The sequence below is a fragment of the Humulus lupulus genome, chromosome 5, assembly GCF_963169125.1.
Source record: "Humulus lupulus chromosome 5, drHumLupu1.1, whole genome shotgun sequence".
NCBI lineage: Eukaryota > Viridiplantae > Streptophyta > Magnoliopsida > Rosales > Cannabaceae > Humulus > Humulus lupulus.
The window spans coordinates 8,261,159-8,333,247 of NC_084797.1; the positions used below are offsets into that span (position 1 = coordinate 8,261,159).

The 72,089-nt window shown below is 35.6% G+C and overlaps 3 protein-coding genes across 5 annotated transcripts; 1 reads left to right on the forward strand and 2 right to left on the reverse strand.

Moving 5' to 3' along the window:
• Positions 1–12,581: 12,581 nt before the first annotated feature.
• Positions 12,582–22,711, reverse strand: LOC133834333 (5'-3' exoribonuclease 4-like). The gene is made up of 23 exons (XM_062263916.1): positions 22,490–22,711; positions 22,269–22,371; positions 22,093–22,169; positions 21,339–21,503; positions 21,132–21,251; positions 20,982–21,044; positions 20,747–20,854; positions 20,365–20,523; positions 19,649–19,726; positions 19,327–19,404; positions 17,918–18,004; positions 17,753–17,821; positions 17,569–17,664; positions 17,087–17,157; positions 16,493–16,621; positions 16,329–16,405; positions 16,202–16,242; positions 15,619–15,693; positions 15,258–15,415; positions 14,925–15,029; positions 14,755–14,830; positions 13,864–13,946; positions 12,582–13,579 (listed from the first exon to the last, which is right to left on the reverse strand). Exons 1-23 carry the CDS (start codon positions 22,631–22,633, stop codon positions 12,988–12,990), a joined length of 2,754 nt encoding a protein of 917 aa, XP_062119900.1. The 5' UTR covers positions 22,634–22,711; the 3' UTR covers positions 12,582–12,987.
• A 2,935-nt stretch (positions 22,712–25,646) lies between these two features.
• On the forward strand, positions 25,647–27,599 carry LOC133834335 (uncharacterized). The gene is made up of 4 exons (XM_062263920.1): positions 25,647–26,180; positions 26,283–26,336; positions 26,966–27,091; positions 27,241–27,599. The coding sequence occupies exons 1-4, from the start codon at positions 25,788–25,790 to the stop codon at positions 27,445–27,447; spliced, it is 780 nt and encodes a 259-aa protein (XP_062119904.1). The 5' UTR covers positions 25,647–25,787; the 3' UTR covers positions 27,448–27,599.
• Positions 27,600–27,642: 43 nt separating this feature from the next.
• LOC133834334 (cullin-associated NEDD8-dissociated protein 1) lies at positions 27,643–37,298 on the reverse strand. 3 transcript variants are annotated; one of them, XM_062263917.1, is made up of 29 exons: positions 37,144–37,298; positions 36,472–36,576; positions 36,214–36,383; positions 35,888–36,098; positions 35,513–35,678; positions 34,761–34,890; positions 34,531–34,645; positions 34,217–34,374; positions 34,006–34,129; positions 33,846–33,896; positions 33,673–33,755; positions 33,012–33,096; positions 32,834–32,935; positions 32,622–32,720; positions 31,965–32,075; positions 31,801–31,884; positions 31,593–31,733; positions 31,320–31,412; positions 31,059–31,180; positions 30,776–30,938; positions 30,456–30,695; positions 30,056–30,304; positions 29,784–29,960; positions 29,542–29,688; positions 29,328–29,444; positions 29,049–29,217; positions 28,867–28,944; positions 28,635–28,773; positions 27,643–28,222 (listed from the first exon to the last, which is right to left on the reverse strand). In XM_062263917.1, the coding sequence occupies exons 2-29, from the start codon at positions 36,505–36,507 to the stop codon at positions 28,126–28,128; spliced, it is 3,657 nt and encodes a 1,218-aa protein (XP_062119901.1). In that variant the 5' UTR covers positions 36,508–36,576; positions 37,144–37,298; the 3' UTR covers positions 27,643–28,125. The 3 variants fall into 3 exon arrangements, with proteins under 3 accessions (XP_062119901.1, XP_062119903.1, XP_062119902.1); XM_062263919.1 differs by having other exon boundaries at positions 36,472–36,532; positions 37,144–37,278; XM_062263918.1 differs by having other exon boundaries at positions 36,472–36,594; positions 37,144–37,245.
• Positions 37,299–72,089: the final 34,791 nt, after the last annotated feature.

Below are 72,089 nucleotides of genomic sequence, written 5' to 3' on the forward strand. Positions count from 1 at the left end.
CCGTGCGAGCTCAGAACATATTCGAGGCTACACACCCTCGAGCTTTCGAGGTCGGTAATTACAACAGAGCAGTCTGACAGAAGGATCATATGACGACCATGCATACTTCGAGCCCACACCTGACGAGCCCAGCTTTCGGGATCATGACTCCTTATCTCGAAATATGGGTGTAACACTTTTACAAAAGTTGTCAAAAACCCCCCACAATCAAAAACATCTTATTCTTTTACAAAAGTTGTCAAAAACCTCTTAGTGGCGCATTTCGCGAAATGCGCTAGCAAAAGTTGAACGGAAAAATTCACGCCTTGCCCATTTTGAAACCCATGTGGGAAATACTTTTTCCAGCATGTTTCACCTATAACACGCTGGCAAAAGTCCATGTTTTAATTACGGTAGTTGGGTTGACTTTTGCCGACGTGTTTTGTTGCGCCAGCAAAAGTCTCATTAAATGAAACGATGTCGTTTTGAATTAGGGAAGCAAGGGCAACTTTTGTCGGCGCAATTTTTGACTTTTTCCGGCACAACTAAACGCGCCGGCAAAAGTCTTAGCGATAAACACAGCCGCCCACACTTCTTCCTCATTTCAAATTTTTTACTGTATTTTCTCCTTCTCTCTCTCTCTACTCTCTCCCTTTCTCTGGTTTCATGGCCCTCTCTGCCTCTCTCCCACCCTTCTCCGCCCCTCTCTATGCCTCTCCCTCTCTGTCTCTTTGTCCCTCTCCGCCCCTCTACGCACGACCTCCACCACCACCATCTATGGTATTATCTTTTTATTTTTTTTATTTTAATGGCTTAAATATATTTTTGTTTGCTAAGTTATTTTTTTTTAGGGATTGCCAAGAGCCATAGTGAAGGAACCCCCGAGCACCTCTGCCCCTCTACCGAGTCCCCACTGTAATTTTTTCTATATTTGTTATATTTTTTTTGTCAATTATATATTTTGTAATTTTTTTGTTAATGTGTATTTTTTCTATGTGTGTGTGTGTATATATATCTATGTTTAAAAAAAACATATTATCTGTGTAGGATGTTTTTGAGTTATTAAAAAAATAGATATTGTTTATATTTTTCTTAGGTATATATGTTTATGAAATTGTATTTTTTTTAGATAAATATGTGTATAATTAATTTTGGTAGGAAATTATTATTTGTTATGTTTTTATTTTTTGCATATTCTGGGAATATTCTGGATTTTTGTGTGTATAATTTGTAGATTTAAAAAAAAAATTGTAGTTAAAAATATAGCTGTTATACTACCCAAAAAATTTTAGACTTTTAAAAATTAACATTAATTAGTCAAATATTTAATTATTATCCTTAATTATTTTCATCACTTTATTTAAAACAATGTATAATTTTTTAGAAAAAAAAAACTCTTTTTTTAACAAGATTTTATATATTTTTATGTTAATTTTTGTTTTTAATATTTAAAAATATATTTTTTTATGTATTTTTTAGAATATGTAATAGAAAAAATATAAGCACAAGTTGAAAAAAAATTTAACATAAATTAATTTTTAAGAAAATGGTTGTGTACTAATCAAATTTTGGGGTGCAAATATAATGACACTTAATTAAATAAATAAATAAGGGAAACTTTAATTATTATTAAAAAAGTAAAAATAATAATTAATTTAATTAGTAAATAAATAATTTAAAAATAAAATTGTTACTACTTACTAATTAATAGGTTAATGTAACAAAAGTTTAAGTATAATTATAATTTAATTAAATAAATTAGTAAAACTTTAATTATAATTAATAAATAATTAAATGATTTTTTTTAAAATATTGTAATAATTAATAATCAACTAAATTATTAAATAAAAGTTTAATTGTAATATAATAATACTAATTTACTTATAAGGAAAGAAATAAAATTGCATATGCCATAATAATTTATTCTTGCATAACACATCATAATTTTATATTTGAAAAATAAGAAATCATAATTAACTACATTTTCTTTGGTAATTATAAATATTTATTTTTGCAAATATTATTCTCACATAATGATAATTAGGGAGACAAAGAGTCATGAATTATGACTATCGATCATTTCCCTCAATTTAAGATCATTATTAATGTTTTCTTAATTATTTTGGTTGAAGATATGGAGCGACAAAAGCTGGATGAGTGTTATGAATTGTTGGTCACCAGTTATTATGAAGATGACGATGACGATGGTGCAACTGACAAAGTCGGGGATGATGAGCACAGCACTACCCATTTGTAGACATTTTTCTTTATTTCTAGTTTATATTATTAGAACACAATGTATGTTTTAATTTACTACGCTATTTTAATATTTTTATGTTTAGTGGAGACAATTAATATTAATAGTTATAATTTAATTTTTAATTATTACAAATGAATTTTTATTAAATAAATTAATATAATTACTAAATGAATTAAAAATGAATAAAGAATTAATTCAATGTAATTTAAATTATTAAATAAAAATATTTAAATATTTTATAAAAAAATTTAAATATTTCATACTTTAAATAAAAATTGTTAAATAAAAATATTTTTATTTTAATTTTATAAAAATAAATATATATTACTTTTCTCAGCGCAAAATTGCGTCGACAAAAGACTTATTGGTAAAAATAAATAGACTTTTGTCGACGCAAAATTGCACCGCCAAAAGTCTTATCCTTTGTTGGCGCAATTTTATGCTACTAAAAAGTGTCACTTTTGCCTGTGTGATTTTGCGCCAGTAAAGGCTAAGATTTTTGTCGGCGCAAATTGTGCAAGCAAAAGTGTTTTTCACAATTTCGTACAAATTTTTTTCCTCGAGGTGACTATTATTTTGTCGGCGCATTTTTGCACCAGTAAAAGTTAGTTTTGCCAGCGCATTTTGTTTTGCGCCGGCAAAAGTCTTATTACCGACAGAATTTTGCAGTCAACATTTGCCGCAAAGCCCAAACAACTTCTGCCGGTGCAAAAGTGATGTTTTTTGTAGTGAATATTGTTTATTTATTTGACAATTATACAAATTTAATAAAAATAATTAATAAATTTTATAAATAAAACTAAGTAAACATGCATATGCACGTTGCTTATATCTAATATATATATAACTATTAAGAAGTCTTCCACATATATAAAAATAAATTTCAAATTATAATATACTCATGTACATGAAATATGTATTTGGAAATACACTTTAGAACATGAGTATATTATAATTTGAAATTTGTAAGCGAATAAATAGTAATTATATATTATAGGGTAATATAAGTCAATCAATTGTCATTACTATAGGGTAAAATGAAACATTAATGGAAGTGTAAAAAGTACACCAAAGTTAATTATGTTAGAACAAATTAAGAATATAACACTTTGCAAATAATAATGATAATAATAATAATGATGAAAGGGGGGTGGCTTTAATTTGTCCTTAATTCATATGATTATTCATGATGTAGATACTGCCCTTAATAACCTCATCCATTTGGTTTATCATATATATATTCAATTAATAATTAAAAATAATAATTAAATAAAAGAATTATTTTGGTAGTGTTAAGTGGTAACCATCATGATGAGTTGCCTGAAAATGAACCAACAAAACACGGTTTTTCCTGCTTTCTTTTTAATTTAAAAAGACATATCCTTTTCTTTAATTAATTTGCTCCTTTTTAGTATATTAATATTATTGGTTTAATTAATAATGAAGTTGGGATATAGCCTAGCTACTTAGCTAGCTATAAATATATATTACTTCGACTCAGATATCACTTTCATTAATTTTAGCTTTGGAGTCAACTAGGTCCCGGCCCTCCCTTTAATACAATATAAGATATTAAAAAAAAAAACTATGCTTTTTCCTATACATGAGTTTTATTTCATTGTCAAAATGAAATTTGATTGTGTCTTTAATTTGTTTTTGTTGTTTTTTAAACCCTTACACGTTACGGCTAATGATGAATACAAAATATAGACAAAACATGACTTAGTAAAGCTCTTTTTTATAATATCGATATTTCTAACCCGACACAACTCACCAATAAGAAAAGTTTTCGATTCGACACAACTACACAACTTCTTCAAATTCGACTTCGATCTTTAATGTTGATAGCACATCCTTGATACAATTTTGTAAAAAGTATCCAACTTTTCATGATGGAGAGGACAAGAAAAACCACTAAAAATAGGGATAGAAGTATTATCATGACTAGAGAAGTGGGGGCCTTGGCCCTAAAAATTTTGAATTTCGTTTTACATGTAAATATAATTTCTATGAAAATTTATGTGAGTGTATGTATTTTGGCCCCCCTTAAAAAGATGTTTTTAATTATTATATCTTTTTAATTTGGCCCCTAGCTTGAAATACATTCCTAGCTCCACCCTCACTAAGAGGATAACAAATATACACCACAATGGGGACAATACACATATACACACATAACTTTGCTATACACATAATACATATATATATATATATATTATATTATACGAGTAATCGGTGAAAATTACTTTTTTTAAAAAAATTATTTTGCACTAGGCCAAACTGCAAAATAACTTCAATTTTCGTTCGAAATTATTGTGTTTTGGAACATTAATAGGTGGGAGCTGAAAACACTGAACGAAAAGCTGCACCATTAGGATAGTGCGTGTGCATGTATAACTAATCTTATATTTTCCACCAAAATGTATTTATATTATTTTAAGTTGTAGAATAGTCAACACAAAGAATAAATATATGTTCTCTTCCACGTGAAACAAAATAACATCTTAATAACATGATAAAAAAAAAACATATATTGCATTGAAATCATTATAGAGGATATATACTATTGTAGATTAATGTGATTCATCTCAACAATAATAATAAAAAAAATATAACATATATCAATATATTCTCCACAATATTCACAATAAATAAATATTTCTTATTGAAAACATCAAGAGATATTCAAGATCGAATTGCTATTTCCATGTTACAATAAAAACAAGAAATTATAATAGCAAGAGTTCCAATGAAAACTACCTCTCATTCAACAAAACCCTAAATCACATCCAAAAGATTCACTTATTATTATCACACATGTATAATAGTAGGGTTTTTTTCACTTATTTTACACTTTGTAACACTTAGGTACCAAAAGTTGATTTTGTATTGGTTAAGTCTCTAATATTTCTAAATCGTATCATTTAGATCCTATATGATATTTTTATTTCTTTTTTTCTTTTAAAATAAATTAAAAAATACAAAAAAATTGTGAATCCATCTTAAAAAATTTGGACTACTTAATTAATGAAAATATCAAATATGACATTTAAAAAAAAATCATTATATTTCAACAATATGTAATAATTTTATAAATTAAATTAATTTTTCATTAAAAAAAATTACCTATATTTTTTTAATATTAAAAACTGAACTATCTCGATATTATCGATATTTATCATGTATACGTTTATTTTTATTTTGTAAATTTTTTTTATAATGCAAATTACAACTAATCATATATATGCGCACATAAATAACTTTATATATACACCATTCACTTATAAGTTGCATTGTTTAAAAAAAAAAAGTGTATAAAATAAGTAAGCAAAGACATAAATTAATATTATCGAGATACTGTAATTATTAATATTAATTAAAAAATGTCAATGTAGGTAAGAATATTTTTTTAATGAAACATTAATTTAATCTATAAAAATATTAAATATTTTTAAAAATTCCATGAAAATTTTGTTTTTCAATGTCATGTTTATTATTGTCACAAATTAAGTGTCCAAATCTTTTAAGATTGATTCACCATTTATTTTGTATTTTTTATGTATTATAAAATATAAAATAAATAAAAATAGCATTTAGGGACCTAAGTGATAGGATTTGAAAGGATTGAGGACCTAACTGATACAAAATTAACTTTTGGGACCTAAGTGTTACAAAGTATAAAGAATGGGGACTGGCGATAGTGCAGCTGAAAAAAAAACTCATAATAGTATTGGGCTAACCATATAGAGATCAATAGAGAGTACAATTCCATGCCTCAAGCTCATTAGAAAATATTAACCGCTTTTTGTTATGGTTTTTAATCAAAAGGTACCAATATCATGCATATAAATTTTGGGATTTTTCATAAATATGGCTTTTATGCCATTATTATGCAAAAATATGGAAATTATACTTTTCCTAATTTGTATGGGAAAATTTATTAAAGAAAAAAATAAAGTATAGGAAACACAATTGCTAACTAATTAAATATGGAAGCTAAATTTAAAACCAAAGCACACCAGCCAAACATGAGTACTATTGTAAATTAGCATTCCACTCTTCTCTCTCTCAAACCTAGTCACACGAACCCTTTCTCTCTCCAAACTCAGTCGCACAAACCCTGTCTCTCTCCGAACCCAGCCGCACAAACCCTTTCTCTCTTCGAACCCAGCCGCACCATCCCCTCCAGCTCCAGCCGGCACAAATCCCCTCCAGCTCCGGCAAATTCGCGACCCCAAAGCAGAACCCAGCTCTTGCGAATCAGCAACCCTACGTTCAACAACCCCATCCGTTCGAGACCCTAGCTCCGTTCGAGAGCCCCATCCGAGCGCGGGCCCAGGCGCGACACCACCATCTCCACGGAGAACCACCCCTAGCTTCGGTCGTGGTGTCAATGCTCCACGGAAAGATTATTTTTGCCATTTTTCAGATCTGAACCCAGGCGGCGGAGAGGCGAGTGCGGCCTAGACACAGACCCAGGCGAGGATTGGTGCTCAGATCCTGGGCTCTTGGTTTGCCTAGGCTGAGTGCTATTTGTGGTGTTGGGAGCTGCGCAAAACGAAGAGGATGGATGGGGTTGCAACGGGGTTCTACGCAGGGGATAGAGGGTTCTACTGGTGGTCGGATGGGAGGGAGGAGGGTGGTTCGTGGTCGAAGGTGATGGAGGGAGGTGGCCGGAGTGGAGGGTCGGCAATGAGAGGCAAACGGCGGCTAGGGTTCTTGGTGAGGGAAGAGAAGAAGATGGGAGAGAGAGAAAGGGGCGGATCTGTTTTTTTTCTATCTTTAGGTCTGTGGTAATTGGTTGCCTACATTTCTTTGTGTGTGTATTTCTAGGGGTAACTGGTTACCTTCACATTCTTTGTGTGTATATTTATGGGTTCTTTATGGTAACCGGTTACATTCACGTTCTGATATGTGTGTCTATTTCTGTATTCTTTATGGTAATTGGTTACCTATGTTACTATAATTATAGTTAGTTCTTCCTTTTTTAATGAAGTGTTCTTCCTATTTTTCCTTCAAATTTTATGTTTATTTTCATATTTAATATGAGTAACCTGTTACCTCTCTTATGGTAATTGGTTACCTCTTTTATGGCAAAATGTTACTCCTCTTAGGGTAACTAGATACCCCTCCTGATACATGTTATTTAACCTAGATCTAGGTTTTTTTTGTGAAAGATCAATCAAGTAATTTGTTACCTTACCCAGGCTTTGAAAAAAAAACGTACAATCTAAAAAAAATGTTTGTAATAAATAAATAAAAAAAAAAATAAACACAATTCATATTACAAAAATATTTGTAATATTTTGTCTAAGCAGACATTTGTCACTCTGTAATCGGTCCATTTCATAATTTTATTTTAAAAAATATATTTTTAATTATAAAAATGAATTAAAAAGACATTTTAAATTAATTCAAATTTAAAAAATACCCAAATTACAGAGTGATATATATCTGGTGAGTCAGCACTTAATAGTTCCAATAGATAAGATACTGAAAAAAGTAATATTTTAGCAACTTTTGGTATTTTTGCCGCAAAGAAAAAAAAATTATATATTTATCTTTAACATATATTGAATATTGGGTGTTATCCAAAAAATTGGCATTGATGACATGGCAAGTGATCCCTAGACGTGGCTTACACCTAGAGAAACTCTGCTAGTCTATCGACCAAAAGACGTTTTAGAAGCAGTAAGCAGCCCAGTCATACCTGCGACCAGTCTGGTCGCAGGTTCCGCATGCAATGTAATATTACTATAAAGATCTTTGTAGATCCCGAATTTAATTCACAAAATCTCCTGAATATCTGGTTATTCAGGAGGGAAAATCGGCAACTAAATCATGTAATCCCCCTTGAGCCTATAAATAGAGAAATATAGCTCAAGAGAGGGACTTTTTGCTTGGGAATTATTTGAGACTAGAGTAATTCTCTTTGGAATATTGTATTGTTCTTCAGAGGTTAGTGAAACTCATTGAACCCTTGTTCTTTGATCACTCCTTTGATTCTTATATCAATAACAGTCTAAGTGGACGTAGGTCATTACCAGATCCTGGGGCCAAACCACTATAAAATATCGTGTTCTTATTACTTTTCGTCATTTGATTCTTGTCAACATATTCATTCACATCAAGCATATTCTGACTCCGTGTCAGTTGGCCAAATTTTGGGTCAACATTGGGTATTTTTGTCGTAAAAATAAAAAATTAGGTATTTAATTGTAAAAGTGTGAAATTTTGAGTATTATGATGCAAGTAACCTTAAAATATATATATGTATAATAATAATAATGAGTCATTGTAAGTGTTGTCAGAATAGCAACACCAACCAATTGGTTTTCTTTTTTTCTTTTTTTAAAAAGAATATAGTAGAGTAGTGAATAGTGATATATGATTCTTAACATAGATATATAATTGGTAGAAGGAAGCTAGGGCATGTGAGGTTGTAGTAGAATTTTTAATAGGTCATAGCTAGCTAGGTAACATAATATGAAAGCTAAAATTCCTAAAAGTCATCCTCATATTGTGGAAGCCAAATTCATAAACCCCACATGCTGGCCTTTTTATAGTCATCATTTTGTATTTATTGATCATGATAAATGAGTAATTGGTAAAAGTAGATATGGAAAATTCACAAAAATACATAAAGTTTTTAAAAAAAATACTAAAATACGGAATTGGTAAAAAATTACAAAAATATGGAAAGGCATAATGGTAAATTCAAAGTTTACAAATTTGTAACAATACAGTTTTTTTGTAACCAAAGTTTGCAAATTTGTAATTAAAATTTACAAGTTTGTAACTATATATTACAATCTTGTAAACAACATTTATAGACTAAATAGAAAATTGTAACAAACGATTACAAAACCATAACAAACTGTTATCCGTATTTTTATAATTTGTAAAATTTTGTATTTTTCAAATTTTTTTAAATTTTGAAGTGCTAGCTATAATTTTTCTTTTATTTGTTTATAGCTTTGCAAGATAGTATCTAGAAAAAAAAAATACTGAGTGTATTTGTAATTATGAAATTTATAATAAAAGAGAGAGAGAGACTATATTATGCAAAATAATTTTTTTTTAAAATACTATTTTACCAAACACATCCCTAAACAAATTGATTGTTAACAATAGTCATAATATATTCAAGATTAAATTTGTCTAATTAGTTATTATATGTTGTTATTGGATTAGTTAGAGAATATTCTAGAGTATTTATTATATATATATATATATTATACAAGTCCCTTTCAATAAATGAGAATATATCACAATTTCTCCATTTCAATTAGTGTACTGCATATTTCTATCACAAGTAATGAAGAAATTGATTTGTAAGATTTACTAATAAAACCATGTTAGAAATTTGTGCCTAATTTTCTTAATAATGATTTTGTAGTATGAATACGTTGATGTTCTTTTAATCATCAATTGATTTTTCAACTTAACTAATAAGTTAATCTCCTTATCAATAGAAGAATATAATCAATAATTGAGGTCAACCAAAGGTTCTATTTTTGTGGCAAGTCAACGAAAGTTACATTTACCAACTTAGAAGAATAACAAAGAGTAAAAACTCATTTATATATATATAGATAGATTTTTAACACTTTGAATAATTAATGTTCATATTATGTAACGTGGAACTATGTCATACTAGCTTATTAGACAGTTGACTTTGATTTTTGATTAAGTTATAATCCCAATTATATAAAACGATTTTTTCGATTATAATGCCACATATTGTATAAGCTAGCATATATATATATATATATATATAGTGTAATTAATTTTTCTATTATTGTGAGCTGAAATATACTAATTTCTTGTATGCGTGTGAAAAAAGGAAATTAAGTGGTATTGTTTTCTTAGAGAATTATATTTCAATTCCAATAAGTAACTTCTAAATTCTATATCACAACCCTCGTTTTCCTTGCATATATATTCTTTTACTATTCTATACAAAATATCACGTCATATACCTATTTTTCAAGGCCATCATTTAACCCATGTCTAGCTAGTAAATTACTAGAAATTAGAATTATATAAATTTTAAATGATTATGAACTTTTTAAATGTAATTTTAAATAACATAGCAATATATGTATATATATATATATATTGCTCATATGGTACCATGTAAGATTTTGCAATTTGGTACTCTCTTTTTTCAATAATGCTTATATGGTACTCTGTATTTTAAAATCATACATAATTAGTACCCTAGACTCAAATTCGATAAACAATTTTTTTTCAATATCACCAAATTGTCATCAGTTATATATAATTAAGTAATTAAATTCGAATTTGAAACTCATATAATTGAGAACAATTTGATTAAATTAGTAAAATTTTATTATTTAAATTTGAGTTTAGGGTACCAAATATGTATGATTTCAAGATATAGAGTACCAACACAGTACCGAATGAGCATTATTGTAAACACAAAATACCAACTCGATACTTTATAAAAACACAGGGTACCAAATATTTACCTACCATTTCTTATACTATCAATAAATATATGTATACATAATGCAAATGAAAGGGAATTGGAAAAGAAAAATCATGGAAGCAATGAAAAGGATGGTTTAGAAGAGAGATAGGGTTTGTGTGCGGGGAACATGAATAATGAGATTGGTAGACAAATTCCATATTATATGCAAAATGAGTTGTGACCTTTGACAGCATAATATAAAGACTCTGTCACTTTGAAATTATTATGTGATTTACATTTCTATCTCTCTATTCTGCAAAAAAAAAAAAAAAAAAAAAAAAAGAGGTGTCTCCTAATGGTCATGACACCAAATCAAAACCCTAGCTTATATACATTATGCTTTTGGCCTTTTCTATCTCAATTGGTACTTCTTCCAGCTTTTGTTGAAAATCTATGGTACATGAGTGAGGCATGGCCACTTTATAAGCAGTGCTATTATACATATCCAATTGACTTCAATTCTAGCTAGCTACCCACCAATCAATTATCTCTTCATTGCACCGCCCCATATGATTTTCACAATTTGTATGTACATATATATATATATATATTTATATATGTGTGTGTGTGTATGTATATACATCATGTGAAGAAAAAAAATGACATTAAAATCACAACTTTGTAGTTATAATACACATGTATATGCACGCCCACCAATTATTGTTGCACCAAGTTATTCGTTTCAATTATATAATGTATTTACATTCCAAATGTTGTTAAATAGTGGTCTAAATCTCCATTTCCTTGAACTAAGAAAAGTACACCAATAAATTAATTAATTTAATTAGTCTACTCTTTTGGCTATATATGTTTCTCTCAGAGTCCATTACAACAATATTTACTGGAAAAAAAAAAAAAAAAAAGAATTTGTGTTGGAATATAAAATAATTCACAGTTCAAAATGTACAACTAGTACTAAAAAGAAACTTTTGCTATGTAACTTGACCATAACTTTTAATGGGGCAGGTTTAGAGTGGAAACTCCGACCCTATAAGGAAAAGCCATTGGATAACTGAGAATAATTACATAGAAAAACAAAAGGCAAAGGACATTTTGAGATGATCACAATAATTTTATACAATAATATATAAATATAGGGGATTATTCTACAGGGGCTTCATTTTAAGTTCTATCGGTGGAGCTCTTAGTGTTCTCGACCCGCGAACAGTTTTCGACGCGATTTTTTTTTTATGACCATGTATATTGTAGCTATTTAGAGCATCCTGCAAATTTTCAGAAAATTCTTAATAATTTACAGTACCGAAAACTAAGTTCAAACATGTTGCACGTGTCACTAATATTTTTTATGCGCGTGGAAACTAACCTGTTTGAACCTAGTTTTCGGTACTCTAAACTATTCAGAATTTTCTGAAAATTTGCAGAATGCTCTAAATAGCTATAATATAGACGGTCATACAAAAATCGCGCTGAAAACTGTTCACGGGTCGAGAAATACTGAGAGTCCTACCGGTAAGGCTTAAAGTGAAGTCCTATAAAAAAATTACCCTATAAATATATATACAACAAATTATCCAAGCATATCAGGACACTTCAAATACAACATCAAGAAACCATGATGCAATTGAGTGAGACGTAGTAGAATAAAATCACTTGAGAAAAGTGGTATATGAAACGAGTGGGTTGTTAAAATGGCTTACTCTAGTTGAGCTCTTTTTAAGTTAATTGCTCTTGATGTTAACAAATTTGCACGAGAGATTGTTAGTTTTACAAGTTAAGTATGTATTTTCCCTTGGTTTCACCACATTAGTATTTAAGTTGGAACTCAAATCTAGAGTGAAACTTCCACATGTATCTATGATGGGCACAAATGATGAATCAACTCGGAACTTCAATGACAAAAATCATAAATATGATAATAATAATAATAATTATATGCAACAAGGTGCCTTGGTAACTCTCAGAAGTTACCAATAACAAGAAGAAGAAAACTTGAGCAAAATTCAAACTGATAACAAATAAAAAAAATTAAGCTACAACAAATACAAAAACTCATTTTGGTTGGCTCTCACTGTCATCGTTTCTTTGCCTTGTAGAGACCAATGTCACTTGGACATTTTTTCGCCTTCAATTACACAGACAAAAACTGTATTCTCAAGCACCTGAATTGCACCTTGCTCTTAAATACCTACCTCGTTATCCAAGACACCTTTGCTTTTCGCCTGCGATCCCATTCGCGAGGACCATTTCGTTGGGATTCGGAAGGCTTGTCAATCCATCTCCACCGACATGGCTATCTGCCATCACCTGCAGATGTAGATACTGCTTTTCCAGTATTTGGATTGGATGCAAGCTTCTTTTCACCCACATGCATATCACTGAGCTCAGCCATTAGTCTCTGTTTACGTTTGCGTTCGCGAATCCTAGCTCTGCCATTCATTCGTTTGCGTTTCATAGTTTTACCATTGATATCTTTGCTGTCAGCACCAGCATCTACAGCTGCACTTTCACCGAGCCCTGCATCGATAGGTACTGCTGCTTCTGTCTTTGGAATGGATGCAGCCTCCATTTCACTCACATGGATATCACTCAGTTCATTCTTACGTTTTCGTTTTCTTTTTCGTTTCCTTGTTTTACCATTGATGCCTTCGCCAGCAGCAGCACCAGCATCTACAGTTGCACCTTCGCCGGTGACGCTGTTGAATTTTAACGTTCTATCGTTGATGTTTCTTCCATCAACATCAGCATGAATCCCGTCTATAGTTTTACCTTCACCAAGTTCTACATCTCCATTGCTCTTTTGTTGCTTCTCAAGATTCGACTTCGTCACAAGCAGACGAGCTGATTTTGAAAGACGAGAGCCAGAGATAGACATGCGAATGGGCCTGGAAAAGTTTATATTAACTTTAGCAAACTATATAAAACCACCCATGCATACTAAATCATCATTTATTTGGAGAGTATGTATGTCAAGAATTACATATAATGAACCACACTCCTACTCTTTGGCCTAAAACTGACAATGGCCTCGACATCTAGCGAGTAAAATGCTAGCAAAAATAATCAGTATATCCTAAAATAATTTGATAGATGCATAAAGAAATATATAGAGGACCTCAAATTTTTGCAAAATCTGCTCTATAAAACGACAATATTAGGGCCTTCTCACCTTAAAGAATGCAACCGTCCAACAACAGCAGACTTCTCATGCCAAAAAAATGGTGTGGGTTTAACATGCTTCTTGAGGATAGACTGCATAAACATAATATCAAAAATCAGCTTGACCCAAATTATATGTTTGTGTTTGTGTGTGTGTATTATATACATGCGTTTATAATCAAAGCAAGAGAAACTGGGAGCATCAAATAAAGTATGTTTTCTCATTGAAAAGTTTCCATCAACACTTTGTCTCAAATTAAATAAAAGGTAGGTGTAAGAATTGGGTCATTTAAAAGTTAAAAGGTGTCTTTGGTGCTCAAAACCAAATGTTTGTATTCCAATCCAATCACACAATTTAATTGGAAAAGCTGAGATGCCAGGCATCATTAATGCCACACAAACAATTACTCTAGAGTCTAGACTAAAAATATAATAAACAAGGTTAATAAACTGATTCATAAACACAAAAATAAATCATTGATAATGAAAGTTGCTACCAACAATTTTTTTTTTAACTAGGCTCTCCACCTAACAATTTTTTTAACCCAGCAATATTTGGAAACAAGAAACCATAGCAATTGCTATGTAGATGCCCAGGAAAAATTTGAACAAAGGATCTTGTTGGAGTAAATTACATGGCTCACCATTTGAGCTACCCCTCTTGAGTTACTACCACCAAATTAACTAGTTCAGATTAATGTATTTTCAAAGATTTCCTTACCAAAATTTATTTTCATTAGCTCCAATGAGAATTGTTTGGAAGCACCTGCTATAGAAGAAAGTTGTATATCCTTGTCTAGTAAAATTTCAGAACTCTTTCCAAGTCCCGCATAGAATTATGTTGCATTAAACTTCCAAGATTTAAAATATTAACTGCTATAAAAAATACAAACCATTGTACCTTATTTGGATAATGAACTCCACTTGGTGGTCTAGGAATGTGTACATGGAAGGCTGGACACTTGTAGAACACTGACCTAAATAAACAAAAACAACGATTCATCAAAAATGATAGCAACGATTATCATTTGTATAAGTCCAGATGTGATGGGGAAGTACTATGCAACTTACAAGACTTTATTATCAGCAATCATATCCATGTCACTAATTGGTGAATCTATTTGCACAGGCTGCACTGGTCTATTTGAAACAAAAATGTAACCATTCATTCCACCACTGCAAGATTACGGATATACAGTAAGGTTAGCACTAAAATTGTGAAAAGCTCGCATGAAAGAATAGAGTTCCACTTCTCTAATTCAAAATTGCTTGTCATCTTGTAAAAATGACTTTTGATTTAGAGAAAAGATTTTTCATGTTCACAGAATATACTGGATGTCCATGTGGAAACCTCTACATTTTCACCAGATCTTGAAAATAAAAAAGAAACAACGGACAAAATACCTGGATTCTGAATCAATGTCTTGTTTGACTTGAGTACTGATCAAGTTCGGATGATCAATATTACTTCTATAGAAAGAAACTATCTTTTTTGCTAAAGGATAAGTCACATGAACAAATAGCACATCCATACCCAATTTGTTCCTCTGACTCTCCTCATCCTACATTCAGAGATACCCAATAAGAAACCTCAGAAGACAAAACCCATCACATACTTATATAGAAAAATAAAATGAGAAAGTGGTGAAATAGTTAACTTTATATGGTTATAATCCTAACAGGTAAGCACCTTTCTTTTTATATGGCACTTGATGACCTAGATTAGTTCGTAAAGAAAAATTAGTGTTGCAATTTAAAAGAATACCGTCAATGTGTTTTCTACTCTGGCAACTTCTGAGAGAAGGCTGGTTTCTTCGATAAATGGAAGTTTGCAGATAGCCTGAGTTCCAAGCAATACAAAGTCATCGAATTGTCAGCACAAGCTTAACCTATAGAATTGCCATTTATGAAACTAAAATATATTTTAACTCAAAAATATACATTTTAAGATGATTAAAGAAAACAGTTTTCAAAAACAGGTAAAAAGAAAAAATTGTTTCTTATACCTTTAGCCTTTTACAGGTAAAAAAAGGTCAAAGGCAAAAGGTATAGAAAACAGTTTGAAAAATGGGCAAAAGAACTGTTTTCTATAAACATCTTAAAAAGGAATAAACAAACAAGAACATATTAACAGAGGCATCTTATCAAAGAAGTTCCCTATCAGTGATGTAATCAACCACCACTTCACCATAAACACATGAATTGAACATCAACTACCCTAAAATATAATCAATATCTGCAAGTAACATAAAAAAAAAAATATGATAAAACTTCGTTCATCATTTGATCATGACAAAATACAAAATTTATCTTATACTCAGATATAAAGAATTCAGAACTGAACGTACTTGCCAAGAAAACCGTTTCCCATTCATATCCAGCTCAACATCTACAAGAATATTCTTCATTTTAATGACAGATTACAAAATTTAACAATAAATGCAAAAGATAAAGCTTACTTAAATTTTTAATTACCTGTGGGATAGAAAGCCAACAAAGGTGATAATGCATCAGTCATAAGCTTCCTATAAGACACTGGAAGAGCGTGTGCACTGTACACGCACAAGAGGGTAAATATCATATGACTAATATATGAACGCCAAAATGCATAAATACAAACGCAGTTTAATAATTAAAACCTTGCAGCGGGGAGTACAGCCATCAACTGATCAAATGGTTTAAAGGGTTGCCCAAGCGTGAATTGAATCTTTAACTCTTCAATACCAACAAAATCTGAAGCAAATGGAGCATAGTGATAAGGATAATACCTGCAGTTGGACAATGGATTTATTAAGTAATATAATTTCAATGAAAAACATGAATGTTGTGTTACTTAAAAAATTGTGAAATTTTGGAGTTTCAAAGACTTGTATGCTTGAAGGACACAAAACCTCAAAGCAGACTTTATTTCCAAAAGTCACTCAAGATCTGATTACATGCACTTGGGAAGAAACACAGGACTTAAAAATGGGGAATGTGTAGAAACATCTATTTATGCACACATTCTTATGCCAAAGCCTAAATGCACTTTATTTCTTGCAAGCCAGTCATAGCATTCTGTCAGAGACAATGAAAACTGCGACTATTTTGCTTACTTGCAAGTTAATCAATTCAACCATCCAATGCAGTGTTCAATATAAAAGCAATTAAACTACCTATAAATTTACAAATATAAAATTACATGAAGAAGAAAATATGTGAAACCCTAAGGTGAGGAAGAGAGGCTCGCATACCATTGCCAGGAGCAGACTCCTTCATAATAATAATGCATGACCCAGCAAATCCCTTCTGTATATTTCAACACCTACATAAGATACCAAAATTAAGAACGGGAGTCGCTCCAAACAAATAATAACACAAAACTAAAGAATGTGTTCACATTATAAGGGCTAATAGATATAACCTGTGGTAAATTATAATACCAAGAGTTTTTAGCAGAAAATCATTATTATACAAACTAGAGTGAAAAAAATAAACATACTACATCTGATATGCTCACATTACAAAAAAGGAATTTATAGCCAAACAAAAAAAGTGTCATTCTCAGGTCCACAATGACGTGGTAGGTGAACCCCAAAAACAAAGAGTAATGTGTTCTAATTTTGCAGTATAGCCAACCATTAAACCAAAACAAAAACAATGTAGAAAATAGAACCATAAGCTGCCTATATAGTTGGCACTTATTAATAAATAGAGCGTAACCAACTTCTCTTACCACATCTCTCCGAACCTTCTCAAGATCATCCTCAGTTTCAGCCTCGAATTTTTCAGCATAGTATCTTTCCTTCCAACCCTTTTCCGCAAAATTAATCTGTCAAAGAACCAAAAATTTTAAACTATGAGCACAGAACAGCTCAAACTAATATACAATGGTACCTTGAAGCGTGTCATGTATAAACCTTGTCAACTTCAGTAGAGGTGCTAACTGATGCAGTGCTCTTTGGTGCTTGCTTCTTCGTAGCACTTGACTGGCTCAAATTAAATTCCATGAAATTAAAATTACGAAGAAAAAAATGGTCGTGAAAATAAATTAATGTTGAAACTCAAGCTCACAATATACACACATTTACTGAAGCTGAACCCACAGATGTCTCTATAACAGTTTTATTCTGTGAATAACGTCGATCACGGTAAGCCCATTCCTTTTGTACCTGAAGGATAAGCATTCTTAAGAAGGCTGCGTGTATAAATAAACCAAAACAACAACACAAAAAATATAATAAGATGCGTCTAAAAAAACAAACGCATCAAACGATGGATCCACTATAGGTCTACTAAGAGATGTCTAACAAATCAGTAACATACAAAGATTAACCAAAGCTCTGATACAAAAGCAACAGGATGCTAATGACAAAAGATCAATTTGATTTTCTTCTGGTAGAAAAATTATAAGATTTGTCAGCAAGTCAACTGCTTGGCCACATACTAAAAAACAAATTACTAAAAATAGTTTCACATTAAAATAATATGGGAAACACCATAGACTTAAATAGGATTGGGCTACCCCTTTTGAACGAAATATTTAAGTTGGAATCTCAATCCTTGTCTACAAAAGTCTATCCCTTCTAAATTGTAATATGGTATTAGAGACATTAAGTTTTCTCATTTCTCCACCCTTGACCTTCATTCGAGACCTTTAGGCTGGTGTATGTCAATTTTTCGTGATGGATTCTTTGACCTGTTTCAAACTGATTAGGATAATGTGTATACCCACAATCTCCTAATCCAGCCTTGTAGTAATTAAATATATACTTACAAATTTCTTAATTAGGCTTTGTGGGATTCTCTTAAATATCACTTTTGACCATATTGTGTTTTAAGTCATTCATTATGTCTACATTCTCGGTCCCAAACATGAGAGGGTGTATTAAAATAGTCCTACATGGAAACAATATGGAAAACAAAATAGTTTTATATAGGATTAGGTTACTTTACTTAGCACCAATCAGTTTTAAATTAGAGCTTCAATACTTCTTGAAAAAAATCTATCCCTTCCAATTCTAATACATATATGAAAAGACCGAACACTTAAACAGCTATAAGCTATAGGAGATGCCAATTATACCAACACTTTACAAGAAAAGGGCTATATAAAAGCAATGCATATATGGCAAAAGGAAAAAGTCAAAAGCTCCCCTTTTCACACATCCATGGTCCAATAACACTACAACAGAGTGAGATGAAAAACAAGCTTGTCCTCAAATATCCTCAAGTTCCAAAATAAGAATACAAACTATCAATGATGGTTGCTAAAACAATCTTTACTCATGTAGAGAACAGAAATCCCATAGACATTGGACTCCAAGTGAATAAAACATTTAAAAATTCAAATCTTTTTTTTTTCTTTTTTGTTCAAACTCCCATTACATATAAAAGAAAGTGCAACAAGATAGTTAGAGCTACTTGTCATTGATTAAAAAAAAAGTGCAAATAAACGGGAAGTAATACAAAGGCTGTTGACAATGATCAGTACCTGGGCACGTTTTCTCAAGATTAAACCTTCATGAGATCCCACGACTTCTAAAAAGTGATTCATCCTTTCCAAATTTACCTATGAATTTTTATGAAATATAATAAATAAATAAAATGTAAACTTGAACTCATGCAAAAACTGTTAAAAATACAGGCTTTATACATATCAACAAAATCATAAGATCAGGTATTTCTCATTAAGTACACAAATACCTATCAGACTAGAAGATATGGAAGAAAAGTTTAAATCATATACCCATAAGGTATGACGTATCACAATGACAGCAAAAACTATAAATACGCCATAAACTAAAGGTACTCACCTTAAAGGAATTAGTCAGGTAACCACCCATTGTTGCAAATTCTGTTTTGTAGATGGTCAGGAGTAAATCGATAGCCCCCTGAGATATGTCGAGCACCCAAACCAAGCAATGAAATTATATATATTTATATGTATACAAATCTTGCATAAAGTAAGAAAGGTACAAGAAAAGCATGGATAAGGCATAAAATGCAATAATTCAAAGAAAGACATTAAGACTATAATATCTTGAATATTGTATTATTTATTTAATCTTGACTTTTAATGTGCAAATATGAAAAACAGTCAAACTATTGGCCATGGGCAAATGTGTTGGAGAAGATAATTTAACATTTTTTTTATGATAAAAATATTCACCATTTAAAAGAGAGACACCATACAGATGTGCACGAACTCACCAATGGGACAAAGCAACAGTGAATAATTAAAGCTTCAATTTTAAGGTTCATGTCAGTTTCATCATAAAAAAGTTATGCATAGGTTAAGGGATCTTATCAGTTTCATATTGACTGAAATTTAAGGACACAAAGAAAAGATTTAGAAATTTGTTTTTGTTTTAATCTCATTTGTAAATTGAAAATTTTGCACTCTATCCTGTGAAAAAGTACGAGCAAAGTAAAAATGTTAGTCTAGAAACAAAACTGGTGTAATAAACACAAACACCTAAACCAATATTTCAACATAGAATTCATGGAATAAGAATCTTGTGTGGACAACCTCAGATATTTCCAACGAGGGAATGTGAGGTAGAAAGTCATTCCCCACAAACAAACACATCAAAACAAAATCATCAATTAGGCACTCCAAATCTCCTTTAACATCTGGGATTCCCATAGCATATGCTAAATACTCCCTGAGGATCCAAATATGGAGAAACTGTACAGAAGATGGAAATATATATTAGAAATAATACAAAATTCTTATGGCCAAAACACACAAATCTAAGCATGTAAACCCAAATATGAAGTATCAGATTACAAGATTGCTTTAGACTAACACTTGAAATTTCAAAGTGGTAATCAAATTATCTAAAAAAAAAATAAGATATGAAATTTGGGAGTATCAAATTAGAAATATTGGCAAGGGGGAGAAAATTTACCTGAAATCTCTGGTTCGAGATATGGTCATCTAGATTCTTTTTCAAAAAGCCCTTAATGTTTTTCCCGTTCCTCTCCTTGGATTTTACATATTTATCCTTCATGACATCCTACATATACAAAAAATAAATAAATAAATAACAATAAAGGATGATGATGATGATGAAGAGAAAACTACAGGAATCTTCTTATAAATATAAAAAAGAAAAAAAAAGAAATAACTTGCTCATCACAAACCTCTCTCAAGACAGAAAAATGGACTTCATGGGATGCTAGTGCAAGCATGATAAGATCTGCATCCTAAATCAAATTCAAATGTTAACATCTTTCAATATCCTGTATTGAGTAAATCGGTTCTGGTCTAAATGAAAGGAATCATCAAATTACCAATCCATATAGACAATGCCTTGTATTTGGATCAAATCCAGGCAGGTTTCTTTGCAAACGAATGTATGACATTATCTTATGCTCCCCCTCACCAGGTACGCTGGCATCCGAAAGAATGACCTGCAGAATCCTCATGTTGATAAGTGAGAATCCATATGCACTAAAGAAAAAGAGAATTAAATAAATGGATAAGATCATGACAGTTACCTTGATTCCCTGCCACTTTGGATCCCCATTCATTCTCAAGTGTATGTAAAAGTGAAGTGCTGAAGACAACAATGCCATGAATTCAGACCCGGGTGTGATGACATTTGAATCAAGTTTACCAGAATTTTCCATTAAATCATCCTCAAGCTTCACTTTCTGAGCAGCCTGAAAAATAATCAAAAAGAGTTACTTCATTACAGGAAATTAAAAAGAAAAGGCAACCAAAACATATGTTCCCTATTGTTGAGTGTGATTCAGTTCCTTGAAGTCAGTGCACATGGCAAAATCTTTTTGAAAGAACACAAGAAACCGTTATGTCAGTTGAAGTCTTTCTCTCCTTTCAGATGCTAGCTATTTAAGGAGTCTTAGTTCAGCTTGGCTTCATGATAAGAGTTTTGTGAGTTCAACAGAAGTAGTGCTCCCTTTAGAGTGTTTTGTTCTTCTACTAAAGTTGTTTTGATACAGAGGTTTGCGTCTTTAAATATTGTACGCGGTGTAATTGTTCAAGTATTGATCAATAAGAGAAGAAAGCCACATTGGCTGTTCCTTCGTGGAAGTAAGCTCTTCAAAGAGCTGAACCACATACATACTTGTGCATATATTGCCATTTACATCTTGCTAGTTTACACTACTCTCATTGTTCTTGTAATCTGTCCTTGATTGTGTTCTTAATGAGTGTTGAATCTTAAAACACTACCCCAATCATAACAGATAACAGAGGCAATTTTCAGAGCTCAAAGACAACAAAACTCACCTCCTCAGCCGCATCCTTAGCAGTCTTGAAACGTCGTGACCTTTGCTGGTTCATCTTAGCTCGAGGCGCAACACCATCTACAGAAAAAAATCCAAAACAGAAACTTTCAATCAACAATTTACAAGCCAAACAAAGGTAACTTCAACTCAAACGCAAACTAAGTATCTAGTACCCACCAATTGCAAGGTATAGTAGCTTTTTGGGTTTAGCAACGGATAAAATCCTATCAACGTACTTAAAAACTGCTTGAAAAACATCATCGTAGGTCTTGGGAGCAGGCTGTGGAGAACAGTACACCGTGTTCAATCAATTATCACAGAAATATAATCACACAAACACACACACACACATATATACATTATTATACATGTACATTAGTGTTAAGAAGAAAGAGTACCAGTCCTTCAGGGTGGAAACAGGGGTGGATGATGCCATTCATGTCGAGGTAGAGATTGTCGAACTCCATGCCATCGGTTGGGGCATTGACCACAGTGCGAGGGAAGCGTTCTAGTAGCCATCTATAAAACGAGGGTACTCCCATGGTTGCTCTAGCTCATCGGAGCTGAAGAAGAACCCGGTGCCGTACGTCGTTCAGGCGGTGGTGGTGGTAACAGAAAAATAAACAAAATTTAATAAATAGAAACCTAACTCAGCCAAAATAAGAGAAGTCCAGTCCAGTCCAGTCCAGTCAATGGATTGGGCCAAACTTAGTGTTGTGCTGGCCCATTATGATATCAAATAAGACATCAATCTAATTCAACATCAACCATCTTTCATACAAATACTTGATCAAAGCAACTAAAATGGCACTCTACAAAGTCTTTTTTCTTTTGTTATGTGAGAAGCTAATCTTTTATGTAGAGATATATATACTAGGGTTGTGGTTTGGGTGGTTTGAACACTTTTTAATACACTACGCCACAAGTGCGGTGTAGTAGCTAGAACACTTTGTGCGGTGTGATTTCGCTGCACCAAACCGACCAAACCAAACTATTTTTTGCGGTGTGGTTTGGGTAGTTTTCCACGGTGTAAGTGTGTTAAAAAATATGTATGAGATAGAGAGGTGATAGGGAGGAGGCGCAAATGAGATGAGAGAGGAAGGAGTTGTTATCGTGCATGATGTGTTAGAGAATAATGTTATACCCTAATTTAAGTAGACTCCTAATTTAAGTGTGCTCCTAGTTTTAGATTGGGTTACTAAAAAATAGTATATATGTAAAGTTTAATTTTTTTTAACATATTTATAAGTATACGGTGTAGTGTGGTGTGGTGTGGTGTGGTGCAAACCAAAATTTCACACCGCTAAACCGCGCACCACGCGGTTTAGCTAAGATACAAACCATACCAAATCATTTCACTTTTGACACCGCGGTTTGCAGTGTAGTGTGGTGCGGTGCGATCGGTCATCACAGTTTGCCGGTTTAGATGCTCACCCCATATACAATCAAGCTTCAAATATTACAACTTATCTTTTGTATATGTGTAAATAGTGCAGTTTTAAGACTTAATAGTCTTACTTTTGTACTAGACTAGATGCTTCTAAAAGTACTAATCTTTTGTATATATCCAAATAGTTCATTTTTTAAAGCACTTACAATTAATGTTCTACTCTATATTACAAAATATATCATCAAAATATATTTTTTTATAATATAACTCAAACTTTTACATTATAGCATACATCAATTTCTCTATTTTTTCTCTACATCATTTTAATTTTATATTTTTTAAAAATATTATATTAATTTAAAGAAATAAAATAATTAAATATAATAGTATCACACTCATATATATATACAAAAGTTTATAAAAAAAATAAAAAAATATTTATAGTTATATAAAGAAATACTATTTATTTAAGTAAAAAAAATATAAATTTATATTATAAAAAATAAAACATTTTACATCTTTGATTAGAAGTGAATGGTCTTACATGCTCTTAATAGGATATGAAACAAAATGATATTTTTTAGTACCCCATTAGTATGATTAAAAAGTTGGCTTTTTATTTCATGATCATGAACACTAAAGCAAGCCACAATAGATTATCATGTTTATACATGAACCCATTTCTTTTTTTTACTATAATTATGATAATGGTATAACCACAACAATAATAATATATAAATTTCATATTTTTAAATAATTTTATCATATCTAATCTTAATCTTTTTATTTTAATTATAAAAAAATTACAATTTTGTATCTAATATATATTTTTCTAATTTTTTTGGGAAGGAAATTTTTATGATTTATTATTAACAAATAATAAATTAATTATTTGTTTATATTTTTTATTAAAAAAATTATAATAATCAAACCTATAAAAATATGAAAAGTACCCTTTAAAAAGAGAATTAATAATTTGGTACCAATATTTGCATCTAAAATGTAACATAATTTCATCACCAAAATTAAGCCTTGGTATATAATTACAATTATTTTAAAGAAAAAGGCAAATAATAAAAAAAAATTCGTAACTATGGCTTTTATAGAGTTTTGTCGCTGAACTAATGAAACTATGGTAAATATGTTTTTTATATTTTATTTCGTTTATTTTCTTAAACAGTTTGTTTATGTAACACTGATGTTGCACTAAGATTACAGAATTCGACAACCCTAACAAACAAATACATACATAAATAATGATCTAATAACAAATTTTGAGAATATATATCTACATTATTAGAACTAATATTTGCATGTTTAACGTTGATAATATCAATTTCGACTAATTAAATAAATCATCATGTTGTAAGTATGCATGTCGCATCTAACTACACTGCAAAATAGGCATGTCTGTAATGATTTCTAATAGGGCTGAGCATTGGGCGGGTTGGTCGGGTTACAAGACATTTTTACCCGTCCAATGTCATAATCGAGTTAGCAAAAGTGACCCGTAACTTGCCCAATTAAGAAAAGAAAAAAATTTAACCCGTCCAATAATTTGGGCGGGTTGGTCGGGTTAACCCGCCCAAACTGAAATTGTATTTTTTTTGCGGGTTGGTCGGGTCAACCCGCCCAAACAAAAGTGGTAATTTTTTTTTTAACATTTTTATAATTTTTTTTCTTTTAAATACTAGTATTAATAGTGTGAAGTTTATATTTTTAAGCTTAAAACAATATTTTAAATTTATAGTAAAAAAATTAAAACAAAACTATTTATTTGAATATATTAAAAATAATAAATTCTTAATTGTGCGGATTGGGTTATATTGGGCAGGTTGATAATTATTTTCAACCCGCCCAATGTAACAATTGGGTGGTTTAAATTTTGGTCGGTTTATTCGGGTTGCGTTTTTTGGTGGTTTTTTCAAATTGGTTTTGGCGGTTTATTCGGGTTGGGCGGATTGTAAATTTTTTTGCACAGCCCTAATTTCTATTATAATACTGAGTACATTTGAGAAAAATTTATATTTGTCCTAAAAAAAAATACTTTGGCCATAAATATCGCATTATTTGTAAAGTGTCATTTTTATTATTTTATTTATATATATATATATATATATATATAATAAAGTAGTTTCCTAATTTTAATTATTTTAAAAATTAAAAAAATTGGGAGGAGAGAGAGGTGGTTGCTTGGTTGAAGGGACACCATACCACTGATTCAGTCTAGAAGCCTCTCTTCTTCTTCTTCTTCTTCTTGTAGTAGTGGCTCAGAAGCCGCAATCATCTCCTTCACCGCCATTGCTATGGCCACCACCACTCTCCGATGGAATCCCCGACCCCTGACACTCACGCCAAGAGGAGCCCGCCTCCGCCACTTCAACCATTACCCAAACTCACCCTCTCACCTGGTCGTCGTCCAGGCCTTCCGTCGCAACGATTTCGATGGCTTCGCCAAGCGCATGGCCTCCGGCGAGGCCTGGAGAGACGCCTGGCGCAACGCCAATGATGGCTTCGAGCGATTACTCTTCGAGACCAAGAAGACCGCAGAACGCCTCGACCGTCGCTACTCTGTCTCCCGCCGCCTCAGCTCCGTCGCCCAATCCGCATATTCCCGCGCCCGCGAAATCGATAGGGAACTCGAGATTGGATCGCGTTGGCGAGCTTTTTCCATGGATTTTAGCAGAAATTGGCCTAGGGTTTGTTGTTTCTTAAACCACCCTCTCGAATTGTGAATTTAAGCAAGTAATTGATTCGTAATCTTCAATCTTTAACTTCTTGATTGCTTTTTGTTTGTACAGTACAGGAAGCAGCTGTCTGATTTCTTGGATACTCCATTAGGAAGGGGTTGTGCTGTAAGTTTCATCCAAATCTTTACTCCGCCATGAATGATCTTTGTGTTGATATGGGCAGTGTTTTTTTTCTTTTTTCTTTTTCGCATAGGCTTATTATAGCAACATTTAATCACTGAATTGGGTGCATAAGATAAGATTATCAGGATTTAGTATTATAAAGCTCATAACTTTTCTGGTTTTGGTCTTGGGATGGAAGAAATTGAGTGGAGTAATTGGACTTCTATAGTCAAAAATCTATGTTCTGGTTGTTAGTTATGCCAAATGATTATGAATTGATAACTCGAGCAGTGTTTCTTTTTCCTTCATGTAGGTGCATGTTATAGCAACATTTGATCACTTAATTGTGTATTAGATAAGATTATCACAATTTAGCAATATAAAGCTCATAACTTTTCAGGGTTTGGTTTTGGGATTGTAGAAATTTGGTGTCAAGAGCTCTGTGTATAGAGATAATTGAATCATTTATAGTAAAAAAATCAATGTTTTGGTTAGTTATGCCAAGTGAATATGAGTTTAGTGATACAAAGTTTAGAACTTTTCTGATTTTGGAAGTTTAGCGTCAAGAGAAGTGTGTAAAAAACAAAATCAATGTTACATAAATTGATGACCCTTTTTTTATGATTTTGCAGACAATTTTCTTCATTTGGTTTGCATTATCTGGATGGCTCTTCCGGTTTTTGATATTTGCAACATGGGTATTGCCATTTGCTGGTCCTCTTCTCATTGGAACGTTTGCCAATAGCCTTGTTATAAAGGTACAATATCAATATGTCTACTTTATATGCATTCTACACTGTAATTAAACTTTTTTTCTGTTATGCTTGGATTTCTTCTCTTGTTTTTAGTTTCTTTATAAAGTCTTGTACAAATTTCATAATAAAGTGTTGTTTTGCTTACTGGACAGGGGTCTTGCCCAGCTTGTAAGAGACAATTTGCTGGTTACAAGAATCAAGTGATACGTTGTACGAGCTGCGGAAACACCGTGTGGCAGCCCAAAGCCACCGGCGGTGGAGGTGGTGGTGGTGGGGATTTCTTTTCAGGAAATAGTAGAGGCAACCCTTCTTCAAAATCGGGCCCTGAGATCATCGATGTAGAGTTTGAAGAGAAATGAACAATAATGACAGCTTACTTACTTGGTAGTGGAAGAAGTAAAAGTAGTAGCTATTCATTTTCCCTATAATTTTGCTCACATTTTTAGTTGTTTGTTGGTGTAAATTATGGGTCATATTTTTATAATAAGGTTCTTGAAAAGGTTAAATGGAAGCAATTTTGTACATATCATGATTCGTTTGCTAAAAGTACAAAGTAAAACTATAATCTTCGGCTAGGAAATTCAAAATAATTTTGATCCAAATGTTTGAGTACTTTCCAAAAATTCTAAATTCAATGAACTATTATGATCCACAGGAAATACTTGTCATCAACAAACAAAACATTGTTTAGTCAACTTTTGCAACAAATGCAAACTCACAGTGCATTTTCTTCAACCCAAACCAAGTAAAGAGAGTTTGGGGATGTGGGCAAAATAGTAATTTTGTGGGTTTTGGTTTTGGTTTTTGATTTTGATTTTTGAAACTGTACAAGAGAATGGCCATGATTTCACTTTTCTATAACCCTCAATTTAAATCTTTAAGCCGCTTTACAGGTGCATCAACGAGCACACACACCGCGCCGCCTTAAGGTTCCCTAAATTCCAAAACAGGTGGTGTTTGGTAATAAAATTCCCTCACTTTTTACAGTGAAACTTCTATGCAACAGCCGGTAGAGGGTGCTCAAAAGAGGCGGGCCATTATTCGTTTCGGATCGAATAGAACTTGTCCCAAAGGGGTGGGGACTTGGATATTTCATTCATAAGGTTCTTGAACTTAAGGCTGCAGTCTCCACCACTGCAGAATAACACGAATTGAGATCATCAGAAGAGTTAGACTTTGTGGTTCAAGGATATTTGCGGCATAAATAACACATGTTTTATACACTTATATTCCGCATCTTTTTTTTCAACTGGATAAATACCAAACGTTATGATTAAGGCAATTCCGTTACTACCACCTTGAAAAAAAAAACGCATCAATTAATATAGTTTTATTTTTTAAATTATCCAATAGACCAATTAAGTGGTGACAGGTATTATCCCTTTCCTACACGTGTCTTTTTTGTTTTTTTGGTAGTGACAGAATTGCCCAAATTATAATGTTTGGTATATAATCCGTTGAAAAAAAAAAATTAGGCATATAAGTATATAAAGTTGAAAACATGTGGTATTTATATACGACAATTAATTACAGTTGGCAAACAAACCTTATTCGATTTAAGGAAGCAATAGCTCTAAGGGCACTGCGAATCATGTCTTCATTACGGTCTACTTCTTGCTTGACAGCATCTTGCTTTGGCTTGAAATTGATGGTTTTTTGGAGAGGGTCCACCAAGGAGTCGAGAACTGAAAATTGCAATAAATAATACACGAGTCATAAATTTGCAGCCCAGTGAGTTGAAGAAGCCTATAAATAACATAAATCATCAAATTACCAACCTGCCAGTACCGCTGACGGGCATTTTTCTGAAAGCTTTGAAAGAATCAGATGACAAGGCATCTTAACATCATAGTGATCTGTACACAAAGCCAGAAATTCAAATCGGTTCAAGAATGTAATATGAAGACTAAAAACAAACCAACAAAAAAGATAGAAGATATTTATATGAAGTACTACTCACCATCAAGACCAGATCTAAGGTAAGGGACAATGAAAGATGATGGATTCACTTGATCTAGACAACTATCCAACAACGTGTCCACGCATTCAAAAGCAGCCTTTCTTAACTCAAGGCCATCATCCACAATGTGCTTAAATGGACCAAGATCAACTGTCCTTATCAATTCTTGCTGCACAGAATTTTCAACAACGAAAAAGATCAGAGTTGAAGTTGAACAATGTCCACCCATTCACATTCCAAGTTAGTGGACGTGCCATAAGTGTCGGAACTTTAAGCTACCTTGACAATTGTTTGATCATAAAGAAGTGGCAACAATTCAGGGAGAAGCCCCTTAATAAGGTTTGGCTTATTGTGAGCAAATGTACTCAAAGCCAACACAGCTGCACGCCTAACATGCTGCAAAAAATATATATATATATCAAATCAGTCACAAATCCAAAACCAACTACCCACAGATGAAAGGGATGTTTAATATTATACAAGCGAGGCTTACCCGATCATCATCTTTAATAAGCATCAAGAACGATGAGATTTCAGGGTATATAATTTCGTCTATCTTCTCTGGCCGCTCCACTACTGAATATTTCACCGCAATGACAACTGTAGCCCTAGTGAATGCAGCTGGACTTGTTGTTCGGATCTTTAGAAATATAGAAGGTGACTGAATATTAGCAGCCGATATAATAATTTTATGGTGCATTAAACAAACATAATTGCACAAACGCCTGTTAATACCTTGAGTGCAGGAACGAGTTTTGCAGGTTCAATAAGAGCAATTTTACCCAGACACTCAGCTACCACGTTGCGAACACCCTCCTCGTCACTTTCACAGTGATTAAAAAGTAATTTAAGGATCTTCTCAACACTAGAATCTTGGAAGTCTGATTTATCTACAGATTGCCTAACTATAACCTGCAAATATAGTAAAGTAGAAATTAATGCAAGAGAGGTTTCAGAAAATAGCCACAGGAACTTCCCTAGACATATGGTGGTGCAAGAGAACACACCTCCTTCAAAGAATGAAGCAATAGATACTGTTTCTTCTGCTGATTGTCAATCTGATCCAAAATAAACGGCAGGTACTTGGAGAGATTACCAACAGCAATATTGCCAAGAGCATACGAAGCTGCAGACTTTATTTCTTCAAAAGGTGATTGAAATGACTCAATAACTATGTTTTCTATATGTGGATGAGAGCTTATATCCTTTCTTCTGCCAATCTCCCCCAGACACAACAATGAAAGGTGCTGCTTGGCCTAAAATATGATATTGAAAGCACACAATCATCAGACTCAAAAAGTAATCTAGCAGGCTGGTCTAGTAATAATACAATAAAGTCAAATTTATTTCTTTGTTTTTAAAAGTGAAATGTACAGTGAAGATGTCCTCAAGAATCAAGATGCTTACTGAATTGGAACTGCTGTCATCTTTGAGAATTTCTGTAAGCATTTTCACTGTAGATGAATATTTCTGATCACCCGCAGCAAGGCAAAGAACAGCCACACATTGGGCTATTGAATACAAAGCTTGTTTTGCAACACCACCAGACTGGGGAGTTGGTTTAGCACTTGAAATAAGAGAATCAAGTAAGGCATCAAAACTTGTGTTTGCAGAATAGACCAAAGCAGCAAAGAAGTTTTGCAGAGCCTGCAGTATTCAAAAATAAGCCTTCAAACATGCAAACTATCTAGTTCAAGATTCAACAGCAAAGTGCACATGCAAAGTACCAGCAGGGCTTGCCCTTGAAGCAATGAGCTTTTGATCAATGTTAATGCTTGAGGAAGAACTTTGTTTCTAACAGCCAAACCAATAACCGAACTTGATCTCTTGTCAGACATCAAGGTGCAGCAGAGTTCCAAAGCAAGAGCCGTCATATGCAAGTCTGAATCACTGACAGATTGATGAAAAATTAGAACCGCATCAGGCTAAACTTAATTGAGATTGGTCAAGCAAAAATACAAAAGGTGGAAAAATACAAAATCAAATGAAAAAGGTGGAGTATGTTGAAACCTTATCAGAGTAGAGAGTTCGACAATAATAACCTCATATGCAGGGGAAGCAATTTTATCGCCATAAGCAACTATTAGGGAATTAAGTGTCCCTAATGTTGCCTGCCTTAAAGCCCGATTAGCCTATTTTCCAAGAGAAGTGAAGTTCAGAAATTTGTTCTAACGTCTTAGATAGAATTTGAACAATAATCATGGTACTATGATATGATATGAATATAAATTGGAATCTCAATTCATGAGAATAAGTAACAAACTCTCTTACCTTTCTTAAGAATGCAGTAAGTTCACTTATTACTTGTTCCAAAACACACGAGAGGTCTATTTGCAATGGAGAAGCAGCAATCACAGCAAATGCCTGGAAGCAAGACCCTTACTTAAAACTAAAAGATAAGCAAATTTGTACTAACATAAAGCTAGTGGAAGTTCTGGATTTAATGCAGTAGTTCAAGTCTAAAGAAATTGTTGGGCTTTCAAAAAAAGCACCTAAGCCAAAGAACTTGTGGGTATTGTATAAATTAAATAAACATGCACCAACCTTTACAGCAGTTAGTCTGGTTATCTCATTACCCATCCGATCAACAAGAACAGGCAGGCATGAAGGTAATTCCACTTTCAGGTTATCACCAAATGTTGAAACAACAAGTCCCATACAAGTGATAGCACACTCCTTGACCTCCTGGATAAGCACAAATGTGAGCCACGGTAAACCCTCTAAAACACTAATTAACAGGAATACTACTGACCTGATCTTGATCTTGATTTGTCAAACGTGACATTATGGCATCATAGAGTGGACGAACATAAGGTTTAAAGTCAAAACCAACCCCCTACATCAAAACATCATGTACCCAATTAAACAACAGACACATAAGCTCCTGGGGTCTTACAGAGTACCAATTAAACTCACTTCAATGTTAGGGCGAACAACACGAACGAGTTCCCCACACACTCTTAATGCCTCAGCTGTAACTTTGTAATAACGCTCACCTACAGCAGATAAAACAGGACTAGAAAGAGCCTGCAAAATAAAATAAAACAAAAAACATCACTGAACTAAACTAAACAAAAATGCAAAATCAAACAAATTCCTTAATAGGGTATATAACTTTCCACTACAAAATAAAAGAGAGAAGAAAAATTGCAAGATTAAACAAAATCACTTAAAGAGTGTAACATCCCATTACAAAAGAAGCCAAGATAATAACAGCTCTTAGATGAAATTATTATTTAGGATCAAAATTTAATTTGGACAAAGCATAGTTAAATTTAATTCATACGCAAAAGAGAAAAAACAGCAAAATTCTGTATGTTAAATAAATTAGTAAAATGTTTTTGATACATCAACCAAGTAAATTTACTGAAGCTTTGCAACCAAAAATCATCAAAAATAACCACACATAACCAAATCTTAACACATGCATTTATACAGTCAGAGAATCCATACTAATTTCAAATAAATCCGAACATCTACTTTTTGGTTTCGTGCATATCTATGTCCATACATTCAAGTTTTCCTGATTGTGTTCCCCATTCTGCACAAAGAAAGAAGGGCACTGATGTTTACCTTGACATAAGGATGGAAAACAGAAGGAAAATGTGAAGCCAAGACCAATCTTGTGAAAATAAGAGCTTCTATCTTCAAGTTTGAGGTAGAAGATTTATCCTGCATATGACCATTGAAAACAATATTGAAATGAGAAAAAAATATTAACATCAGATGGAATATCATAAATATCAAAATATAGTTTGCATTCTCAGCTTCAACAATAAACTTACATTCAATGCCTTTTCAATTCCTGGAATGAGGGATCCAATGTGATCTGCCAGGCAATCTGGCAAGACAACAACAAGTTCTTTCAAAACAGAGAATGCACCAACCTGCCAAGGTAAAATGTAATGCTTAAAAAACAGTTCTGAAACAAATGCATCAAAAATCAACATGAGAAATCCCTACTTTTGTTTTAATAGACTTCTCGCGCAGTTGCCTGTTTATAGATTTAATAATCTTTGGCACTTCTTGCTTCAGCAACCATCTTGGACTGCACATAAATGAATCTAAGCGTTGATACTAGTCCATAAACAGGAAACCAGTAAGTAGTAACTGAAGAAACTTATGAAATATGCCAAAAGAATAGAATTTTTTTCACAGCTTATTACAAGTAATATTACTATATGAATGAGACCTAGAGAGAGAGAACCAAGAGGAGGGGAGAGAGAATAGGTAGGTATCAAAAACACTAGACTTTGCTCCATGATAATCTGGAGCATGTTAAGGCTTGTTAGTCTTGCTAAGTAAAAAAAATAGTAATTAGTGAAAATAGACCATTTTTAGAGCCATTTTGCATTTTAACCTTGTTTTGATAATTCTTTGCAAAATGGCTTTTGGCTGGATTCTAGACAGGGTATCTCGAAATCCGACAAACTGTCTAGAATTCTTGACCCTCCGGGGTGTCAAAGGACATTTTGTAAAACATTATCAAAACTAGGCCAAATAGCAAAATAACTAAAAAAGAGGTCATTTTGCCAAGTCTAGAAACAATAATAATAAATAAATACCTACAACCTGGGTTATGTAGGAGGACAAGTTAATATACAAATTAAATATATAAGCTTGCCTTAATTCATTGATGTCAATCTGCCCTTTTGTAACATTTCCAGTTTGACGCAACAATTCAATGAATGTATTGAATACGTCCATCTGCAGAAAAGACATATCAGATAACCTGCCCATAAACACGCCACAAAAAAGGTAAAAAAAAATCATACACATACAGAACATCGGACTTGCCTTGACATTTTCCTCCCTCTCCTTGAATCTCTCGATCAATTTTGGGCAGGCCTGACCAAGCATGAATAAAATATTTAATGCACAATCCTTGAACCAAAATAAAAAAGCAATCAAATCTATATTACAACCTTACAGGTATCAAAAGCAATCACAATAATACCTCCTCATACAATTTTGCAAGCATCTCAGGGCGAGATACAATTAATGCTGCTAAGCATTTAGCAGCAGCTCTTCTAACTTTCCAGCTGACATCTTCATCATCAGTATATTCATTTGCACTTTCACTACAAAATAATATTTATACAACCATTAAAAAGACTTATATGGATTAAGAATCATGAATTACCCTCAAACACAGATTTAGAACATACTCATCTTCTTCTTCTTCCAGACTATCGTCATCTGTATCCTCTTCCATGTTATCAGTGAAGTTAGGATCATAACTTAAGTAGTCCAGAGTAAGATGAAGAATCTCATCACAGTAGGATGAAATATCCCTGGGGCACCTAAGAAGAAAACTTTCAAGTGCCTGCAGTCAAAATAGCATAGAAATAAATAATATATAGAATGTTCAATATAGGTATGTCAAAACCTTGAGCAAAAAAAAAAAAGAAAGTGTATACATTAACAATAAACAAAAGACCACCAAAAGAAAAAGAAAGGAAAAAAAAGTCATATAGGGTACCTGCAAGCTGTACTCACGAAGTTCCTCATCATTCTCTGATGCACTTGTGCAGTAATTGATCAGAACAGGGACAGTGTCAGAAAGATGGGATCCAAACCGATACCCAACAGCCCGACTGAAGCACATACAAAAGCTCATCAGCAAAAGAAAATTTTGACTTCTTGACAATAAGAAACACAACGCATGAAAAGATATTTACGAGACAGAAAAGTAAATATTTTGACACTCACCTTAGAGCACCAATCATCTGAATGTTTGTGCGCGTCATTTCTGATTTTGCGCCCTTATTTCTCAAGTTCTGAACAACTTGAACTGTTGCCTTTGCTAACAAATCATCTGACAAGCTTGAAGCAAGAGATGCTGGAAAAAAAAATAAGTTAAAACTTTTTTTTGGATAAGAAATGAACTATATTGAATTCCATTACAACCAGTGGAGTTTGTAGCGTACGGCAACCCACACCAAACAAACTTAACCAGAAACAAGAAACTAAAGACTTAGAAAAACAAACTTCAAAGCAACAATAAGACATCTCTCAACAGATACTCCAGAGTATTATTTTAACTTTAGAACAATAAAAACAAATACTAACAACACACCCAAAAACCCATATCAAATTTGGGAGTTCAAACAAGATCCATCTTCAACATAATCCATATTTCTTACTAAACAATAATCATTCGGTATTGCCAGTTCTAAGCGCATTCATACCATTAAGCTGCGTAATGAACTGTTGAACAATTAATCAGTGTGACACTAGCAAATTCTAGAAAACTGTAAAAATCAAAAACTTTTTCCCTGGGAGAGAATTATATGACCACAAGCCATGTTTCATGATGACATTGTATTTTATATTCCACTGTGCCAAAAATGTTGGAAGTGAAGCATAAAAGAATGAGAAAATAAACAGCACTAAGCAATTAACTATCAAATGAAGAGTTCAGAAAGCAATCAACTATAGCATCAAGCATACATTAATCTTACCAATACATGCAACAGTTTTTTTTCTGACACTGGCTTGATTAGAACTCAACTGGGACAAGAGTGCCCCCAACAGCAGCTCGTGGTCAGTTGCCATAAGATTCCCAAATTTATGAAGGACGTCACATAAAATGTCAAGACATTCACATTTTATCTCTGTGCTTGTACCCTGGACAAAATAAGTGCAGTAAAGTCAGCAAGAAGCCTTAACAAGCTTTTCTACTTACCCGGGGAAAGAAAAAAAGAAGGCTTAACAAGAGGAAATGTGTAAAGGATGAATGAAGTAACTAATAGCTCGGTAATCATATAAAACATCTACAATAGAATGATCTGATAAACTAAATGCCCATATACAAGAATGAGTTAAAAAAAACTCACAGGGCCAGTAATTCCTTTAATCAATTGTCGCAAAATTGACACTAGAATAGATTGTGCAAGAGATTGAGTAGCAATTTCGGCAACAATAGTCTTTAAAGCTATGCTTGCAATGTCACGATGTTGATCCTTCCCATTCAACAATTTCTCGCAAAGTTTGTTGGTCATTTCCACAACTCGTGCTTCACTAACCTTCTTCACTAACGGGGCAAGACTATAAGAACACAAGAAAATGTGAATGAATTTAGATAGCAGTTCCCATTTAGTTTCAAATAATTCAATAACAGCTATGACAATGTAAAGGGGTCTAACTAGGAGAAAATAATTACCATTTCACAGCCAACCCAGATACATCGCCAGCAACGTCGTCAAGCTGCTGAATGATGATATTTGACAACTTTACCTCTAAATCAGCATCAGCTTTGAAATTATCTCTGTTCAATTCATTCAAGAGATCAGAAGTTGCCATGTATCTGTAATCTTTATCCTTCCCCGTCATCTGTATACAAGTTCAAAAGTCAATCATCCATCACAAAAGACAACATTGTAAGTGCACAAAATCATCGTTCACAACCCAAAAATAATACCTTCTCCAGTATACTGGTTAAAGCCAAACTCGCCATAGCTGCACAACTATACAAGTACGTACTGCCCAGAAAATTCAGCAAATGAAAATATCTCAATTTAAGAAGCTGGAGAAAAAAGACCAAGTGTAATTCAATAACAACAGCTCTCATTATGCAATCTATACATAAAATAAAGTATGACTCGAATCCAAATTGTTGATAACACACCTAAGTTTATGCACCGTAGCACCACATTGTGCATAGAGAACAAGTCAAAAGAAACAACAACTCCATAAAACAAGTACATACATACATAATTTATATAAAACCTAAATTGCGAAAGAAAAAAAATAAAAAAAATCAACTGATCCCAATATCAGTCAGCCTCAAATGTGCCACCATTGATACCATTATCAAACTAACCCTAGCCAAAACAATAATCACTAACTACCTGAACACAATAGCCAATTGATTGGGAAACTTGGGGAACAACAATGCCAGGTGAAACACATACGGAGAATCAAAACTATTCTAACTTCAAAAACCGAATAAATTCATAAAATAATATAGAGAATTATAAACCGCGAGACTTAGGGTGACCTCTTGATCTGCTTTTGGTAGATGAGAAAATCAAAAGAAAATAAAATAAAATTTCCAAGAAACCGGAGAAAATCCAGAGAGAAAAACACTCACCAGAAATTTGAGAGCGTCGGAGTCAGAGACGAACTCACCGTAAGGAAAGCTCACAAGTTCACTCACTCTCTTCTCTATCGCTCTCGGCTTGGGTAACAGTGTAGGGCTGAGGGAGTTGAAGTGTTGAACTCCCCTTTTAAATACTGGGGATTATTATATCCGTGGATTTACAAATGCTGTCCCGACTCGGATTATGTTATTCTACCATTATTAGCCAAACCAAACACCGAATGCGGTTACTTCTATCCCACTCCGGGTTCAAAGCATTCAACTAGCAAACACAAAAATGGAACAACGCCACACAACTAATTTTGAACTTCTAATTTTTCTTCATTTTTAAACTACAAAAAGACTTATAAATTCTTATGCAGTGATTTAAAATATTTAGTATTTTAGATTATAGATTTTGTTTGGCTCATTTTAAGATTTTCTAGTTATACTCCTAATGGATAATAAGTGAGGCTCGGAAGAGATTAGTAAGACATTTCTCGTTCATTTCCCGCCAAATTAACGACTTTATTCCTAGTCGTTAGTAACGATATTAACGGTTTAGATTTTGTATTTGGTAATACTATTTTAAAATTTTGATATTTATTTTTTCTATAATTATATTAATTCTTATAGAGTTTTCGCATACTATCACCGACACATAATAAATGAGAATAAAGACAAAAATCTATGAAATATTTTTCTCTAATTAACTTCCTATCCAATGAACGTGATTTATCATTATTAACGATATAAACTACTTTTATTTTAAAGATGGTAATGTTATATTTTTTTAAAGGTAGTAATGTTATATATTAGATAGCTAAAATATCATTCACTTGGTTTATCTACCTTTTTAGGTTTCTTCCAACTAAATATATTCAATGAGCATATATTAACAGTGAAACTATTTAATATTTTGTTATTCAATATTTTTTTTTTTGGTAATAATGAGAAATGTTATAAATTTGTTGCATAATAAACCACTGATTCTATGTTAACTCCCAATTTGTGTGATAGGTGACGCAATAATTTATCTAATTAATAACAAACTAAAAAAAGTGTATAAATTGCTGAAAACAAAAAACATAAAAAAAAGGTGTATGAATAAATTTCAAGATAAAAAGCAGATTATATTGATAATCTAACAAAAAAAATTAATAATTCTAATTCAAAAAAAAAACAAAAAAAATTAAAGGATAATCGAACAAAATTAAATAAATGTAAATCTAATAAAATCAAATTAAATTATTTTAAAGAAACAAATTTAATAAATTAAATCAATTCACACCAAAATTTATTTGTGTTTTTTTTCAGGAAGATATATATGACATAAATACTTAATAATTTTTTGTAAATTATATTTTTTACTCTCTCTCTTAACGTCAAAGGATACAAAAATAGTGCAATTATTATCGTTCACTTTATTAATTTTGACTATATTGACAAATATCATGTTCTAATTGACTATATATTCACTTATACCCATGTATTTTAGGGCTGCCAAATTTTGACACGATGCAAAATAAATAGGATTGGATAATACATTTAATAATCGTGTCGTGTTCGTATTTACTTTAATTGTATCGTGTCGTTTTATAATCGTATTGATATGTTTAATAATTGTATCGTGTCATAATCATGTCAACGTGATAACACGAATAATTATCATAAGTTTTATGATTTTTTATATTGGTATGATTAATTATGTTAATTTTGTGTTGTATCAAGGCTCATTAATCGTGTTATCATGTCTTGTTCGTGTCGTATTACCTACTAAAATAATCGTGTCTTGTTTGTATTCACATTCGCGTTTTCGACACGTTTAATAATCGTGTCGTGTCATAATCATATCGACACGAACATGACATGATTACACAAATTAACCGCCCTAATGTATTTTAAAAAAGGGAAAGGTGGCAAAATCGTCCAATGTTTCAAATTTTTTCAGATTTAGTACCCAATCCTCTTTTTTATTTTTGAAAAAAGTATCCAATGTCAATACTTAGAGAGTTCCCTGAGTACCCACTCTAACAAAAGTTGTTAAGTGTTGATTGAGCGTAAACGTGATACTTTATAATTGGACCAATTTATTAATTTTTTTTAAAATCAGTTTAATTCATTATAAATTAAAAAATATTAAAAATTGTATCTACAATATTAAATTAATTTTAATTAATCTAAAAATAAATAAATTATAATTATGGAAAAAATTTAAAATAATAACCTAAATTATGAACACCATCAATAACATATCAACATATGAATATTACATATCAACATATGAATATTAACTCTGAAAATTCATCAAAAAAATAAACACAAACTATCTTCGAAATTGGAAACAAGATGCAAAGTCAATTTTAAACAAATATTACCAATACAAAATTAAAGAAAAAAATCTATCAAAATCATATTCTTCTCCAAAAATTCAATCACCAATACAAACTTGGCTCATGTTATTCTACCATGAGCCAAACTAAACACCGGACGTGGTTACTTCTATCCCACTCCAGGGTTACTTACTCATCAACTAGCACACCAAACACAAAAGTGGAAGAACGCCACACAACTACTTTTTTATTTTTTATTTTTGTTTATATACAATAAACTACAAAAAGACTTATAAATTCTTATATAATGATTTAAAATATTTAGTATTTTATATTATGGTTTTTGTTTGGATTATTTTAAGATTTTCTAGTTCTGCTCGTAATAGAAAATAAGTGAGGCTTAGCAGAGATTAGTAAGATATTTCTGGTTCATTTTTTACCAAATTAACGACTTTATTCCTAGTCGTTAATAATGATATTAACAGTTTAGATTTTATATTTGGTAATATTGTATTTAGATTCTCTTTGAAGTTAAAAATTTTAATATTTATTTTTTTCTTTAATTATATCAATTATTATAGAGATTTCTCACACAGTTGTTGATAGATAATAAATGAGAAAGAAGGCACGGACTCGAGAGATATTTCCACCCAACTTTTATTTGGTTAACGTCTTTTGTCATTATTAATGATATAAACTATTTGGATTTTAAATATAGTAATGTTGTATTTGTTAAAAATAGTAAAGTATTTAGTTTATTATATATTTAGAAATTCTTAATTTAGTTTGGGAAATTTGAACTTTTATGCTTAATGTGTAGTATTAATTAAAAAAAATGGCAGGCATTCTAATCATTTAAAAATAATGTCAATTCATTTGACAATGCCCAAAATACCCCTGCTATAATTTTTTCCCACAAATTTTGAGTATCACTTTCTCTTTCGGTCAAAGTTCCCCCGCCCGACCCCTTCCCTCTAGTCGTCGTCTCGCCGATTTCTTCTCCCCTCCCCCAATCGTTTCTTCCTCTCCCCTCGATCGATCTTCTCCATGTAACTTTCCCTCTCATTTTCACTTTGTTATCTATATTTTCCACCTTGTACACGTGGCATGGACAAACGGGTTCCATGGGCTCTCAAGAAATGCCCGAGCCCAACATGGGCCCAGTGAACAATGAACAAGGAAACCCTGTCGCCCCAAACCATACCGAGCCCAATAACTGGCAAGTAGCACGAGCATAGTAAAGGGGCTGGAACTAAGATGTAGGCCCGAGTCACCTTCTCGATCACACCCAATCCACATCCTCCGAGATGTAAATTATGGTGGCGGGTGATCCATTCCAAGAGACGGATCCCATCAAGTGGGATCTAGGCGAGGTCTCCGCCATCAAGATGTCTGCCTTGGTAAATGAACTTGATGCTTGGTAAACGTCTCCGCCATCCCAAACAGGACGATCAGGGAAGGCAATTTTATCCGAGCACTTCCGTGAAAAAGGATCATGAAGGACGTAGACGCGAGGAGGAGCCAGAAGCGGTTAGTTTGGGAGACACACTTCCCACGTGGATTTGCGAGACAGCCTCAACGCTCGGAGGGAGCAGGCCCGTAAAGAAAAGATTCGTCCCCGAGTAGGCAACTTGAGGAATAACCTCAATGACAGTAGGACCGAAAGAGTCCCCCTTGACGATGGAATGGCCAGGAAGTTCATGGAACAGCTAGCCACTCTGAAAAAGGTCACGAACTGCTTGGTCCGGAAATAAGAAGGTGGAGGTTCCAATTCTGAATACGAAGAAAAGGAACCGTGCGCCAAGCACATCCAGGACGTCGTGTAACCCAAAGGGTTCAAGATGTCGGAGATACCTGCCTATATCGAAAACACTGACCCTAGAGATCATCTATCCCGCTACAATCGCTTGATGACTGTAGCTCATGTGTTGCGACAACGACAAATGCATGTGCTTCTTGATCACTTTGGCCGGACCTGCCGAATAGTGGTGGAAAAGGCTCAAGACGGAATCGATTTAGTCTTGGTCCGGATTACAGTCAACTTTTCATAAACAATTCGTGGTCGCCCAAAACCTGGACATAGAAGTCAGTGCGATGTCCAACATTAAGCAACATCCCACTGAAACCCTTAGGGTTTACATCCAATGCTTCACAGAAGAAGCTTCAAAGACTAAGGTGGACGATGGACAATGTAACGCCCCACGTCACTATGGCTGCTTCATGGAATGACGACAGGCCCTACAACCAACACAAGTATTTCCAGCGTGTTTTGTCCTCACTCGCACGCTTCCTGGGAAAACTTCCCAGGAGGTCACCCATCTTGAGATTACTCCAGGTCAAGCACGCTTAACTTTGGAGTTCTCAAGTGATGGGCTACCGAAAAGAAGATGCATCTTGTTGGCATAGGTAGTACCCATCAATCCATTTAAGTCATCTTTAACTGTGTAGTTCCATACCTACACAGTCTTAGAATCATCACACTTGACCTTCCCCAGGCGATGTGGGATTGCACAGCTTTACCCGGTCTTTCCCCTTACAGACCATGGGATTCTGACTGTCACAATCACCCCCCCTTACGGGCCCGACGTCCACGTCGGCCACACTTTCGGCTGGGTCAAGCCTCTAATACCATTTGTAACTCCCCCGTCTCTATTGAGTCTTCCTGGAATGACGACTGGCCCTACAAACCAACACGAGTCTTTCCAGCGTGCATTGTCCTCACTCGCACACTTCCTGGGAAAACTTCCTAGGAGGTCACCCATCTTGAGATTACTTCAGGTCAAGCACGCTTAACTTTGGAATTCTTAAGTGATGGGCTACCGAAAAAAAGATGCATCTTGTTGGCATAGGTAGTACCCATCAATCCATTTAAGCCCTATTTAACTGTGTAGTCCCATACCTACACAGTCTTAGAATCATCACACTTGACCTTCCCCAGGCGGTGTGGGATTACACAGCTTTACCCGGTCTTTCCTCTTACAGATCACGGGATTCTAACTGTCACAGACAACGTCTAGTAGCCTTCCAATTAGGAATTAGAGCAGGATCCCCTCTCTAGGACGACAGCAAGGCAGTCACTCTTGAAGAATTTATAAGGAGGGCACAAGGCTTCATCAATTGGGAAGAGGCTTGAATCCAAGCCTTTGGATGGCAGTCAGCACCCCAATCGACAGGACAAACCCTTCTCGAGTACGGAGCGTAGTATCCAGCAAACCTCTTTCTGGCGCCCCCAACGGTGTCCGGACCCGCATGGAACCTTCGGGATGTCGTTCATAACCCCGATTATCTATGGGCCCACTTCATCGGGGTATGCTCTAGCTCTTTCAGCCCCTTTCTCCGGGTACGGAGTGGCAAAAACCGGATACAACGCCGCTCCCGGAGGTGCCCAACCTTCCCAGACCAAAGCGGTTGAGGCGAGCATAAACCCTTCCCGAGGAAAGAGATCTGGCAAAAATCAGAGTCGGTCCGTGCCCACAAAGAAGGGAAAGAGGGGGTACAAGCACTAGTACACGGAGTATACAAACTTGGTGGATACCCAGGAAAACATCTACCTTGCAACAAGCAACGTAGTCCATTACCGGAAACCGAGCCCCATGTTTAAAGGGGGAAATTTTTTTAGGGACACGAGCAAAATGTGTGCCTATCACAAGAACGTAGGCCACACAACTGAAGAATATCGTCAGCTGAAAGATGAGATCAAGAATATGATCAAACTGGGGCATCTCCACCAATGGGTCAGGATGCCGACGGGAGTCTCGAGACTACCCGCGGCTACTGGACAATCTTTGGCCCAGGGTGCACAAGTACCGTACCGAACTCCTCAGGGAGGGTATGGTCTAGAATCGGGAGAACATGCCCCTCAGGGGGCCCTAATAGTGCAATCGCCCAAAGGCCCTATAGCTCCCGGGCCCGGGAAGCCATATCCCTCGAAACTGTGCCTCCTCGGGTAGATGGCCACGTAGCCACCATATCAGGAGGCCCGCACCTGGGAGGACCAGAAGAGATACCTCAGTGAACTCGATCATGAACATGAGGTGTGTGCGTTGGTCCATACTCCAGCCTAGCGCCCAAAGCTAATGAATCTGCCCATAACGTTCACAGAGGAAGATGCCCGGAACGTTCATTTTCTGAATCATGACCCCTTAGTCATTGACGCCCAAATCGCCAACAAAAAAATATCCCGAGTGTTGGTGGACGACGGGAGCTCCGTCAATATCCTATTTAAGCCAGCCTTCATAGCGATTGGCCTAACAGAGGCGAACCTAGCCTTGTGCCCAACGCAAATCTATGATTTCAATAGGGATTCATTGCTCACGATGGGCAAAATTTAACTCCTTGTGACACTGGGGAACGAGGTCCATAGCTCGTTCAAATATTGTACCTTCGTAGTGGTGGATTACCCCACAACGTACAACGTGATTTTTGGGCGCCCTGCTCTAGTCGACTTCGGCGCCATCAACTCCATCTGCCATTTATGCATGAAGTTCCTGTGTGATAACGGTGGCGTGGGGACAATACGGGGAGATAAAAAGAGCGCCCGAAAGTGTTATCGTGTCTCTGCCCGAACAACCTTCATGGTCTGCGAAGAACCTCTCGAAGAGGAGAACGTTGATCCAATCCCACCACCACATCTAGCACGGAGGGTGATCTGGGAAGATGACGAATTAGATCTATGAATAGAGGTAGATAGGGTATTAGAACCCATGGAAGAGGTTGATGAGGTATGCATCAGTGAAACTGGCCTGACCAAAGTAATCCGAGTAGAGAGAAATTTGAACCCGGAGGTCAGAGCTGCCATAATTGCTTGAGTAAAAGAAAATCAGGATGCCCTGGCCTGGTCCCACTCGAATATGACCGAGATTGACCGCAACGTCATATGTCATGCCTTGAACATCGACGAGAATGCAACTCCCGTCCGGTAGAAGCAAAGGCCCCTGGGCGCAGAAAAAGCGGAGGCCCTCAAGTTGGAAATCAAAAAGTTATCCTCGATCAACTTCATCTGGGAGGCCTTATATCCTGTTTGGTTGGCAAGTCTGGTGGTGGTGCCAAAGCCAAACGGAACGAGAAGGACTTGCATCGACTTCACAGACCTCAACAAGGCATACCCAAATGATTGCTTCCCTCTGCCCCGAATTGACCAGATGGTGGATGCTACATTTGGGTACGAGTTGCTAAGCTTCATGGATAATTACTCCGGCTACAACCAGAACTCGATGCATGAAGCAGACCAGGAACACACCAGCTTCCCGATGGACAAAGGTGTATACTGCTACATTGTCATTCCCTTCGGGCTCAATAATGATGGAGCCACCTATCTATAAAGCGCCCTAATCTTATACTTTGTAAGACGTCTCATAACTCATAAATAATAGAAAAATATCACTTAACATATGAAATTCAGTGGGCCCTTGATAAAACATAGAAGTTGGGCCCAATAGTTTAAAATAAAAACAAAGTGTTCTTATGCAACGTTTAAAGAAAAATAAGGTTTAAGTATCAATGATAGTTTTAAAATTTAAGTCCATAACATCATTCTTTAAAATCTAGCACTTAAGTTGATCGTTTATTCGTTCATAGGATACCTCCACGCCATACACACCCAGACATCAGAACTCCCCACATCACAGCGCGTGTCAAAGAGAAACCCTATTTATTACCTGAAAGGGGGAAAGTAAGGGGGCGAGCTAAAAGCCCACTAAAGATGTACAAACAAATACAATAACATACAAGGATAACACAATAAGACCATATTCATGTCGTAAAGCTCGTAACTTATCGTAATCATACATCATATCCATACACCCCATCCATACATCATATTCACACGTCATAACCATTAATCATAATCATACGTCATAACCATACATCATAATCATAATCATACATTTTGTGATCATGGCGCCACTATTGTCCATGTCACACCTTGAGGTAATCAGTAAAAACATAAAACTGAAAAGACCTCCTCTGTGAGGTAAACAGGAGGCTCTGGTCCTTGAATAACCTTGACGCGCCCGCCCTATGAGTTACGTCATATCCTTAGTAACTTCTTTGTTGTGTCGCGTTCAACACGCTAGTAACCATTTACTTTTTCATACAACATACAAACACATGAAATCCACTTCATATTGATACAAAGGAAACACATGTTGCGTCATATTCATCATAACATTTCAAGATAGAATTTCATACTTCATATCACATGATCCATCATCATACATAACATGTCATTATTCTAATAGGGAAATTTGAGTTTTTATGCTTAATGAGGTGTCCTAAATAAATAAAAAATGCTAGGTGTAACGCCCTACTTCCTTAGAGTCGTTACTAAGTGAGTTTACAACGTGCTAATCACTCGCTAATCGAGGTTTTAGGTTAAAAGTGTAGTTAAACTATGTTGAAGGTCATTTAAAGGCATTAAATATAAAAATGTGGCCATTCATTGAAAAATACTAAAAATTAAACATTTGGGATCCCAAAAAATTGTTTAGAACATATTTACAACTCAAAATACATTTAGGGTCGACTACGCGACAAATTCAGGTTGATACAAAACATTTCCCAAAAAAAACACCCCTGCCCATGGCAGCCAAGTGGCCGAACATGTACACGTCGCTTCACGCTCTCCGTACTCATAGTTGGTCGACCTTTCTCTTGCCCTTACCTGCACCATAGAGCACCCGTGAGCCGAAGCCCAGCAAGAAAACTCAACGCAAAACAATTAACATATACATATCTATTAATCAGCATATAACAAAACAACAAACAACTAACACACATAGTGGCCATGCCGTCCCAGACGCTTTACCAGCCCCTGGGTTTGTGGTCTTCACCGTGAAGATGGCTCCAGCTTCCTAAGAGGGTCTCGCCCTAACGACTTGCACTCGGCGTGCTCAACGCCGTTCCCAGCCCCTTGCCATACTTGGCTTTGCACTCCGTGTGCTAGCGCCGCTCCCGGCGCTTGCCGTACTCGGCTTTGCACTCCACATGCTCAACGTCGTTCTCGGCCCTTGCCGTACTCGGCTTCCTGCCATTCTCGGCCTTCGCCGTCCATTCACAAATATGCAATACATAGCATATAATCAACAAATACTTAAACATATACTAAACACAACAATAGGGCTACGCCGTGCAATTCAATCACATAGGGCCATGCCCTACAATACAACAATACAAACAATAGGGCCATGCCCTACTCTACGGGTACAACAGTTTTCTTACCTGTGTCCCAAGCTTCTTGAGCATCGCAATCCTGAGCATAGTCCTCTAACCCAAGCCTCACTGAAAACCTAGTCCCAACGCATTAACAATAGCCATCCATTAGGCTCTAATCCATTAAAATCATTCTACCAATCCGGGTGGTAAAATCATTCCCGAGCCTTAACTTTTGGGTTACCGAGCAAAAACCTTCAAACAGCCAATACTTGAATTAGGGTCGCGGCCCAGCCCCTTAAGGGCCATGACGCGCCCTAAGACAGAGGCAAAAGGCCTCCCTGCTGGGAGACATGGGTCGCGGCATTCCCTTCCTTGGGTCACGGCACGCCTGGCAGGCAGAGGCTTTCAGCCTCTTCGATACACACGGGTCGCGCCGCCTGAAGAACATGGCTGCGACTCTAGCCTCCAAACCCAGAAAACCTCCATTTTTCCTGCATTTTCTTCGAGCCAATCCTTCTAAAATCAACCTAACTCAATATCTAAACCCATAATTAAGCCTGGACTTCCCTTCCACACAATCTAGGCTCCATAACAAGTCCATAAATAATCACATAAACTCAGCCAATTGATGAGCCCAAAAGAAGGTGTTTTAATAATTATACTCGCAAGTGCACGAATCGTTTCGGAATATAATGTTCATGTAAGTACGAGGTCGAACCCATGAGAATTGACTAACATCAAAAGAAACTATTTAAAACAAAGCAAGAAGAATCTAACCTAATTCCAAATATTTGATGAGATTTTGTTTTAGAAAAATAAAAGACAAGTAATAAAAAGATTTCAGATTAAATAGAAAAATGGTTTTCAAATGAGATATGTAAAATAAGATTATTAAGATATTAGAATCCACAAAATGCAAATTCAATAATATTTATAAGTATATTGATTCCCAAGTTTAGATATAGTTGAAATAAATCACACTATATTTTTTTCAAAATACATTTTCTATTCAAGCACAAGTTACTTTAAAAAATGTAGGATTTTTCTTCACTTATATAAGATATAATTTCTAAGCATTAGTTGTGTTACAACCTAATGAAACTACAAAAAATCAAAGAGATTATGTTTAGGCAAAATATGATACTTATGCTCTAAGAATTAGATGTGAATAATTTAATGAAAAACATTTAATCAAAGAATATCATATTTTTGCATAATGAAGAACTAAGTGTAATATGCTTTAACAATCAATAATAGATGAAAATGCATATCTTTGATAGAAAAATCCATAAACAATGTTGCACAAATGGGAAATCAACATACAATAAAAAATACTATCTAGTTACATTTTGCTTCATCATCATCTTAATAATCTTTAAAAAGATTAGAAGCTCATAACTAGATTGAAATAAAAATTACAAAATAACATACTTGACATGCTCTTCAAAAGATGAAAATGGTAGAGAGAAAATAGTGAAAAGAAGAGAGAAAATTATGAAGTGTAGAAGAGGTTGAAAAGATGAAGAAGAGCCCCCCAAATGGTCTTACAAGACTCTATTTATAGGCAAAATATGGAGATTAAATTAATCAAATTAAAATAAATAAATTGATTAATTTAATTGTGTTGGGAAGTGGTAGGATAAATAGAGTGAGTGTAAGGGTATTGGAAAGATGAAATGTTTGGTTGGATGGAAGATTAGTGAAAAACTAGGGTAAAAAAAAATGAATTAGGAATGTTTATTTAGGTAAGAAAAAATAGGGAAGAGTGAATTGATATTTGAGTGAAAAGAAAAAAAACATTGGGAAGAAAAATATTATTTTTGGCCTTTTGTGGTTTTGACTATTTCAGAAAAAAATAATAGTTTTTTTTCTTTTCAGGTGGCCCAACTGGGGCTTTGGGGGTTTGGGTCGAATGGGCTTGTCCGGCCCGTGTGTTGGCTGGAGGCAGGTGGCTGGGATTGGGCCTAGGCTGCTGGGCGTTGGGGGCAGTTGGAGGCAACTGGGGAGAAGGAAATGGTGGGACAGGTGGCGGTAGCTGGGCAGGCGTGATGGCTGCTTGGGGCTGTGCTCGGTTGGAGAAAAAGGGAAAGGAGGAGCTGGTATTGTGAAGGAGAGGCTTGGGCCCGTACGGCTGGGAAGTCTTCAGCTGGCTGGGGGATTCGGCCCATGGTGGCAGCAGGAGGCTGGGCTCGGACCCAGGTGCTGATGAGTAGGAGGCCAGGCGGGCTGGAGCAAGAGCTGGGCCGGGCAGGTGGGCTTCATTCCTTCAAAAATAACACTTTTTTTCTCTTTATTTCTTTTTTCCTTTTCTTCACTCTTTCTTGGCTCTTCAAGAACCAAAAATAAAACCATTTCCTACAAAATAAATATAAATTAAGTCATGATAAAATATTTTCAATTATAAATAATTCATATAAATTATTTGAAAATATTAATTATAACTTAATTTAACATTTAAGTTCAACAATACCCATTTATTTATATAAAAAAATATAAAAAAATTTACAATAAAATAATTATAAAAATCTATAAAAATTAAAAACTTAAGAACTAAATCATTTTTAGCTTAAAAAATGTGGTAAAATAACTCTAATTTCTAGAGTTATCACCAATATCCAAATTAAACTCAAGAATCCAATTCACATGCAAACCTATAACTCTAACCAAAACTTAGTAGAAACTCAAATAATTCAGTGCTAGGTTCCTTATCTCAAGGATGATTCTGAGTTTAGACTAGTTCTTCAACACCCCAAGCTAATTCTTCCCAAGTTCCAAGCCTTAAATTTATGAATTCCTAGCTTAAATCCTTTAGAATTCCCTCAGCCTTCAAGCATCCAAAGAGAGAGGAAGAAACCGAGAGATAGAGAGAGATAGTCTCTTGTTTTGTTCCAGTGGCTTCCCAAGACTTCTTTGAGCTAAGTAATACCCTTGCCAAATGACCAAACTGCCCATTAAGCTTATCCTCAATCCTTAAGTAACCCAAGGGCAATTTAGTCATTTACCAAATCTCGTTAAGTCCCCGAGTATTCCTATAAATCCCCATTTAATCCCAATATGTCCAAATGATTTCCAAGCTACTACCCGTTACTCAATAAATTCCGAACACATATTATATACCCAAAATACCCCTAGGCTCCTCCTGAGCCGGGTATTTGACCCCGTTGTGACTTTCTAGCTAAATTGCTCCCTAGGACTGTCTCGGATCGTGCGTCACAAATACATCACCATTCACACGTGGTATCAATCATAATATACACAAATATTGCATTTATGCCCTCAACGGGCTAAAATTACAAACATGCCCCTAATAGCCAAAAAGGGCCCACATGCATATTTAATCCACCTAAACATGCATTTCTAATCACATAATCATCAAATCCATAGATTAATATAATAAATCAATTATTGCCCTTCAGACACGTTAATGAAGGCCCTAAGCCTTATTAGCGAATTTGGGATGCTACACTAGGCCTTCTAATCATTTAAAAAAAATGCTAAATCTTTTGACAAAACCCATAATACCCCTCCCATAATTTTTCCCATCACTTCCTCTTCTCTCTTCCCTCTCTCTCCCTCAACCATTCATCTAACTCTCTCTCTAGAAAAACAATCCATGGGTAAGATAAAATATAAGAGAACTCAATGTAATGGAAATTATTCCTTACTTAGGACACTAAAATACTGCATTTCGAACAAATCTGGGCATGATTTTTGGGTTTTTTTACGATTTTTTTTCCAGTTCTGAAACTTTGAAATCTGCAGGAAATCGACGTGGTTCGATGTCAGCTCGATGGGGCCTTCAAAATCAAGATTTTCATGAACAAATCAATGTTGTTCGATGGTGATTTGATGGTGTTCGATGCGGTTCTTACAAGATACGTAATTTTTCACTCGGGTGTTCGTTTGAGGTGATTTGAGATCGGGCTACTATCAAGTGTCGATAGCAGAAGTGGATGAGCCAAAGACAACATGTGTGACTCGATATGGAGCATTCGAGTTATGAGTCATGCCATTTAGGTTGACAAACGCATCAGCCATATTTTGTACGTTGATGAACCGAGTTTTCCACGAGTACCTAGATAAGTTCATAGTAGTCTACTTGGATGACATTGTTGTTTAAAGCGCCACAATAGAAGAACATCAACGACACTTAGCTTAAGTGTTTCAAAAGTCGAGAGAGAACCAACTCTATGTGAAGTGAGAGAAGTGCTCCTTTGCACAAGAGATAATCAAGTTCCTAGGCCACATTGTAGAACATGGTTGGATCCACATGGATCTAGAGAAGGTGCGGGCTATTCAAAAATGGAAGGCCCCCACCAATTTGAAGGAACTACGCTCTTTCCTTGGTTTAGCCAACTACTATCGAAAATTTGTGGAAGGCTATTCAAGAAGAGCGGCACCCTTGACTGAGTTATTGAAGAATGGTGTAACTTGGACGTGGACCGATAGATGTGTCGAAGCATTTGAGAGTCTGAAGGAAGCCATGATGCGGGATCCTGTCCTTGACTTACCAAATGTCAGTAAACCTTTTGAAATGCAGACATATGCATCTGATTATGCTTTGGGAGGAGTACTTGTACAAGAAGGCCACCCTGTAGCTTATAAAAGCTGCAAACTTACGGAGGTAGAGAGGTGGTACATTGTGCAAGAGAAGGAGATTCTCGCAGTAATTCATTGTCTACGAGTGTGGAGGCACTATTTGTTGGGGTTAAAGTTTATGGTGAAAACAGATATTGTCGCGGTGAGTCATTTCCTCACCCAGCCAAAGCTTACCCCCAAGCAAGCAAGATGGCAGGAGTTCATAGTAGAATTCGACTTTCCTTTTAGAATAGAAGGCGGGTCGTCTACACCAAGCAGTTAATGCCCTAAGTCGCAAAGCTGAGTTAGCAACTCTAAAATTGCTAGCAAACATGTCAGCTATCGCGGTGACTACTCCCATTCGATAGTGCATTAAGGAGAACCTGGAGAATGACCCAGTGGTGAAGACGATCAAGAATCTCGCAAAAGAAGGAAAAACTCGCCAGTTTTGGGTGGAAGACGATCTTTTGTGGGCCAAGGGTGGCCGCTTATATGTTCCAAATATGGGAGATTTGCGGAGGACACTAATGAGTGAGTGTCACGACACCTTATGGGCGGGTCATCCAGGGTGGCAGAGAATGCATGCCCTATTGAAGTAAGGGTACTACTGGCCATAAATGCGTGATGATATAGTGGAGTATACCAAGACCTTTCTCACCTGCCAGCAAGACCAAGTGGAGAGGCACAAGACGTCAGGGTTGTTAAAACCTTTGTTAGTCCCAAGCCGACCATGAGAGAGTGTGTCACTTGACTTCATCACTAGTCTACCGAAGACAGGAGACTTGAGTGTGATCTTAGTGATCGTGGACATATTTTCAAAGTATGCAACATTCATACCAATGTCGAAGTATTTCTTGGTAGAAGAGACAGCAAGACTTTTCTTTAAGTACGTTGTTAAGTATTGGGGAGTGATATCGCCCAATAACTCCTAAGCGGTCGCAGTAATAATCGGGCTATGTCGTATCCACAGAAAGGTAAAATACAAGTAAAAAGAAAGATTAGTAAATCAGAAATAATAAACTTTGAAATAATGTAACTTTGAAAAAGAATATAAACATTAAATAAACAAAATCGAGGAATTAGAATCAGAAAGAAAATATGGAAGGCATAAGTTTCATTCATGCAAACATATATATTTTAATAAAATTGATTCATTATACTTGTTATACCCAAAAATTGGAGATCAATAGCATGGCAATAAAGATGACAAAATGCATCCTAGGAGAACTCAAGAAAGTGGTCTTAGGAGACCCCAAGGAGAAAGTGGTCCTAGGAGACCCCAAGGAGTATGTGGTCCTAGGAGACCCCAAGGGTGTGTCCGAGGTAAGCCTCCCAAGGTTTCCTAAGTGTTGGCTCAAAAGTGTCCAAGGTAAGTAGCTAAGGAGGAGGAGTCCCATGCAAGTCGAGAATGGGGACTTAGGTTTTTTACAAGGATAGCCTGCACCATGTCCGATCGGACATGGTTGAAGAGGCCAAGGGGAGAGATACCTCGGACTTATCCGAGGTGACAAGCTTCAAGGAGGTTGCCTCGGACTTATCCGAGGTGAGAAGCTTCAAGGAGGTTGCCTCGGACCTATCCGAGGTGAGAAGCTTCAAGGAGGTTGCCTCGGACCTATCCGAGGTGAGAAGCCAAGGAGATTGGTTCAAGGAGAAACATGGCATGCTAGAGGAGAGTGCCATGTTAGAGGAAAGAAGTGCATGTTCTACCACCATGCACGTTCGACCCACAAAAACATGTCCTACCACCATGCATGTCCTACCACTATGCACGTCCAACCAACGCTTGCATGAGTGGTCAGTAGGAGGTGGATCAACTAGCTAGAGGAGACTAAGTCAAGATTCCCAAAAACAACTTCAACAAGATATGCGGGAATCTCTCATTCTTCCCACAAATAGGGGGTTTGTTACATTTTGAATTTTGAATGTTTCTTTGTAATTTAAATGTAATAAATATAATAAAATATCCCGGTTCTAAGGGATACCGTATGTATGACCCTAAGCCTATAAATAGGGGGCTTATGGGATGAAAGAAGGGCTTCTTCCACTTCTTTTTTCTAGAGAGAGAAAATTTGGTCTGAGTATTCTAGAGAGAGAAAGTGCTGAAATAAGAGAGAATTCTTGTATTTTTGCAATCTGTACTGAAGAAACTCAGTTGGCTCAGTCCATCTGATCTTGAGTACGGATCTATAAATCACAACTCTAAGTGGATTAGGCTATTACCGACAATCGGGGCTGAACCACTATAAAAATCTTGTGTGTTCTTTATTTTCTTTATTAAACCGTCTGTGTCGTTTAAATTCTCTTGAAGGCTTGTCATATTTGACGTTTTCACGTCGTTGGCTAAAAACGCAGTCAACAATACTCAACTATAATTCTACACCATTAATTATAGTTGGAAAATATATATAATAAAGCTCACCTTAAAATATGTTCTTTAATTAAATTATACTAACTTCTAATTTTAAAAACCTATCATATTATATACCTTAGAGAGACAAAATACCAATGACAGAATGCAGTAAAAAGCATATAATATAACAAATATCCCAAGCCTAAATTACATAAGAAGAGCATGACTAGACTTATGTAAAAGACACTAATAAATTTATAATAAAAATTAGAAGAAAATAAATTTAATTGTAACAAAGATATAGAAATGAAGAACAAAATAAAAAAACAATATATTAAAAATATAATGTAAAACATGAACTTCACTCTAGCCTTTTCACAAGAGAATTTAGCTTAAAATAGACATTGTTTTCACTCAAAGTAATATAAAATAAATGAAAGAAAAATAAGAACACAAATGCTTTTCTCTCTCACTATACTCTCCACACTTCATTTCGCAATTTGATGCTTTTTTACTCCATTTGGTTATATATTTATAGTGGAAATAGACCCAAAAAATGTGTAAAATCGTGTACAAAATAGTGTGAAAGTGGCATAAAAATGGATGGAAGTGGGGAAAATGGTGTTGATCCGTGGGAGACATCTGGTGGAAATTGATTAACTCGGCAGGGAGTGTAAGCTGAGTTGTTGGGGCATGGGGAGTAGGTGCGTCAGGCGCGTCAGTCGTGCAGGCTGACTGGTTGGGCGCGTGGGAGACAGAGTTTGACGAGTGGGATAGGTGGCGGGCTCTGGTTCGTTCGGCAGCTGTCAGATCGTGGTAGGTGGCAGGCGTGGCAGCGTCAGGTGTTGGTGGCTCGGCTCGGCTTTGTCAGGCGGCTGGAAGAGACACGTGTCGGCTGCTGGAGGAAAGGATCGGCTTCTGTCAGACTTGGCTTGGCTTGGCTAAGCGAATGGCAAACTACCATGTGGCAGCGTGGGGAGCAACTATTGGCTTGGGCCTAGGCTGTTGGGCTTGGTTTTGGGCATAGTTTTTGTCAAAAATGTCATTTTCTTGAGGGTTTCTTCATTTTTAATTATTTATTTCTCTTTGTGTCAAAATACATTTTATTTCCTGAAAATTAAACACAAATTAAATTAAAATTAATATTTTCAAATATAAAATATATTACAATAAATCCATGAAAATATTAATTAAAACTTAATTAATTTTAAACTTTAAGACTAATAAAATGATACTTTTGAACACTAATCAGGGAGTACCCCCAAAATATAGTCAGTGACCAAGATGGAAGATTCACAGGGACCTTTTGGTTTGAATTATTCAACCTTTTAGGATCACAACTAAACATTTCCTTGAGGTACCATCCTTAACACAGACAGACAGACTCAAAGATTCAATGAAACGCCGACCAAAAGAATTGGCCACAACTACTAGACGTAGCTCAATTTTGCTTCAACTCTAAAAAGAGTTCTTGTTTAATGCCCAAACATGACTTCCACTTAACAGTAGTCGTAGTATAGATGGGCGGTCGATTCCACAAGGAGATAAAGAAACAAGTTAATCAATAAATAAATGTTAGAGATAAATAATGTGAGGAAAATAGAACAAGTGATATTTTTGTTGTTTTTGAAATTTAAAGATTATAAATAAAGATAGAATAAAGTGTGATGTAACAATAGGTAACAAGTAGGAAGGATCAAGAGTCACCAATATACATACTTATTTATTTGGATCTTTGATTCACAAAAGTTACACAAATGAGAAATTAACATCCCAACTATTCATTTGGAAGATTTAACATTGAAGCACAAATATGTTTTACAAAAATGTATTTAAGTGATTATTATTCTTTACCATAGAAAGATGAGATAAATTTTATGAGAGATCTAAAATTGACATTATACCATTGGCAATAATGCAATAAAAGATTGGACATAAAACCTAACACAAATATTACTTTTACTATTTATAAAATACATAGAAAGAACATGACTAATTCTATATAGATTTTAGCAAAAGTAAATATATATGAATGAGATGGAGAAAATGATAAAGATATTATCTATATTATTTTCACTAATTTGATAATACATAGAAAGTGCTTGACAAAATCTATATACTATTAGTAAACATAAATGTAAATAACAAGATGAAGAAGTAGAGATGAAAGAAAATAAATCACTCAAATATTTAAACTTTAAGCACATGGTGAATCAAAAATACCAAACAAAGTCATAGTGCATATAGGATCATCCTAACTTTCTTAAGAAAGTTAGCCTATTATGCTAGACATTCTCATGAAATTCTAGAGAGAAAATATGAGAAATGAGACTAAAATTTGGTAGAGTTTTGCTACCTAAATTTTACATAGAAAATGTGAAGAAAGAGTCCCTATTTATAGAGGGAGAAAATGACTAAAAATAAATTAAACAACAATTTGGGTTTTACAAAATAAATCTGAAATATTAATAATCAACTATGAATTTGAAAAGTAAAATCTTATTATAAATATTAACCTAGTTATTTTGGTGTATGGTCAAAATGCCATTTTTCAAAAACACCAAAAAAGATGAGCTTTAAAGCTCAAAATTGCAATTTTGCAAGGCCCAATGTGCACAAAACATGGGCTGAAGGGTGGTTGTGGCAGAGAAGACTTTGACCCATTCCCAGCCAATGGGGAGGTGCCACGTAGGCTGGCTGGGAGAGGAGAAGGCAGATGGGAGGATTGGGCTGCTGAGGAAATGGGCCTTCGTTTGGGCTTCAGCTGCATTGGGCACTTGGAGGCTTGATGCTGGGAAAAGAGGCAAGGCTGGGAGAGGCTGGTGGGCTCAATTGAAGGGAAGAGAGGGAGTGAGGTGCTGGGCTGCTGAGAAGGGATGGAGGCTCTCGGGCAGGTGGCAGGCGTGGAGTGCGCCAGGTGGCGTCCAGGGGTGAAGAAAGGCTGGCGGGCCTGGGCCGAATTCGGGGCCTATTTTGGGCTTCAAGTTGCAAAAATACCAACTTTTCATCATTTCTTCAGTTTTATTTATTTCTTTCTTCTTTCTTTTTATTTATGTCAAAATGCAACTTTAATTCTTACAAAATAACAATAAATTAAATTATAATCAAGTATTTTCATTCATAAAATATATCATATTAATTAAATGAAAATAATAATCAAAACTTAATTTATTTTGACATTTAAGATCAATAAAGGTGCACTTTTCACCTCTAATTAGTTCTTCGTCAAACAAAAGCACTTTTGAAGTTGTCAACGACCAACAACCACTTTTCATACAGTGGATGAGTACGAGGAAGAAATCCAAGAGCCTTTATGTAACATCCTAAATTCCCTAATGTGGCTTAGTGTCTGGGTTAGGGGGCCGGGAGGCAATAATTGTGTTAATTATATGTTAATATGAGATGCGTATGTTATTATGTGAATTATATTAATATAATTATGCTTGCATGTTAGGGATGTTAAATAAGTGTATGTGGGTCTGTTTCTTATAAGAATGGTATTTTAGTAATTTGACCTGCTGAGGGTATAATTGTATATTTGTGTCTGTGTGATTGAGACCACATTATTATGTGGATATATTTGGGTTACTCGATGTGAGGCGATCCTAATGAGCAAGTTAGCGGAAAAGTCAGAATGTGGTGAAATACCGGGCTCGGGGTGAGTCTAGGGGTATTTTGGTAATTTAGTACATTATCGGGATTTATCGGGTAATGGGAGATTTAATGATTATTATTTGAGATAGTTGCGGATTTAGAGGAACACTCGGGGAATCACGGGAAGTGGTGTTTAACGCCCAAACGTGACTTCCACTTAACAATAGTCGTAGTATAGATGGGCGGTCGATTCCACAAGGAGATAAAGAAACAAGTTAATCAATAAATAAATGTTAGAGATAAATAATGTGAGGAAAATAGAACAAGTGATATTTTTGTTGTTTTTGAAATTTAAAGATTAGAAATAAAGATAGAATAAAGTGTGATGTAACAATAGGTAACAAGTAGGAAGGATCAAGAGTCACCAATATGCATACTTATTTATTTTGATCTTTGATTCACAAAAGTTACACAAATGAGAAATTCACATCCCAACTATTCATTTGGAAGATTTAACATTGAAGCACAAATATGTTTTACAAAAATGTATTTAAGTGATTATTATTCTTTACCATGGAAAGATGAGATAAATCTTATGAGAGATCTAAAATTGACATTATACCATTGGCAATAATGCAATAAAAGATTGGACATAAAACCTAACACAAATATTACTTTTACTATTTATAAAATACATAGAAAGAACATGACTAATTCTATATAGATTTTAGCAAAAGTAAATATATATGAATGAGATGGAGAAAATGATAAAGATATTATCTATATTATTTTCACTAATTTGATAATACATAGAAAGTGCTTGACAAAATCTATATACTATTAGTAAACATAAATGTAGATAACAAGATGAAGAAGTAGATATGAAAGAAAATAAATCACTCAAATATTTAAACTTTAAGCACATGGTGAATCAAAAATATCAAACAAAGTCATAGTGCATATAGGATCATCCTAACTTTCCTAAGAAGGTTAGCTTATTATGCTAGACATTCTCATGAAATTCTAGAGAGAAAATATGAGAAATTAGACTAAAATTTGGTAGAGTTTTGCTACCTAAAAATTACATAGAAAATGTGAAGAAAGAGTCCCTATTTATAGAGGGAGAAAATGACTAAAAAGAAATTACACAACAATTTGGGGTTTGCAAAATAAATCTAAAATATTAATAATAAAATATGATTTTGAAAAATCAAATCTTATTATAAATATTAACCTAGTTATTTTGGTGTATGGTCAAATTTCTCTTTTTCTAAAATATCACAAAAGAAGAGTTTTAAAGCTCAAAATGGGAAGTTCAAGGCCCAAAGTGCTTAGGAGAGTGGGATGATGCAGCTGGTGGGTTTGACCCATTCCCAGCGAATAGGGGCATGCCACGTGGGCGGCTGGCTGGAGGGAAAAGAGGGGCCGAACTAGGTCGGCAGGTGGGTCGGGAGCTGGCCGCGCATTGTGGCTTTGGTTGTTGGGCTACTGTGTTGAAGGAAAATGGGCTCAAACCGAGTCAGTAGGTGGGCACACGGGTGGGTCACGCAGGCTGCTGGCTTGCTGAAGCGGACGCGTGGTGTAATGCTGGCGCGCCACCTGGCGCTGGGAGAGAAGAATACCAGGCGGGCCTGGGCTATTTGGGCCGAAATTGTGGGCCAATTTTCTTCAAAAATGCTAATTTTTCCTCCTTTCTTCAACTTTATTTATTTCTTTCTTCTTTCTTTTTTTTGTGACAAAATGCATATTTAATTCCTACAAAATAACAATAAATCAAATCATAATTAAATATTTTCATTTATAAAATAAATCATATTAATTCAATGAAAATAATAATCAAAACTTAATTTATTTTGACATTTAAGATCAATAAAAGTGCACTTTTCACCTCTAATCAAGTGGCAATTGATGGAACTGCCCTTGAGGCCACTAGAGAACTTAAGTTAGTAATAAGGGTATTTTGGACTTTTGGCAAGATGAAGGTACAAGGTTTAGACAACTGGGATTTAGAAACATTTAGAAGGATCAGTTTTTCAGCTCTCACTTTCTCACTCCTGTAATACTATTTCTCTCTTCATGGAAGCTTGAAGAATCTTGAGGAAATTGGAGGATCAAGCTTAGGAAATTGAAGGATTGAAGTGGCTGAGTTGGGGATTCAATTCAAGGAGATTGTATATTCGAGGTAAGGGCTTAAACCTTCTATTTCCATATGAATTCTGCTGATTTCTGTAGGAAGTTGGAGTGTGCATGTGAGAGGGTGTGATGATTGAATTTTGAGATTTGTTGATAAGTTTTAATCTAGTAGTTAGTTAGGTTTTGTTGCTGGAAAGGGTTGTGTTGATTATGGGGATTGAGTTGAAAGATTTCAATATAATTGGATTGTTTCTAATTGGGTCCGGCTAAGGAAAAACCCAGAAATTATGGGTTTGAAGGGCTGGGCCGCGACTCTGTTCTTGGTGTGTCGCGACCCTCTAGAGCAAATAGGAGCCAGGTTGGGCTCTGTGGCAAGGGCGGGCCGCGGTGCCACAATGGCTGGGTCGCAGCACGTGTCTGGGGTTTGAAGAGGGCGAGCCTTTGGTTGGAGGCGGGCCGCGGCATAGAAGCATGGGGTCGTGACCCTTAAGGGGATTTTTGGCCCTGAGAAGGTTTTGAGTTCGGGAACTGCACCTTTTGGGCTCGGGATCGATTCTACTTCTGTGTTGGGTGGAATTCGACGTCCAGGGGGGTTGGGACTTAGTTCGGAAGCCTTTATTTACTCGTTGTTGATGGAATTCCTTATTGTGGTTGTGACTAGGTCAACGCTAAAGGCTCAGATCAGGGATCGTACTCAAGGATTGTCATTAATAGCTTGTACTTGAACCGAAGGTAAGAAAACTACACCCAGTATGTGAATGTGTGATTAGGGCTTGGCCCGATGATTGAATATATATATGTTAAGGCTTCGACCCTGTTAATGAATATGATTATAGTTATGGTTTTGAGTATCCAGTTAAGTACACTGGAATGCACATGAATATGATTATGCCTATGTGTGTTGATTGAGTGTATTACAATGCATTGTATTTGTATGTATGCATAATAAATGGAATATGTGATTGTCTGTTGTGACTAGAGGGCTCGGTTTATAAACCAGGAGATTATTAGGATGTTAGTTAGAGATCGACTTATTAGCCGAGGGCATATTGGATTTTGAGAGACTCGTTTTATAAGCCGAGGTCTTTAAGCTTTAACTTATAAGTCAGGGGCTTGTGAGGCTCAACTTATGAGTCGAGGATTGGTAGGACTCGGCTTATGAGCAGAGATTGACATTATGCACATGGGGTGCAAGCCACCATGGCTTGGCCACCTTGGGAGTGCAACATGCACCTGACTGGCTCAGATGCCAAACAAATGGAAAGGGAGTGCGACACGCACTTGACTGGCTCGGATGCCAACCAAATTAAAAGGAAGTGCGACACACACTTGTACGACTCTATGGTTGTTGAATTGTATAACGTGTATGCCAGATTCAGTTATTACTGTTTGATAGATATGTTACTATGTAATTGTTAATGTGTTTTCTTACTGAGTCTTTTGGCTCACAGGTGCTTTGTGGTGCAGGTAAAGGTAAAGAGAAACTCAACTAGCCATGAGTCGGAGGGCGATAGCAGTGACATGTACATATGCAGTCCGCTCGACCACCATCGCCGAGATGCTTAAGGAAGCTAGGGTTGAACCCAACTTTTGCCGCTTAGGTCGGCTTACTATGTAACCTGAATGTTGTAACCAACTTTTAAACTAATGCTTTTGGGATCCCATGTAAATAACGTGTTTGGGGTTTAATGAAATGTTTATAACTTGACCGAATTTTTTTTAATACCTGAACCTTTAGTGGCTTAATCACATGTTTAGTCCAAATGGCTTGTTTAGCAAGTCCAACGCTGATTTTAAACACACTTGGTAACGAACCCTAACTAGTAGGGTGTTACACTTTAATTTCACGAAAAACTGGAAGAAAACCACCGAGATTGCCCGAGCCTATCAAGAGAAGGCTTCAAAGAGAATGAAGAAGTAGGCAAATCAGAAAAGACGATCGCTGGAATTCAAAGCAGACGACTTAATGATGATCAAGCTGAGGCCCGAACAACTGAGATTCCAAGGGAATAAGGACATCAGACTCGTCTGCTAATACGAGGGTCTTGTTCCAATCATCTCGAAAGTGGGTCTAACCTCCTACAAAGTCAGCTTACCATAATGGATGAAGATACACCCGGTCTTGCACGTCAGCAACCTCAAACTATATCATGAAGATTTAGAAGATCCAGCTCGCAACCAGTCTACCAGAGAATGAGTCAGCGTCAAGCCATGAAGCAGCAAACAACCTGAAGAAATCCTAGCAGAGATGACCGTGGTTGTGGACAGAAAGAAGAAGAAAGAGTTTTTGGTGAATTTGAAAGGGCTCGAAGATGAAGAAATTTGCTGGGAAAGGGCGGAGGACTTGCACAAGCTTACGCAGAAGATTGAAGATCAGCAAGGAGCAGGCTCGTTGAGGACGTCAAAGATTTAAGTGGGGGAGAGTGTGACGTGCTGCGACATGACAAACCTGCATGGGGCCATTTTGTATGTATGAGCATGCCTTGGTGCTTGATCATTAGTCAAGTCTTGCACCAAGTAACCTCAGGGGTAAGGGATGACACTTTTGTAATTATGTATATGTCTCCCAGGAGAAAATCATATATGTTTATGGGGAGACTTTATTTCCTTAGAATGCTCCTTAAGGGGAGGTGACCTGGTGACTTAGGGAAACACCATGACCACCAGCAGATAGGGGCTTAAGCTATGCACTCCCTTTCCCTATCAATACCATATATGAATAAAACAATGTTTATCCATGTCCCGTGTGTATGATTTTTTTATGGTCTATGTGTTGCTTGTTTGTTACCTTTGTTGGGCCATCGCGTGCCACTTGCCTATGTTGTATGCTCTAGTTGTTGTGTGGGATGGTTCCTTTGGTTGACTTGCTTTGTGCTTTCTCATGCTTTGTCATTGCCCTTACATGTGCGAGACTTGTATCATGGCTAACCGTTGGGTTTGTTTGTCGTAGGTGTGAATTTTAGGCTGACTTGCTAGCTGAGTGTGCTAACAAGTGTCGCATGTTCCGTCAATTCGAAAAGTCAAGTTGGCGGCCTGCGACACCAACCACCCACGGCCCTGCCAGCCGCCGCCCACCATGACACACCCATTAGGGTTTGTGTCATGCAAACCCTAATGGATGTGTAATTGTCCATTTGGGCTATTTTGAACTCAATATAATTAAAAGTGTTTTAATTATAATTTTTGAATTAATTATGGTGAGTCCAAATTCTAATTGGGCCTCAATAACTTGTTGGGTATTAAAACTAAAAGTTTGATAGTTTTAAAATTGTTTAAAATGATTAAAATGTTATTTAATTCGTAATGAATAATTAAAATAGTAATGACCGAAATACTGAAAGAGAAGGTTAAAGATCAAAGGAGTTACTCTTCATTATGCCATAGTTAGTTTAATTATATTTGTGTATTTTTTGCAAGTTTTGTAATTTTCTAGAAATACCCAAAGCACCCAACCCGCGTTTATTTATTTATTTGCTTGAACATGATTAAATTGTTTAATATTTTATCATGTATTATAACATGTCATACATATTACCCACACAGTACATATTAAGCATTTTTTTGGAACATGCTTAGGATTGATTATATGTTTTATTTGATAACTCATATAATTAATTTAGTCTTAATTAGTTAAGATGGTAAAAATAATTTAAAGTTGTTTATTTTCTTATTTAATAAAATTATTTTATTAAATTAAATGGTATTCTATTTAAAAAGGCAGAATAAAATTAATCTAGGGCACGATTATTTATTTTGCATAATTGGATTAGTATTTATTAGAATATCATTTGGTAAAATTAATTTAATTAGTTTTACAACCAAATTAAAAAATATTGATTTTTGAGTGTAACGTCCTGGTTAGTCCAAGACCTTTACTGTGAACTTTGAACTGTGCTTAACTCGCTAATCGAGTCATTTGGTTATAAACGTGCATCTAGGTGTCATTAATAGGCTAAGGTAAAAAATCTCGATCAAAAGGAAATGATATATTTTATTTAAAACATAAAACTGTACACGAGCCCATAAAAACATTTACAAAGTTATTTACAATCCAAAATGGTCATTACAGTGTGAAATTAACCCACTGACCTAAGAGACAAAATATAGGGTTAACCCCTAGTTCCTCCGAGAAACACCTTGGCCGTGGTGGTCAAGCGGCCGCATATGTACACATCACCACCTAAGCTCTCCACTCAAGGCTGGGTGATCTTTTCTTTTCCTTCACCTGCACCACATAACACCCGTGAGCCAAGGCTCAACAAGAAAACTTATTACTGCATGTATTCAATATCAACATATGATTATGATAATCATACTGGGCTTGTAGCCCAAATCAGATAAGTGAAGATCAATAAAGATTCTGATAATCATGCTGAGGCTTGCAGCCCAATCAGATAAGTGACCATTAAGTCATACTCTGAATAGATGACTAATAAGACTATCTCTAGGGCTCTGCACCCTAATCAGATAAGTGACTATTAAGTCACACAATGTGCAGGTGAATAAGTCAACATCTAAGGATTAGTTCCCTGTATAGATGACTAATAAGTCCATCTCTAGGGTTCTGCTCCTTAAATAGATGGCTAATAAGTCCATCTCTGGGGATCAGCTCCCTAAGCCATGTGACATGTCGGTCAACTTAGCCTTTTGGCTCTGACTCTAAGTAACTAGCCTTTAGACTAGACAAGCGCTTTTGTTTTCATCGAACTTAAGGTCGGTCAAGCATTTCATGCTCAGGTTGATAATGCTTATATCGATTAGATCTAATATTTTCGGCTTGCGTGAAACACGCTAATACCGTTCTTGACTCATAAGCCAATACCATACGACCAATACTCAGTACTACTGCTGAACTTGACTAATAAGTCACAGCTTCACAGTCAGTACTGACACCATTGCCGATTCCTGACTCATAGGTCAGTGCCATTCACAGATAAGCAAGATTGCTAAGCATTTAATATGCAATCAAAGTCCACATTTAAACACTCAACATGCCTCATTAATAACCATGCATGTCACATACTGGGTGCAATTTTCTTACCTCTGGTTCGAGCGAGAAATAATAAAAGAACGGCCCCTGAGAACGATCAGCCATTTGATCCCTTAGCGATTACCTAGTCATAACCAAGTATGGAATTCCATCAATAAATTTAGTAATAAAAGGTTCCCAGACCAAAACCTAGCCTCCGGGACATCGAATCCTACTAAACCGGGTAGTAGGAACGATCCCGAAGCCTAAGGTTTGAGTTCCCACGATCAAAACACCACTTTGGCCACAAATACCCTTAAGCGCCGCGACCCCTGATTAGTGACCAAAAATACACATTTATTGATTTTAATAGTCAAAATAAATTAAGTTTTAATTAATATTTTCATCGCATTAATATGATTAAATTTATAATTGAAAATATTTAATTTTAATTTAGTTTGTTTTATTTTGTAGGATTTAATTAGTATTTTTGGCACTTGGAAACAAAGAATAAAAAATTGAAGAAAAAAAGGAAATGTGACATTTTTGAAGTAAAGAAGCCCACAATTAGGTCCAAATGCCCCAGGCCTGCCTGGTATCCTTTCACCCCCAGCGTGCCACGTGGCGTGCCCCTGAAGCGCCAGCTGTCTGCACCTTTCAGCAGCTCTAGCAAACCCAGCTAAGGCCCAATGCAGCTGAAGCCCAACACCTGCCCCTCTCCCCTCCTCCAGTGGCCCAACGCAAAGACCCACAGCCCAACAGCCTCAACCCAGCAAGCCCAGCTCTCCCACAGCCCAACCAACCTCACTCCAGCTCCTTTCCCTTCAGCCAGCTCCTCCAGCGTAGCCCAACGCAAGCCCAACAGCAGCCCAGTCCGAAGCAGCCTTCTCCCTCATTGGCTTGGTTGGGTCAATGGACCAGCTCCCAACTAGCCACCTTTGGCCCAATCTTCTAAGCACTTTGGGCCTTGCACATTGCCATTTTGAGCTTTAAAGCTCATCTTTTTGTGGTATTTTAGAAAAATGCATATTGACCATGCACCAAAATAACAAGGTTAATATTTATAATAAGATTTGATTTTTCAAAATCATATTTTATTATTAATATTTCAGATTTTTTTTGTAAACCCCAAATTGTTGTTTAATTTCTTTTTAGTCATTTTCTCCATCTATAAATAGGGACTATTCTTTCACAATTTCTATGTAAGTTTTAGATATCAAAACTCTACCAAATTTTAGTCTCATTTCTCATATTTTCTCTCTAGAATTTCATGAAAATGTCTAGCACAATAGGCTAACCTTCTTAGGAAGGTTAGGACGATCCTATATGCACTATGACTTTGTTTGATATGTTTTATTCACCATGTGCTTAGAGTTTATATATTTTAGTGATTTATTTTCTTTCATCTCTACTTTTTCATCTTGTTATCTATATTTATGTTTACTAATAGTATATAAATTTTGTCATGCACTTTCTATGTATTATCAAATTAGTGAAAATAATATAGATAATATCTTTATCATTTTCTCCATCTCATTCATATATATTTACTTTTGCTAAAATCTATATAGAATTAGTCATGCTCTTTCTATGTACTTTATAAATAGTAAAAGTAATATTTGTGTTAGGTTTTATGTCCAATCTTTTATTGCATTATTTCCAATGGTATAATGTCATTTTTAGATTTCTCATAAGATTTATCTCATCCTTCCATGGTAAAGAATAGTAAAAACTTGAATATATTTTTGTAAAATATATTTGTACTTCAATGTTAAATCTTCCAAATGAATAGTTGGGATGTGAACTATCCATTTGTGTGATTTTTGTGAATCAAAGATCAAAATAAATAAGTATGCATATTGGTGACTCTTGTCCTTCCTACTTATTACCTATTGTTACATCATACTTTAGTCTATCGTTATTCTAAAAAACAACAAAAATATCACTTGTTTTATTTTCCTCATATTATTTATCTCTAAACTTTATTTATTGATTAAACTTTATTTCTTTGCCTCCTTGTGGAATCGACCGCCTGATCTATACTACAACCACCGCTTAGTGGATGAGCGTTTTGGGCGTTAAACAGCCCCCAGCCTAGACAGAGGCGCCAACCTCAAGCTCCTGCACCAAGCGTCGCGGCCAACCTCCCAAGCCCCGTGACTCCAAGGGCCTTCAGCACCATCCCTCATCTGCACTAAGCTTGGGTCGTGACGCCCAAGAATAGGGTCGCAACCCTACCTGGAAACCCAGCCAAAACCTCGTTTTTTTTTAAATCCTTCCAAAAACCTACCTAAACAACTCAAAATCCAAAAATCAAAGTTCCCAAACTTCCCAATATCCAAAATCATCAAATCACGAGGCTCAAACAAATAAAAAACTCATCAACACATAAAATCCAACTCAGAGCTTAGAAACTCAAAAACTCAAAACTTAAAGCTTTGATTACCTCTGATTAAATTGTTTCTCAATAAATCCTCCGGTTAGAAAGCTTCTAATCTTTCCTAGAATCGTTATGCCTCGATCCTCGCTTAATTTCGAGTCCTAAAACTCAAGTTTCCTTCGAAAATGCGACAAACGATCAAATGGAATAACGGGAGAAAGAGAAAAGGTGTTTGAACGTAGTTTTCCTTTTGACAGGTTAATTAAAGCTTAAGTAACCTCAAGTAAAACCTAAAGCTCGGGGTCCCAAAAACATCCCTGGAGGCAAAATAGTCAAAACTTCCAGAATATCCTCCTGATCTCACTAACTCCCAATATATCATCAAATAATCATTATCATTATCCAATATCCCAATAATTGACCATGTTATGACAAAACCACTAACTTGCATCCTAAGATTGTCTCATGCCGAATAGCTCGAACATATCCACATAATAATGAGATCTCATCCATAAATCACAAACATGCACCAAAATATACAAATATGTCCTCAACGGGCCAAATTACCAGAATGTCCTTATTATCAAAATTGGACCCACATGCATGCATTTATCATCATATAATAATATAACTCACATAATCATGCAATAATCATTTTATGGCATAATAAATCAATTATGGCCCTTCCGACCTTCTAATCCAACCATAAACCTCGTTAGGGATTTTGGGGCGTCACAACTATCCCCTCCTTACATAAATTTCGTCCTCTAAATTTACCTGAACAATTCGGGATACTGATTCTGCATATCTTACTCCAGCTCCCAAGTCACTTCCTCGACCTTGCTGTTCCTCCATAATACCTTAACCAAAGGTATTGTCTTATTCCTGAGGACTTTGTCCTTTCTGTCAAGTATCTAGACTGACTGTTCCTCATTGGAGATATCTGCCTCAAGCTCCAGATCTTTGTAACTCAAAACACGAGTCACATCAGATACGTACCTCCGAAGAGCCGAAACATGAAATACATAATGCACGACTGACAATGTCGATGGTAAGGCCAACCTGTAAGCCATCTGACCAATCCTCTCCAGGATCTCAAATGGACCTACAAATCTAGGGCTCAGCTTGCCCTTCTTCCCAAATCTTATCACCCATTTCCATGGCGAGACTCTAAGGAAGACATAGTCTCCCACTTGGAACACCACGTTTGGGATCTGCATAACTTTTCTGTCTGCTTTAAAAAGTGAGCATTCGAGCTCTAATCTTCTCAATGACCTCACTGGTCCTTTGAACTGCATCAGGACCCAAGTATCTCCTTTCTGTTGTCTAATCCCAATGAATAGGAGATGTGCATTTCCTACCATACAACATCTCATAAGGTGCCACCCCAATGGTAGACTGATAACTGTTGTTGTAAGAAAACTCTATCAAAGGTAGATACTTACTCCATAACCCATCAAAGTCCAACAAACATGCACGCAACATGTCTTCTAATATCTGGATCGCCCTCTCAGATTGTCCATTTGTCTGAGGATGATAAGTAGTACTGAACTTCACCTGTGTTCCTATGGCCTTCTGTAAACTTCCCTATAACTTGGAAGTAAAAGTGGGGTCCCGATTTGACACGATCGACATCAGTGCTCCATGGAGGCGCACGATCTCTCTCACATAGAGATCTGCGTACTGGTCAACTGTATATGTAGTTCACACTAGTAAGAAGTGAGCTGACTTAGTGTAGCAATCCATAATAACCCAAATAGAATCATGTTGACCAACAGTTCTGGGTAACCCCACCACGAAATTGTAATGACCCAACTACTCTAGACTTTGGACCATTAATGAAAACTACACATAGACCCTAATCCTTAATAGAACTTACAAGTGAAAAGATCATAACTTTATTAAAAACTTGTAAAAATAAAGGTTAAACTTACATAAAATTTAAGTTAGGATATGGGATCCCATTGTTTTAAAATCAAAACATAACATAATTGTAATTAAAAGAGATTACATAAATAAGTGCGGAAAAATACACATAAAAACATAAGTAAAGACTTCATCCTCGAATCGAAACTCTCGGCTCTTTGAATCCATTCCGCCTCAATACACATGCCCAAAACTACCAAGAACATTTCCCGCCACTAAAGCTATTTTCCTGCACATATAAACAAAAAGGAGTGAGCCTAATGCCCAGCAAAGAAAATCTAACACATAAATTTCATAAAGAAACATAAAACATATTGTTGACTGTGTTTTTAGCCAACGACGTAAGAACATCAAATATGACAAGCCTTCAAGAGAATTATAAACGACAACAGACAGTTTTTTATCAATGAAAGTAAATAACACGAGATTTTATAGTGGTTCATCCCCGATACTCGGTAATAGCCTAATCCACTTAGAGATTTTATTACTGTATTCACACTCAATATCAGATGAACCAGTGTCAACTGAGTTTCTTCAGTGCAAATATTCCAGAATACAAAAAAGGGGTTCTCTCAGGGAAAAACACTTTCTCTCTCTAGAACACAGGTTAACTCTTAATTTTGCCAAAAAGTCCCTTTACGATCCTCCCAACTCTCTATTTATAGACCCAGGATTCTCAACTGATATCCCCTTTAGATAGGGATATTTTATTATTCACCTTATATTTATATTACAAAATAAATGTTTAAAATACAACTGATCCTAAATTCGAGTGAGGAGTGAGAGATTCCCGGATGCTTAGAACAATTCTCACTGAAGTCGTTTCGGGAAGTTTGACGTAGTCTCACATGCATGTTGATTACTCCTTCAAGCTTTCCGTGGGTCAAAGGTGGTATATGCATGGCTCTCCTCAGACCAAATGTCATATAAGTTTGGCTCTCCTCGGACCAAGGTGGTCCGAGCTCACCTCATTTGCTCCTTACCTCGGACGAGTCCGAGGTAAGCTCCTCCCTGACTTGTCTGATCGGACACAATGGTTTTCTCCTTGGCTTAAGGTGGTCCAAACCACCCTCTTTGGCATCTCACCTCGGTCAAGCCCGAGCCCATTTCCTTCAATCAAGGTCCGATCGGACCTTGTAGTTTTCTCCTCGGACCAAGGTGGTCCGAGCCATCTTTTCCATACCATCTCCTCGGACCAAAATGGTCCAAGGCACCTTTCCTATGGGCATGTCCGATCGGACATGGTGCCCTTCTCCTCGGACCAAAGTGGTCCGAGCCTCTCCTTTTCAACCAAGGTCTAATCGGACCTTGGAATCTTCTCCTCGGACCAAGGTGGTCCGAGCCTACCTTCTTCCTTCTCACCTCGTACAAGCCCAAGCCTACCTCTTCCATGGCATATCCGATCGGCCATTATGTGGCCTTCCCCTTGACTAAAACTTAAGTCTTAGTCATTCTCTTTGGACACATTCGAGCCAAAATATCAAGAGGCTCCCCAAGCTTAGGTCCGATCGGTCCTGTTGCTTTTATCCCTTGAACCAAAATCCAAATCTCTCCTTCAATCTTCTTGGAATTGGCTTTAGATCAATTACTAGGGTCTTCAAACTGGGGTCTGAGCCAAGCAACCCTTAGACCAAATATTCTCTTCGGTCGGGTGTATTTGACTTGACTATCCGTCCAATTTCTTAACTGGTGTATTGGGCCACTGCTAAGCCATATCACCCCACTAACTCACGCCATGTGCCAATTTTATTGCCACATCATTCTTTTCAAATTTTTGGGATAACATTTGCCCCCCAAGTTTATTATATGATTCATTCACGTAATAAACTTTTTCTCCAGTTGACGTCATTATAAAAAATAATAACTGTTCATCTTCATGCAGCAGACCCACGATCACTGCAAAAATCCACCCATGATCGTGGAGAGAAAAATAGTCCCAGAATGCCAAAGGTCCAAAAGTAAATAAAAACCCACTTTTTTCCCTTTAAATATCCCCACTCTACACCATTTTCTTCACACATACGAAAATCACTCTAAAAAAGAAACCTCTCATCTTCTTCTTCTCTTTTGGCCGAAATCCCCAAGGGTTTCCTTCTCCTTGCCAATTCGAAAAGCTTCAAGGGGAGCTCTTCATCTTCAAGCAATCTTCAAGCAAACCAAAAGTCTTCCAACCTTGAGTAAGTCCTATTTTCCATGCCTTTATGTTGTTATATTTTTTTTTTTTAGAAATTTTCTAAAAAAATATGCCATGGCCGATCCCCATAGCTTTGCATGTTCTTGAAGTTCTTGTGAATGTTTGTGGCATGGGCAACCCGAAATTACCCCTAATTTCATATGAATTTGAAGATAAATGGGATATTTTGACATGAATATGAATATGGGTTTTGAGGGTTTTGATAGTGTAATGGGTTTCTAAGAACATGAAGAAAAACCTTTCATTTCTATGCTTTAATCTTGTTTTTTGTATGTGTGAATGAAGGAATGTGTTTAAACTAGGGATTTTAGGGCTTTGCCCATTTGATTTGGCTTTGGGGTAGGCAAAGTGTGCAATTAGGGACTTTGTCTATATGGTTTTGCCAAAAATTCTGGGCATACGTGCGGTCCGATCGGACCACACTTTGTCCTCCTTGGGAGCTCACGTCCGATCGGAGACGGTGGGTTGTGGCTAAGGCTTGAGGCGTGCACTTCTTTGAACGGGGCAAGTGATTACTTCCGATCGGGCATAAATTTTTTTTTAGGCAAGTGTGTGGTCCGATCGGACCACACTTACCTTTCTTTGCATTGAAGTGCCCAACTCTCTTGACAGCAAATTTTGAACCCCCCTAGACACCCATGCCCGATCGGACATAAAGTGTTGCTGCTGGCTAGGAGTTTTGGAGGCATAAGGCATACCAGGCGCTGGACACTCGGACCGTGGGTGCGTATCCTCTCCTCGGGCGTGCTACGTCTGATCGGACATCCTGGGGGACTTCACACTGGGCTCGCGCAGTGGCAAGGCTGGACGTCTCCTTGGCCAGGCTGTGTCCGATCGGACCAATATTGTTTTGCTCTGGGCTCGCGTGGATGCATGGTTCCTTGACTCCATTAGCTCTGAACGCCCCTTTAGTCACGCCTTGTCCGATCGGGCGTACCGCGGGCGATTTGGTGTTAGGCTCGCGCGGAGGTAGGGCCGGATGTCTTCTTGGTCAGGCTGTGTCCGATCGGATGCATTTAGATAAGATCACTTCCTTGAGCCCAAAATGTGGTCCGATCGGACCACACCTAATCTCTTAGGCCTTGGCCTTCTTTCCTTCCAAATGCATACCCAACTCCTTAGCATGTTATCTTACACGTATAAGGAATTTAGCCTCATAGGAAAACCTCAAAAGTGCCCATTTCTATAGACTTTAATAAGTTCAACACCCCAAGTACTTTTTAGGCATTCTTGAGCATTAAAATTATTTTTTTCATATGTGTCATATTTTTATAACTTAGACATAATTTTCCAAGTATAAAAATAACTTTTATTTTCGATGAATTTTTCCTGTATGGTTACTCACCTCC

Bases quoted from the DNA above. Each gene is read 5' to 3' on its own strand.
- LOC133834333 (XM_062263916.1), bottom strand. From the start codon at position 22,633: ATGGGAGTACCCTCGTTTTATAGATGGCTACTAGAACGCTTCCCTCGC. The intron at 21,045-21,131 runs GTAATTTGATGA...AATTTGATTTAG, and splicing joins GGCATTGTCTATATGGATTG to GATGCAGATCTTATCATGCT. The intron at 17,665-17,752 runs GTTTATACATGA...GTTCTTTGACAG, and splicing joins CCTCTACTGAAGTTGACAAG to ATTAATTTTGCGGAAAAGGG.
- LOC133834335 (XM_062263920.1), top strand. From the start codon at position 25,788: ATGGCCACCACCACTCTCCGATGGAATCCCCGACCCCTGACACTCACG. The intron at 26,337-26,965 runs GTAAGTTTCATC...ATGATTTTGCAG, and splicing joins CATTAGGAAGGGGTTGTGCT to ACAATTTTCTTCATTTGGTT. The intron at 27,092-27,240 runs GTACAATATCAA...CTTACTGGACAG, and splicing joins CCAATAGCCTTGTTATAAAG to GGGTCTTGCCCAGCTTGTAA.
- LOC133834334 (XM_062263917.1), bottom strand. From the start codon at position 36,507: ATGGCGAGTTTGGCTTTAACCAGTATACTGGAGAAG. The intron at 33,897-34,005 runs GTATTATTGTGA...ATGCTTGGTCAG, and splicing joins TTGCAAAATTGTATGAGGAG to GCCTGCCCAAAATTGATCGA. The intron at 32,076-32,621 runs GTAAACATCAGT...TTTATTTTGCAG, and splicing joins TTTTCCATCCTTATGTCAAG to GCTCTTTCTAGTCCTGTTTT.